The sequence below is a fragment of the Pygoscelis adeliae genome, unplaced genomic scaffold (assembly GCF_000699105.1).
Source record: "Pygoscelis adeliae isolate BGI_AS28 unplaced genomic scaffold, ASM69910v1 Scaffold78, whole genome shotgun sequence".
In the NCBI taxonomy this organism is placed as follows: domain Eukaryota; kingdom Metazoa; phylum Chordata; class Aves; order Sphenisciformes; family Spheniscidae; genus Pygoscelis; species Pygoscelis adeliae.
Window position 1 is genome coordinate 3,920,921 of NW_008825409.1, and position 72,089 is coordinate 3,993,009.

Here is a 72,089-nt window from a genome sequence, read left to right on the forward strand (position 1 = left end):
GCATTCCAAGTCCTGAGTCAGAATATTAAAAATCTGTGACTCAAGTTAGGGCTGAAGCCCTAGCTCTGGCTTGGGTTTACCACGCAACATGAACTCACCTGATGGCGAGGGTCAAAACGGGCCAGTACCTCCCCGAGCAGGAGCTGCCTTGTGTGGGCTTAGGGGGTTGGGTGATGACAAAGGTATACCTGCAGCTCTGGGGATCTCCCAGCTCTGGCTGACTGTTTGAACCACTAACCTCCATTAATGAAGCTCCATCACCTCCAACCCCACTTTACATGGACGGGGTGGCTGCAGCTGCAGTATGTGAAAAGCCTCAGCATCCCCCAAGGGTCAGGTGTGCCCTAGCAGTATGTGTCCTCAAGGGGGAATATCATCAAGAATGCTGTATTTCTGGAATAAAACTGGATTTCAAGGATGAACTCAATGCTTTGCCCCATCAAAAATGGACATGTGCAAAGACACTAGCTAGTCACTTGAATTTTAAACTCAAAAAATAAAGCATGTGTAGAATTTAGAAAGCAGCTGATTAGAGGTTTTCATGGTTATAACTTTGGATTCCCTCAGTCTGTCCCACTCTAGATAGCCCTCAGTGCATCCCCAAAACATGATCATAGTAAAGAAAGTGTATCATAGCAAAAAGAGTTGGTATGAATCTCTGATCCCTTGGCATAACACATCTAGTGACTATTGCTTTCCGACCAGCATGTTCAGCCAGGTAGTGGGAGGAATCTGTCTGTCTGAACAAGCAGCTGAACTGCAACTATTTTTTTTTTTTTTATATTTAGCTGAATTCAGGGAAAAGTCCTCTGGCAAGCTTACATACAGTGATTAAAGTGAGTATTTAAAACAACAACAAAAAAGTCATTCTTATCCATGACTGTTCTGTCAGCAAGAGATATCTGTTCCAAGAGTGAGGCTTTAAAAAAGGCACTAATAGCTCCTTAGTAGTCTCTGTTATTTTTAAAGATGGAAGACGTGGAGCATATTTTATGTCTTGCTGTAAGAGTACAGCCATGACGTGTCATGGGTGTGTTGTCAGGAAATGGTAAGGGTTCAATTGCGAAGAGGAGGTCTTTAGCTCTTTGCAGATTGTGTGGGCTCAGGCTTCCATGTTGACCATTTAAAAAGTGACACTAAAAACTGTGAAAAGAGAAGGAATCTGCATTTTTCTGCTTTTTTGTAACATATAAAGATGTGTGGGTGAGGCAGAGAAGAGTGCAACAAAGTCTCCACCATCTGAATGCTCTTCAAGAGGAGAAAAAAAAAAGGTGGTTGTGAGTGGAGGTAGCAAGCTAGGGGTAAGATGTCTCAAAACAGATTAAAATACCATAAGGAAAAACACCTCTGGGAAGAAAAAAGTAAATTTTGAGCACAGAGCAAAATATACTTCACAAGCAGGAGGAACAAGAAAAGAGGGAGCTAGAGGAAATTTTAGGCAGATAATTTTGTAAACTACTGTCCGCTCCGATAGCAGCATCAAGTGTATGGTAAGAGATGGTTTATAACCCAAACTACTTTCTGGGACAGACTTACTGATGAGTAACAGAAGTGAAGGGTAGTATTTATAACCGTACTCAGAAAAGACACAATTCTTTCTAGCATCAGGGTCCTGGTGCTAATTTGGTATGGCTGTACAGACAATGAGTACACTAGGTAGGACCACATGCTTTTGGCTTCCTTCCTCTTTCTGATTATGCCTGGGATAAGGCAAACACAATTTGCAGGGCAAATATTTTTAATAAGACTTTTAAAATCCTTCACTTAGTACTTTCCGATGTTATATAAGAGGACTGATCATATCTAGACAGGTAAAAAAACCCAAGCAATTGAAGTTCAGATATGGTCTATTAATTGTTATATGACACAAAGAAAATAAAAACTTATCTTCCCTGAATCACTCCATCCAAATGTAATATATCTGTTTATAAGCAGTTAGTTATTAATTTTTCCTTGATTTTGCAACACAATACTGCAATATAATTGTTGATCTATGACTACATTTTTAAATGTACTGGCTAGCTTCTAAAACAAAAAGGAAAAAAGAAAAGGGAGTGGGTGATTGACGTAACAAGAAACAAAGATATCCAACAGGTTTCTAGAGATATGGTTCCTTCTTCTACATACAGATTTTCTTGAGGCTGGCATATACTTTCATCAAGGCACTGTTTTGTAATTAGAACTGATGACCAGCCCAGGAACTCTCACCACAAGATTCAGGAGCTGGAGAAGAGCAGAGAACATTGTAAAAATCCCCCAGACAGGCAGCACCTGCGGTTTTGTGCAGACTTACTTTTGCTTTTGTTCATCAAGGTTTTGGAACAACCTATGTACAGCAATTCGATCGGCGAAGACTTACTGGTAGTGTTTGATATGCTGGCTCTACTGCGTCTGCAACAGCAATATCACTGTAACTGTGTAACTACAGCACGGCTTTTCATATTTGTGGGAATAAGTGCTAAGCCTTTTCACAGTTACTTCCCATAATTGCATGCAATAACCATTGCTCTTTTCTATTCCAGTATATACAGAGCAATATTTTCAAACTGGGGTGCCAATATCTATATTCTGAAACTGCGGCACAAAGGCCTGATTCACCACAGGGCTAGACACTTGGATGGGTATGACTAGTCAAGTCTCAGCTGCTGCTTCTGCATCTGGATTTTTCCACAAAGGAGGCATCATCTTCCCAGCAAGTCCTTCCCATCACGTTGAGATAGAAGTGTCCAGATTGAGCAGAGCTCACCTGTCTAATCTTGTATGCACTTCTCCACCATGTGTAGCTCATGTCCTAGAAATCATTTACAGACTGACACCCCTAAGCAATAAATCTATTTTCAACCGGTGTGCCATAGTAGAGCAGAAGACGTGTTAAGCAGTGTATGGCAAAGAAGAGGGGAAGAAAATCAGACTGGTTTTCTGTGGGGGTGTTTTGTTTTTTTCCAAAGGAGAGGGAAGAAAAGCTGTATACATTCTCACCCATGTGAGAGTGGGTTAGCAACTGTTGGAGGAACAAAGGGAAGACCTTCACTACTGACTTCAACAATCACAAAAATATGGATTTCTTCCTGGATCAGTGGTAGACAAATGGACAGATGTATATGGACTATCACAAAAATTATCTTTTCCCACAGAATTATATGCTGTAGTTTCACATAGAAAAGTTTACAGAAGTTGAAACACTACATATTACAATAAAACCCACTAAGAAATTATTTAGTGTCTTGTTAGCCACTTTTAAACTCTTTGAATTAAATTTAATACAGGTGTTTTTAACAACATGAGTAAACAGAAATTTTCTCTCATCTGACCATTTTTAAAATTGATTTACACAGGATTTAAATATCAGATAACTTTGGTCTTGTTCATATAAAATATCACTGCAGCTTTACTCTCACAGATATACTAAGTCAATACTTGCGTTAGTAAAATATGCATGCAACTGATTTATCCATTTCCTGTAGCGTTTATGTCATCTACATATAAAACTACACAAGAATGTTCCTAACCCATTAAAGGAACTGTTATGTAAAGTTCCTTTTTTTAATTTGCTAATTACTGATTTTTAAAATGCTTTTCTGTTAAGACTAATTCTGCCTCCAGGCCTAATCACCTACATTTCTGACGTTTTCTCTGGATAAAAAATAAGAGGAGAAACCGGCAGTGTTTATATCATAGGAATGCAGAAATAATCCTGCTGGGTTGTTGAGGATAAAAATAGATCTAACAACTTAACTGATGTCTTCCAATATATTTGTGTTCCTAAATGCCTGATATATCAAATATATTTTGTGTTTGTTTGTATTAGGGGCTTTAGAAAATAGAGCTATGAGAGACTTGTGCATTGGGAGTATATTAGTTTTGCTAATTCATGTAATTTTAAAACTGATTTCACTCATAATTCCTAATCCATTGTTAGCAGTCAATCAGCTCTTACACTAAGTGGGACATTCTGGCTCATCCAGGGAGTTGAAGCTTGCCTAAAATACGATATTGATTTATTGAAATGCAATTTTCATTGTGGAATGCACACAGTGGGAAGATATTATGCAGCTGCATGAATACTGGATGACAATAGCACAGGAAGACGATGTGAATATTGTATAAAAAAAATTATTGTATGATGCAAGGAGAAGAAAAACAAAATCCTTTTTATGAGGAGAGGAGGCTAAACAACTTTCCCTTGTCCAATTTGTCTCTTAGTGAACTTTCTGGGATTTGTCTGTGCATCCTGGACACATAGGAATCAAAGGGATTACAGCTAGAAGAACCAGTGCTGATAAAAAAAGAACTGACCTGAACTTTAAATCTAAAATTCAAAACACACTTGAACCAAAACACTTTAGATAACTGAGAGAAAAACATTTTTCATTATTCTTTATCCTGGATGTTCTGATTTTAGTTGGAGTCAGAAGCAAAAATATTATTATTGTGCAAGTTTATCAGTTGTTGTTTTTCTGAACTGAACCAGCAAGTTTCCCAGTGAAGCCCAAATGTCAATCTTTTAACACAATTTGCTACACAGAGCTGTTTGAACAAAGTTCCCTGTAGAAAGGTGACCTCTATTTGGCCCTTAGATGGATAGGAAGGCTGGACAAGGATAGTAATGCTTTCTGCAGAAAAACAGAAAAATCGTTTTTTTTACCCAATGGCAAGTGTTGTGCCTTAAAGAAGTTGCAGTGGAAATACGGTCTTATTCAATCCTTTCTCAATTAAGGCTCCATAAGGAGAACTAAACAATTTCTGGAGTAACAATCTTTCTCACTCTGTCGATCAATACTTATTCTTCAGTCTGTGAACTGTGTTCTGCTTTATATTTCCTCCCTTGATAACTTTATTCCATCATCAAAATTCTGTTTGGTTGTTGGTTTTTTTTTTTTTTTTTTATTGTAGCTAGGAAGTAAAGTAAAGGGTGACCAAGAGGAGAAATAAAGAACCTTGTCTTTGATATGGAACTAATAATGCACATACCTGGTCTAGCTATTGTTGTTCCCAGACAAAAGGTGGTTTTTTAATTTGCAAAATAACCCAGCAACCCTTCATTAGTTATGAAGAAAATACTTAAGATGGGGCAACACTGGTACAAAAGGAATCAGGAAGAATAATGAACAGCTCATATAAGCCATTAAGATTACATTGACTTTGAGTGAAGCTATTATTTTTTTAGCATGCCAGTTTCATAGTGTGGACATTGAGTGCGAGTGCTGTTGAAGGTGATGACATTTGCACTAGACACGGGAAGCTCAAGTCCATTCTTAAGGAGCTGAACAAGGGACAGTGAAATCACTGTTAGACCACCTAAGCACCATGAGTAAAGCATCAGCTCAGTTCCCGTAGTAGCTGCCTCAGCCCTTTGTGACTTTGGGCAAACTACTTACAGATAGGACTCCTTTATTCAGGCATGTGGCAATCACTGGGTTTAACCCCAGAAACAAGGCAGTGTAGCTCACCCTGAGCTCTGTATTGATGTGAGTAACCTTTTCTTCAGTATCTGATCTAGCTCAGGTACCTCTATTGTATGCTATAGGCTATTATTTTAAGGTGTGTCATATAAATGTTCAATAGAAAGGGACAAGTGGAGTCTTTATGTCATTTGAAACTTCTCGTGTTTCAGCTTTTGTAAAGACACATAATCACCATGGGGAAAAAATATGTATCTTGACCAGGTACTAATATTGTAGTTGATGAAAAAAAATCGGAAGAAGTGTCTGAATCATTACTTACACTTTTAAGCACAGACTTCCTCTTTCTTGCTCTACTCAGGCACAGGCTATTTTTTAAACGAAATGTCAGATACAAAGCCCTAGTGCTCTCCCTATTGATTCAAGACAGTATAATACAATTCAGCACTCCCAGAATATTTGTTCTCAGAAGGATACCTCCATTTGTCATTTCAGAAACCACAATATGAGTGCTCCTTCTCCTTATCCGTAAAATCATAATTTGAAACATTGGATGCATAAATAATGGCCTAGGGAAACTGCTGACACACAGTTGACACTCTGAAGCAATTAAAATTTGTTATCAGCAACATACTTGGAGAGCCAGCAGTTCCCTCTTAGACTTTTGCACTGATTCTTCAGCATGGCTTGTGTTACGAAATTAGCATCCATACTTGAACATAGAGGACAAAGAAATAAGAATGTCAGGAAACAAATATGCAAACTTAGAATGAATTCACAACAGCATAAATTATAGAGTTTAGGGATTCTGTCCTTTTACTAATAATTATTTTGGGCGTGGGCAGCAGCAAGAGCACTTCAGTACTGAACACTACATTGGAGTTCAATAGCAGCACAAACCCACCTGGCTGCTAGTTGTAATGGTTCCTGCTTTATGTTGACTCTGGGGGGGTCCCTCCCCACTTGGAGCTGAATCAGTGCACTAATCCATCAAACCAACCAGACAAAACAAAATTTTAAGATGGCTTGCCATGCTGGCAGGGGCTACACTGAAATAAATGAATGGCAGAGCTGGTGCAAAAGACAGGATGGGTTTCTGCTGCAAAGGGCAGAGCAGGGCTCTGGCAACCAGTAGTTAGACTGGTGTAGGCTGCTGTGGAGTCAACCTGGCTGGATGGGAGAAGGGGAGGTGGAGAAGGAACTGCCTGAAACATCCAGGTAGGAATTTAATCCTTATTATTTATTATTTAGTCTCTAGCTGGAGCAACTGCTCCAGAAAATATTTTTTTCTTTTTTCTTTTTTTTTTTTTTTAAATACTGTGCATGAAAGTAACGTGCATACCGTGTGTTAAAGTAACATGTGCACACTGTGCATTACAGCTTTTTCTCCCTGGAGAAGAGAAGGCTTAGGGGGGGCCTCATCATAGCATTGCTGTACTTAAAGGGCTGCTGCAAAGAGGACGGAGGCTCTCTCTTCATGAGGAGCCACATGGAGAAGACAAGTGGCAATGGGTACAAGTTGCAATGGGAGAGGTTTCGTCTCGGTATAAGAAATTTTTTTTACAGTGAGAACAATCATTCACTGGAACAACCTCCCCAGGGATGTGGTGGAGTCCCCATCACCAGAGGTTTTCAAAACACGATTGGACAGGGTGCCAGATAACCTCGTCTAAGCTCCCTTTCCCATAAAAGCTTGGACCAGATGATCTTTGGAGATCCCTTCCAACCTGGGCCGTTCTATCATTCTATGATTCTCTGATTATTTTGGTTTCTTAATATTTTTAGGTAGAGAAAAACAAAAGTGGAGAAACAAAAGAATACTTATACATGTTTCAGCAGGTATAGTGAGACTTCTTATAGGCGGAGTTCAAACAATATATTTTTCAGCCGGACTATTTGCCTATGGTAGAAGAACAATTGGAGTTGCTCAGTTTTAATGCACCTTTAATGTGCTTCTGACGCTTCCTGTGTTTGTCTTTTTCAGATGCATGTTTGCAGCTTTTGAGATTTTTTTTCTCAAAGCCCTGGCTCCCAGATACTTTGGATTGCAGAAGAAACTCATCTTTCACTTGAAAACTGACAGATAAAGCTCTAGCCTTGTGGTTTCTGCCAAGCAGACTAAAGTTTACCAGAAGAATGGGAAGACTGTAAATAATGCCCTTGATGGCCCTTGCCTTGCTGGAGGGCTGACTTCACTGACCACCTCCTGCATCATGGGCTTGCAGTTACATTGCACAAAAGTTTTTCCATTGCTATAGCATCTTCTACCCTTCTCTTAGCTCAAAAGCCTTAGGATATGCCTAGTGTTTTTCTTTCAAGCACAAAGAAGCTTTATCTAAAGCCCCTTTATGAATTCTAGATTTTAGAAAAGTATAAACTGTTCCCCAAGTCTTTCATAAGACTTAGGCTTTTTTTTTCTCCTTGCTTTGTATATTATATTAACAATATTATCACATTTTCTTCACGGTTACAGTTATCTTAGCTGTTTATCTATAATTCTTTTCATATTAGCCAGCAATGCTAGAGTACTCCCCAACAGGCTGTGTTTCATGGAGGTTTTGAAAGTTTGGCAACTGATGTTAAAATTATTCTGAAGTTCCAGACCTCTCCTTTCATCCTAATCATTTCCCCCACAGGCTCTTTTGAAAAAAAAAATACCAACAAATTTAAAATGAAAATGCAGCACTCAGGATACCCACTGAGACTAAATGTCCTGTTTCCATAGTAAAAAGCTGTTAAAGTTTATTTATTTTTCTTTAAACTTATAGTAATGAAACTTTGAAGCTACAAAGATAATTTTACCCCCTCCTCCTTCCACATGTTTCAATAGCTTTGGAGTAAAAGCCACAATGAGTTTTAAAATGAAATCACCTTTCATTTTCAGAAAAGAATAACTTCTATCCATATCAGCTATCCAACATTACTTTTTTTTTTTTAAATAAAATTAAATATGATAAGGAAAGACAACAATGCCTGAAGAACAATACTGAAGACAAAAAAATCATTGTGTCATTGGAGGAAATGACATATAATGTCTGGTTTGTAAAGTGAGATGTGCACTTTTGAAGCTGAAATACCTGAGACTGACAGAAAATTGTTACATAAATGGTAGAAATAATGGATGACGACCATGCATTGAAGTTATGTGCCATTTTCCATTATAACAGATTCTTGTTTTGATATCCAAGTTACTCCAGCTTTTCCAGTGATGGCCACAAGCCTTTCACAAGCCTGTGTCACATTGTCACATGAAATTCCTTTCCATCTGAGCTATGTAGTTATCCCTTCTGTCGCATGTATTACTGAAGAAAGAACATTATGCAAATGGCAGGCACAGATGTGCTGAATGGTCAGACTCCATGTCAGACAGCCATGACCTTTTCTAGCTCAGCTTTCATGGCTGATAAATTTTGCTGCATTCACAGAGCAGGCAGAATGGGCATCTGAGGTCTGGAAGCTGACCCATCTCTTCTTCACGGTGAAGAATCGCACATAGGACTGAGGCTGGAGAAGGGAGGTAGGAGAAAGGAGAGCCTGAGGGCTTCCCTCACCACAGCCCTGTGTGTGGCACTTCACCAGTGCTGCCTACTCTTGTGTCTGGCCAAGAAGATCTGGGCCATACCCTCTCTAAGCCTGCAGACCCAAGAAGCCCGTGCTGCCTTTCCTCAGAATCCAGTGCACAGTGTGAACATATTCTCCTCTCTAAAATAACAGCCTTTCTGCTGCTAGTTAAAATAGCATGACACACATGTCACTGCAGCTGTACATAATATCTGTGCATTTGTATTCCTGTGAAAATAAAAACTAGAAAATGGCATAACTCTTCTTCTCCCCTGCAGAAAATTAAAATAATCCCACAGCAATAACTGTGAAGAATGGCATTAGAAGAAAGTTGTGATAGGTCAAGTTCACATTCAAGCTGCTGCTTGCAGCCAGTTACCATGCATCAGCTGAGCCACAGTAGCTACATTCTTAGCTCAAGGGAAATAGAGGGTAATGGAACTTAATGTGGCCTGTGACAAAAGACAGTCGAGCTAAGTCACATTACCATGCATTTGCCATAGCGGAAGAACAAAAGACTCTCTGGCTTAGCTGACATCATAACTTTTAATTGGTGGAAGTTTCAAGCTGTACTTAAATCATTATTTTTCATTAAAATGCACTTGAAAGAGAGTGCCATGATTTTGCTTCCCATGTGCCCCTGCATACATTATGAAATATTGCTTAATTGTATAATTACATATTACTTCTCAGGCTTGGGCTCTCCCCTGTTTCAATGCGCAGGACAAATCCGTAGTGCAGAATGAAGACTTCAGGCAGAGTAAAGGTTCCTGCTTCACAGCTAGGGAGCTCTGCTGGCTTAGGAAGGTGCAAAAATACACACTGGTTGCTCTTCCTAGCAGCTCCAGGGTAATTTACACTTTTGGAAGAGTGCAAGGACTGTCGCTTGTGGGTGGCCAACGTCACACGCTGTCTAAGGACTAAGCGTGAAAAAATGCAACAAGTTGCTTTTACTTGTCAACATGCTAGAAGGAGATAGAGAAATATTGGAAGCAAACACTGTAGTCTCAAAATACATTCTTCCATTCCCACTGCAATAAAACTAGTATTAAGTATTCATTTCTCACACTCCACTTCTCAGTTTGTTACTACATTAGAGGTTTTTTATTTGTCTTATTTCCAACACAAAACCTACCATTAACTACCAGTAGTGGTGCATCAGTAATACCTTAAGGGGGAAAATATTTGTAAACTTAGTGGGCATATTTCAGAACATAAATTTTCCAATAGGAGGAAAGATAATGACTACTCTGATGCAATACATAAATCATATATGTATATATTATAGCCTGACTTTCATTATGATCTGGGTTTTTTTGCTTCACTTATCAGTTTTGAGAAACACAATTTGCCTTGAGAGGCCAATTTTCATGTAGAGTTGAAAAAAAGATTTCTGGGTTGTGATGTTGACTACCAGTGTATAGTAAATTACTAAACTCTTTTGTAAATAGAAAAGCTTTTGAAAATGTACAATATTCACTCTGTTTAATTAATGGTCGTTGCTATGGATAGTTTTTTTTCTATTTTTTTTTTCTTTTCCATGAACAGCATTAGTTAAAAATAGGATACTTCAGATGCTGGGACTCTTGAGTCTTTTCTGAAAATCCCATATTTTTATCTACTTTCCATCTTTTCTTCTCAGCAACATGTGAGACAGAACAGCAGGATTTAGGCCTGAACACAATTTGAAAAAGAAATACTCTGGATTTTTCAAAGGAGACTTTAGATTATAGGCGCCCATATCTTATTCTGTTTTAATTTCATCCAGCTCTTTTAAAGTTGTAGCTTTAAGTGACAATCCTTTTAGTCAACACCAATTACATAAGTCTTATCGCTGGTCTGATTTCAGTGAAAGATTTCACATTTAATAGTTTTCTAGAGTAGGAGAAAATATTCATGAAGGATATTTTTCTTTTCTTTTCCCACAGATGTATTGGTGATGCTTACACTTAAAATAAAACATCATTAAAGTCACTGGTTATTCACAGACATTTTCTTAGCTGTATCACTGTAAGCTGCTATAACTCCTTATAGCTGGAATTCTTGCATGACCCATGGTAGAAATGTGTGTGTACATAGATTCGGAAACAGCCTTGAGCAATGTTCTTTCTGAAAGTATGAGCAATGTTTAAAAACATATTTTGATCCCATTTGGATAGGTTGTTACTTTGATTTTGTGCTTGTCTGAGAATTTGAAAGGCACTCAAAGAGGCTACACTATAAAATATTTAGTAGCTTAACTTTCAGATAGCTTCCTTATGTACCACCAGCAAACTTTTTTGAATGATAGATGTCACTGTCCTAATTCAGCAAGGAAACAAACAGAATGTTTTCACAATGATGTCAATTAATGAATAGACTCAGGACATTCCCAGAATTGGAGTAGCACAACCACTGCACACCAGCTCCACTATATCAGGAGGTGGTCTCAGAGTGCTTGTTTTATTTTCTTCAGCTTTTCACATTAAAGAATCAGGACATTGGCAAATGCACAGCAATCTGGACACAGCAAGTGTCCAGAGGAGGGCAATGAAGACCTTCTTCTGAAGGGTCTAGAGCACAAGTCTTCTGAGGAGCGGCTGAGGGAACTGGGGTTGTTTAGCCTGGAGAAAAGGAGGCTGAGGGGAGACCTTATCACCCTCTACAACTACCTGAAAGGAGGTAGCAGTTGGACTTGAGGATCTTAAAAGCCTTTTCCAATGTAAATGATTCTAATAGGTGTTGGCCTCTTCTCCCAAATAACAAGTGATAGGACAAGAGGAAATGGCCTCAAGTTGTGCCAGGGGAGATTTAGATTGGCTATTAGGAAAAATTTCTTCACGTAAAGGGTTGTCAAGGATTGGCACAGGCTGCCCAGGGAAGTGGTTGAGTCACCATGCCTGGAGGTATTTAAAAGACGTGTAGATGTGGTGCTTAGGGACATGGTTTAGTGGTGGACTTGGCAGTGCTAGGGTAGCAGTTGGACTTGAGGATCTTAAAAGCCTTTTCCAATGTAAATGATTCTAATATCTTAGCACAAGCCAATTTCCCTTAGTAAATGTCTTATCTTGACATTAAGGTGGCATGTTGTTATGTCACAAGAGTTTAAAAATACCCTACCTACCCAGAAAATTCTTTTAAAATGTGCGTTGATAACTCATTGCTATGTTTTGAATCCAAAAAAGGTAATGCAAATAAAGTAGGTAAGTACTGAATTAAAGAGAGAAAATGAAATATTATAAACACGAGGAGAAATTTATTCTCATCTTATACCTGACTTAAAGGTTTAAGGTAAGCACTTAAAGAGAATTTAACTGTGACCAGGTGAAATACCCCATTAATGCATTATTAAATGAGACAAGCTGTGTGATTAGAATTAACACATACTTAGATAATGTGTTGAATTAAGCTTTAAGTCTTAAATACACAGTAATTTAATGTAATAGTCACATTCAAAAGCAGAAAGCTTTGTCTGAAGACAACCTGGAGGAAAACTAGAATACACATTTCCTAATGGAAAAGAGGCAAAATTATATGGATGCCGGAAACATAGTTCTACTTTCTAATTAAGTCCCCTAATTACTCAAACTGTTCTGCACAGTCATTTTCCTTTCCTTCCTATAGTGCTGGGAAGTCACAGGGGGATCTGCTCACATCCATCAGCTTGCTGCATTCCTGTCTAAAATATGGCATGGCCTACAAAGAAAGACAATTCTTTCTGGTTTCTAATTAGCATTACAATTGGAGACATTAGATTTTTGCTCTTTTTCAACCCCACTTCTGGCTTCAGACCATATTGCTAGAGTCAGCAATTGCTGCCAGAAAGCAATGCCAGGAGTTGCAAAAACAAGTATTCGGTAGGTACTGCAGGTATAGAATAGCTGCTTTTTTCAGGAATATTAAGATTGCGGCCATGCTACAGTACTAAACAGAAAAGGGCTTCTTTTGATAAAGGGGTTAACAGAAATTAAAGGAGGAACTGCTCACTCAGCAAGGTGATGAAGTGACAGAAAGGACCTGGAAGTGGTGGCTTCCAGAAATGGAGCAGGCTCCTCCTCTGGCGTTACGTGTAGCACACCCAGGTAATTACAAGGGCTGCAGCAAGGGGCAAATCTTCAGTCCTCTTCTGTACGTGTTTTACTCAGAGCTTGTAGGTAAGTACTTGGTCTTGGTTGTTCTTGAAAGTTACAATTTAGAGGCCTCTTTTGCAGGTGACCACTTGCAGAACAGTGTCAGAAAATAATGCTTTTTCTTGTTTTGTCTGATTTGCATTTGAGTCTTCTCAGGAAAGGAGTTAGAGGTAGGTGGTGAACCTGTGTTTTTAACTTCCCCTGTGGTTTTCTGTGGCTGTGGAGGCAAGTTCTGCAGTGTCTTTGGTGCTAAGAATTGTTATTTTGACTCCCTTGAGAAATTAGGTGGTGAAGGGCCTTATTTTTTGTTTTTAAGTTGGACTTAAATGTAAGCTAAGCCTTGAGCTGCTTATCAGTAATCGTGGTACTCAAACCTCAGTGTATTCAGAGGCATAACTAGCTAATGAGGGAGACACAAAGCACTTGCTGTGTGTAAGTGCCTCCAGAACTCGTGAGTAGTTGTGCAAGGGCTTCTCAGTTTGCTTTGGACTTGAACTGTTAGCAGTAGTTGAAGTCCCAGGTTAGGTGTTAATGGCTTTCTGTCATTTCTAGAATATTCTTACTTTGTTTTTGTCATATCAGGCTTGGTAGGTGGCACGTGCCTGATGCAACTTGCTACAACACGCTTGGCTAGCTGCAAGTCACCACTGCAACCTCAGAATGAGTTTGGAGGTGGTGTAGGTGCTCAGCTGGTGGCTTGAGTTTGTTGTGAATTTGTGACCCCTGTGTGACTCAGGGATGCCTGCAATTGTGCAGCCTGAGTTAACTGACAGTCCTTAGCAAGAGAGCATCTGCAGAGGCTGATCAGAAGACGATCAGGGCTGCACTTGTGTGAGTACCTGGAGGGACTGTTGACAGGGCTATGTGATGGCAGGTTCCTGGCGCTGTGGAGAGCCTGTATGCTCCTGTGTTCTTTGTTGACTGGCTTTTATGGGGTGGTAACTATGGAGATAGGGGTGGTGGTGAGGGAGAAAGCAGTGGGATGGGAGGTGCCACAGCAGGGGCCTAATGCTTTAAGGAAGAGATTCCAAATGTAGGAGCTCTTGTATGTAGAAGAGGAGCTGTTACGTGCCCTGGGAAACTTTCAGAACAGCAAATTATTCAAGGCATGCTGTGGCCTTATTTTTTGTCATCACTTATGAACTAGGTGTAAGCCCTTTAATAACAATCATCTGGAGTTTGTGGTACTGAGCAACAATATTTTTGCTTTATGTGCCCCAGCCAAGAGAACTGTAATTGCCTATGCTTTGAAGTGGAAATAGAACTGATGTGTATATAGCACATAAATGCTATGTGTATATGGCACGTAAATGCTGATGGCATAGAGTGATGGTTGCATGCATGGACAGTGTTGTATCTCTGTCTGTAAAGCAGCTATTTTGGTGATTCCCACTTATGGGAGCATCTCTAGCAGAGAGCGCCTTATTCCTGGAAGAAGTGAGGATGTCACTTCAATGCAGACAGTATCTGGCATTCTTTTTTTGGTGAAAATAATAATTAATTCAAGTCTTACTCTAACCTGATTCATGTTTGGTTTAATACAATTATTGCATATCAGAGACAGTGGATCATTTCCAGTATATCCCTGACAGAAATCTACTGAGTTGTATTTCCATAGCTGGCGATCACTGGGCTAGTCTGGATATGAAAAGCTTGAGAAAATGTCTGCTTTACTTTTGACTCTTAAATTTCTTCCTCCCTTAGAAATGGTGCATAACCTTGTTATGGCTTCCATTTTAATTCAGACTCCTGTCAAAAACAACCTTCTCTCTCAGGAAATTGTGAAGACAGGGGTTTTTGTTGCTGTTGTTGTTGTTGTTATTGCTGTTTTTTTCTGAGATATAATGAATGCTGATCAAAACTGATACCTAATGTTACAGGATAGGAACAAAATCAAACTTATAGATCAGGTATAATAGTTTACGTGTTTTTATCTTACTGACTGCTAGTGATGTTTATAAATTCATGTCATTGACTAGAAGTTTCTGTAAATGAACAGTTTACATTTCATTGTTGTCTTCCTTTATTAATGAAAATTTGTACATTAAAGTGAAGACCTTTTTGGGTATCACCTCTAATTAAACTGGTAAATCTACAAAAAAATTCAGCTCCAATTATTTTGTTTTAAATGGTTCTCCCATTCTGCACAGCATCTCATGTACATTCAATGAAAAAAAAAAGTAGGCTGTTTCCATCCCACCTATTGCTCCTGAAATGGCACCTCACAAGAATTACCACTGGCACACTACAATAATAAATGCAACAGATTTTACTGGAGTAATGCATTTTGGTGTTTTTGAAGTCATGAAACTGAATTATTCTCAGCTAGGTTTTGTCACTGTTTCTCTTTGGCAGGTCAATAAAGCAGCAGCAGAAGCAGCAGCAATGGCATGTCTAACTTTCATCAGGTAACTTAAACAGTGAGGTACATCGTTACTGCCTTGCTCCCAGGATGCCAGAAATGGCAATTCACCTTTGTGCTGGAGAGACATGGTGGGTGATCTGCTCCAGATGGGCAGTTCCTGCTTCCTGTATCAGAAACAGAGACAACCTGGAGGCTTATGTGAAGGGTCTCTCTTTACTAGATATGTTAGCGAGTGTTCAAAGAGTCTTCACCTAGGATTATGGTGTGGCAAGAGAGCACATTTAGGGACTCCAAAAGGAATAGCAAGAAGAATGAGAGAATAATTCAACCAAAGAGAGAAGGTAGCTGAACATGTTAACTAACGTTCAAAAAAATTGAGATCTTGTCAAATTCTTTGTAAGATTTAATAAACAGAGGCAATCTCATGCTTACCTCAGATTAAATTCTTTTCAGAGTTGACAATAGTTTTTAACACACCATTGTACATACTTTTGATTTCTTACTCCTAACATACTTTGAATCGGTTTTACAAAAGCATTGGCATATTATCTTTCCTTACAGTGCTAGAAAAGCAATCCAAAGTTGACAGTAGCAAAGCAGATGGGGAAATCAAGGAGGCAGAGAGCTCATATTAATGAGGATCAGATTCACCCTGGGTGGGAAGATTATGAGAGGAGAACTACAAACTACCATACCTTAACATTATCAGTAAGTGTCTGGTAGTTGAAATTCAGGAGCAGGGTTTGTACAATAATACTTTACTGCTTTGGTAGCAGTCATTAGCTGTCAATAATGGGCAGCTCATTAAAAGAGTATATGATGATGGGTATTAGACAACCAGAATCATACCTTATAAACAGTGGCATGCAAATAGACTAAAAGACAGCTTTTTCTTTTGCAATGTTCTCTCCAGGTTGCTTATCTGAATTGTCATTTTTCTGTCCAAGACTATTTTTGACACTTAAATTAAGCTTTTAAAACTTTATGCCCTTTAATTCCCAGTGCTTAAGGCAGCAACAGGTGGAAAATAGCTTACTAGATTTCACTGTTGAAGCACAGCTAGAAATATTCCATTTTCAAGACAGTTGTCTTTGAACTTTGGAAACTAATATATAAGGAAACACAGAAAGTAAGTAGAAGTATCCAAAGGTCCTTTTTGTTTTTTCAAGCAGTGATTCCATGTCCAGACTATCAAACTGCATCTCCTGTCCCCTTCAAAAACAACGAAATACCAGTTTTATGTACTAGCAATCTCTGAATTTACATGTGACACACTAATTGGAAAGGGTAACATGCAATTGGCTAGTGAATAATTATTCTTTTTTTTTTTTAAGAAAAAAAAGACATTCAGCTGCCACAGTAAGTGACTGAAGATGACATACTTGTGTGTTAATACCTGCATTGTACTTTCAGCTACTCACTAGCGAATACTTTGTAGGTAAATGTTGTAAGAAAAAATAGGAATGCTTGACATAATACCTGTTTTAACTCAGTTTTGAAGCCCTAACTAATGGGACAAGTTCTTGGAAGCTAAACCTGAAGTCACTCTAACATTCTGTGTGAAGGTGGGATAGCCCGTAAGCCTTGGTTTGAACTCTGTCTGGGGCTACGGCATCCCAGCTGGCCTCAGCTTGCTTGGAGGTGCCACCTGCCTGCGTAGCCTGGAGTTGAGATGCAATCAAGAATCTGCTCCCTGGGAATATAGTTGGACTGAAGTGTGTTACGCGCTGTGCAGATTAATCTTTCATGACGGTTGCTGAAGCGCAGGACAAAGTGCTTGCTTCATTGATTTGACACAGCACATACTATTCTCATCACTCTATGACACGTTCTATAAAATAAAGGATGGATGATTGGTCCTGGCAGGAGAGATGTTCACAAAGTTCCTTTCTTCCAGCTCCCTGCCTCATCATTGCTTTTGAACTGAGCCTTCTCAGTGGTAGCTGCATCACAGCAGCTCCTGTTAATGCAAGATTAAAGAAAGAGGGACCCCTTTTTGCTGTATAAGTGGGTCCTGTATTCTACCTGTACACAATCATTTGGTATATGCAGAATGGCTTCTCAAGTTCAAGTTGAATTTGGGAAACCATATTTTCCACTGCACTCTGAATGCTATTTTTGTCAATTCTATTTCTTTAAATCTGGTGCTTCCCAAAAGTCCATTGCAATTATACTTGAGCAGATGTTTCTTTGCACTCTATATAGTAATTTTCACCAGTGTAAAACTGCTGATTTTAGCAGCATTGGTAAATAATGGGGGAAGGGAGGAAAAATATTCTTGTCAGGGAAGACTTAGCAAAAAAGGCATTTTCTCTTAGTTAACTGATAAAAATCAGCAGGAGTTTGTAGCTTTTGAAAATCTACATCTGTTTTTCTTGTAGTTGTTCATTATAAGTTTATTTTTAAAAGTTCTTACTGAAAACTTTTAGATTGTTTTACCTACACAGAACTGGGAAATACAAGATCTAAACAAATATAACAAACTGCAAAGTAGTCACAGAGGTTAACTTTAGCTTAATGAACTAATTTTGTGTGTATTCAGCAGAGAAGGAGTCAGAAAGGGAAGGTCTGTGTTGAGGGTGGTAGGGAAAAAGTTATGCATGTGTTGGGTTTTGTTTTGTTGGGTTTTTTTGAGTTGCATCTACACTAAAAAAAAAACCAAAACCAAAAAACCAAACCAAACAAAAAACTCAGCAAGCCAAACCCCAAACAACGTTCTTTGTGGACTGTAGGGAAGCCAGAAAATCTTTGAGAGTCCTTGTCATACTGCCTTATTCCAAGACCAAATGAGTATGAAAGTAGTTATGATATTGACTGTAAATTTGCTTTCACAGGCATGACTGAACTTGAATATATGTTAGTGTGAAGAGTGTTCCTAGGGAAGCTTGGTCTCTGCAACATTACCCACTTGTTACCCTTGAGTCTTTACTAAAAAAATAAAATAAAATAATTGAATACTTTTCTGTTGAAAGATGTTTAAGATGGGTTTTATAACTGTCATGTTGAGATTTCTTATTGTACATGACTGATTTGAGATTTAATATTTTCAATGGCATAGCCAACAGGGAAGTAAAAAATGGCTTTGCGCATAAACTGAAAAATTGTTTTTTGCTTCAAAGTGTTAAGTATCTCTGTAGTTGTATTAAAATGAAATACTGCTGCAGCTACAGTAAGATTGTGTAATGGAGCACAACCGTTTATGCTATGGTTTTCCTAATATTAACATTATTATTCAAATGCAAATACTTGTGTATCTTGTGGGGTATGTAGTAATGAAACTAACTTCTTTTATCTTGAGTGCTGTGTCTTTTAATTCAACATATGGTATTTGATCATATTTTCAGATACCAGAGAGAGAAGTGCCTGCTTTAGAGTAATAGATTTTAAGGTCAGAAAGGGACCAGAGGCTATTAACCAGCAACTCCTGCATTCAAGCACAGAGGCTCAAAAAGAGGGATTCTTTTCAATAGCTGTTCCTTCCAGATCCCATCTAATAGAGAATTGAATAACTTCCTACCAGTTTTCATGCTAACTGCCTATGCAGCCACTTTTTCTGTTTTTCTTGCTTCTGTGTGTGTGTGTCCTTTTACCTAGACAGAGTTGTGTAGCTGAATAATTCTCAGCTGTAAGGCTGATCTCTCATCTTTCTTCCTTTCTTACCTATTAGCTGTACTAATACCTGCACCTGGAAGGGAAGGAAGGCTTCTACGGGGTACATTTGTCAGTATTTGTGAACCTAAGACATGATAGAAACCTAGCCATCTAAACAGTTAAATGTGTAAAAACTCCTACCCTAATACTAAGACCAGAGAAACATGTCCATTCTGAGCAGTTTTTACACAGTGGCTGAAAGACTTGGATAACCAGTAAATACCATGTATGCCTTAGTGTCAAACATGCAGATAGATGGCTGGGTCCAAGGGCAGAGCTATGAAACATGTGTGAAGCCACTGGTGTCTCTGTTGGGGGTGGTGGTGGTGGGGTGGTGGTGGAGCAGAGTTCAGTGCTTTGGGGCAGATGGATGAGTCGGATGTTGACAATGAGTCAGAGTCCATGCATGGGTGTGAAGTGCCTCGAACAAGCTGTTGGGGAAACAGCATGGGTGAGCCTGAGACACCTTGGGGTCAGGGTTTAATACCACCTTTCAAAATGGAGCAGTGACTGAAACCAAATGAGATCTGCTTTTTTCTTGACAATTCTTTCAATTGACATTACTTGAAGGTTTGGGGTTTTTAATTAAATTTCATTTGGTGCTTTTTTTTGCTATTCTTGGATGGGAAAGAAGGAAAATAAATCACTGTTGTGGCAATATAAATATTTACTTTTTTCCTACTCACTGCTGCGTTTCGCTTCTTGCATTTCCACTTTCACGTTCTGGCTCCCTCACCTGAAATCTCATCAACAGGGTGACAACAAATTTTACTGCTGAACTTTTGGACTGTAGCACTGAAAAAGTCCATTTTAGCCATCTCTTCCTTGCTGATGGGAAGAAGGGCTGGGGCAATGTGGGCAAAACTTAAAGGGAGAATCAATTATGGACAAAGACCTGATAGAAAAGGCAGCTGCCTGAAGAACCTTCATAGAAGAATGCGTAAGGTAAATTTTTCCCTCTAATCAACTTTCTAAGTCTAGAAATGCATTTCACAGCCAATATTAAGCACCATGTGTCAGGTCTCTGGATTTGCAGCTAAGATTTTAATACCCCGAGCAAATATGGAAAGAGGATTGTGGAGTGGAATAGCTCAATATGGGCACTAGAATGAAACTGGACTGTGTGTTTCTCTTTGGTACTATTTGGTATTGCCACAAGATGAGAAATGAGGAAATATGCAGGTAATACCTGCATTCCAGTCAAAATTTCTGGAGTATCTAGTCTTTGCTGTTTATATTTGTTATAAAATATTCCTGTAAAGACAGAAATTCTAACAAGACAAAAGAGGAAATAGGGAATAAAATCAACTGGCAGAGGCAGGGGGGGTGGGTGGGGTGGGAACATGGTGCTTCAGTATTTTTTTTACATCTCACTGTCCTTTGCAGACCTCAAGAAATAATGTTGCAATGATTAGGGAAGGTGTCCACAGTATTTACTAAATGCATCAGTATTTAGAAATCAAAGTATTTGGCACAAGAACAAAATACAGATTATAAATTGGCAATGTAAAGTCAGTGTTAACGTAGAGTTGCAAGATGAAGACTTATCAGTGTAACAGACAAGAAATTAGATAATAAGAACAGATAGGAAGGATCACTTACCAATGGGAAAAGTTTGAGGAACTGCCAAACAATTAATCTCTACTGGGGTTGAAAGCAAGTACTGGATGTACTTGGGGGCATAGATCCCCAAGTGTATATTAAATTTCCATAACTGAATTACCAACACTTAATGTCGTCTATAGTAGTCAACTGGGAATCAGTGGATATAGAAAGAAAAGGGTTTGAGAGAATTTCTGGGATAAATTAATATCAATTATATTGATTAATCAAAAAAAAGAGCTTGATGGGTAAGTTAAAAAAATTGGTAAATTAGAGCAACAATTGAAGCAAGTGGCAAGCACATTTTTCTGCTATGTAGGCTTTAAAAGAGTAAAGATGACAGTCTAAGTGGGAAATCTTTGCCTTTATTATGATGTCTCTAAAGTAGTTAGAAATATAAGAGGGTAAATTCGGTAATCAGCTGTAGATATGTTACCGAGAGACTTTAAATTTTATGAAATTTTAAGGTTATATTTTAAGTTATGTATTACAGGCCTACTATATCATAATTGTGATGAAAATAAAGTTCTTGCTGACAGCTTTCACATCCAACAAGTTTGATTTATGAAGCATAAGTACATGAAATGTCTGCAGTAGTATAGAGTAGCTTGTTAGAGAAATTAAATACTCTGAATGATTGGCTGGTTGGCTTCATTCTTGAAATGGCATAACACTATTCTTGTTTTGCTATCAGTGGAAGGAGCGAGTAAAAACCAGTTTGTGTTGGGCAAAAGGGAGTAGTCCATGGAAAAGGGTGAGAAGCAGTTTCTTGATGCAGTGACTACTAGAAGCTGTCCCCCTCCATCTTCCTTTCCTTCTTAGCCATTGCACTGCATGTAATGCTCAGTCATTAAACAGAAGATGTTCTTCAAAGCTAAGGCACAACAAAAGAAAAATCCATGGTGTTTTCAAATGTGTTACAGTCCCAGAAAGTCCAAGGGTACTTGGGCTTTACTTTTATTGTGGCTGATCTTAAGGGTTCCACAGAAGTAAACTTTAACACAAAATTGAAGCACACAATTGGTAACTCACCCAGCTAACAAATATCTACCTTTAACTATTTCTAGCTAGACTTACATCTTTCTGATGATTAGTGGCCTATTTTAGTAGGTTGGAAGCATGATGCAGTCCTCTTGGTGTTTTTGTTTTTTTTTTAATCTTTAAATAGGCTGTGTCCATGGGCATATACATGAAATGAACAGAGACCAAGGACACATTTCTTCTGTAGAATAAAATATAGAAATTGGAACATTGCATTTCAATGAAAGAAAGTGTGTGAATAAGCTGTACTCACATCTCACCTCCACCAGATCCACAGAATTACTGGGGGGTGGGGGAAATCCATAACAGGGAGTAATTTTTTTTTTTTTTTTTTAAGAGTTTATCGAGTACCCTCTTACAGCTTTTTGGAAAATTTGCTCTAAATGCTTCCAGTGTAGGGTAGGTAGTTAAAATTGGTCATTTTCATCCTTTTTCAGCTTAAATGGAAGGCAAATATAGGTGTGGTAAGGAACTTCTATGACTATTATAGTGGGGAGTGGATGAGCAGATGTAATTTATATAGGAAAGGCAGAATCTTTTGCAGGTTTGTAGACTGTGATAGCTCCACTAATGCAGGTGTGCCTTCTGGGGATCTGACCCCAAAGAAGCAGGTGCATGAGAAGTTGGTTTAGTGAACAAAGCAACAAAGGTGTTGATAATTGAACAGAAGATGTAATAATCTCTTAGAATAGCTGCAGAAGAGCACTGAACTTGGGGTTTTGGGTGCTAAAAACCTAACAATAATGAAGATATTTTTTACGGAAAGCTTGTGCCAATGTAACATAGATCATACAGCTTCTTTGTATTTATCATTAAGAAGTCAAGTGCAACTATAATCACTTTAATCATAAGCAGTAAGTAATAGCATAAACCAATTTATTAGTTACTCTTCATCTGATTAACTTGTATCACCCTTATCCAATGTATTATACTATATATAGATTCTGTGTTCTAGGATCATCACTAGCAGCTGAGTCTTCACTATTAATAGCAGTAAGTGGCAAATAGACTGTATGTACTAAAATGAGGCAATAAGTTCTGGCTTTTTCTTCAATGTGCGTATTTTGACACTCCTTTGACTTTGTATAGTGCATCGACTAAAAGTAAGATATAACATAATGCATCCTCTTCTTTTGCAAGTTATCAGTTATATGTACATAGTTCTATAATTCTGTTATCTTGGCTTATGCAGTGGGAAAGATATTAGATGTAAATGTCTTGAGTTGTTAGAAACGTAGTTTGCCTTCTATGAACAGTGCGTTCCAGAAATGTATTCATCCTTTTCTTTATATACTTTCAGTTCCGCCTGTGTGATCTTTTGGTGTGGATAAACTCATCTTAAATACATTTAAAAATTACTTCACTTTACAACATTCAGAAAATAGTTTTTATAGGCATTCTAATTCAAATTATACAGAACACCACTAGATTCTTCTATATCAGTTTCTACATGATCTGATATTTTTTTTAAAATGTCTTCCCCTTCCTTTTGTCATTAGTAATGATATTGCCCTATCTCACCTCACAGTATTTGCATCCTGGATATTTAGATTTATCTTTGTCTCCATCTCCTGCATCACACATTAAAACATTATTAGAATCATAGAACAAAATCATAGAACAGTTTGGGTTGGAAGGGACCTCTAAAGGACATCTAGCCCAGCCCCCCTGCTGTGGGCAGGGACATCTTCAACTAGATCAAGTTGCTCAGAGCCCCGTCCAACCTGACCTGGAATGTTTCCAGGGATGGGGCATCCACCACCTCTCTGGGCAACTTGTGCCAGTGCTTCACCACCCTCAGCGTAAAAAATTTCTTCCTTATATCTAGTCTATATCTACCCCCCTTTAGTCTAAAGCCATTTCACCCTTGTCCTGTCACAACAGGCCCTGCCAAAAAGTTTGCTGCCATCTTTCTTATAAGCCCCCTTTAAGTACTGATAGGCTGCAATAAGGTCTCCCCAAAGCCTTCTCTTCTCCAGGCTGAACAACCCCAACTCTCTCAGCCTTTCTTCATAGGAGAGGTGTTCCATCCCCCTGATCATTTTTGTGGCTCTCCTCTGGACCTGCTCCAATAGGTCCGTGTCTTTCTTATGCTGAACTTGTATACTGCAGAATTGGATTGAGCTTCTCTTCTGTTAAATGTGCAGAGTGTATGCACATTAACATTGTGGTCAGGAGGAGAAGTTTGGATTTTTGGAAGACTGTCTCCTTATTGTCCCCACTAAACTGCATTTTTGTTTTGCATCCTGATATAGTTCTGGGGTGAATGTGTCGGGTTACTTTTGAATGAAGCTAAATCAACAGATGTCCTTCAACTGCTAAAGGGGATTCAGTCCACAGGGCTAGACCCGCTAGTGAAAAGTGAAACCCTCAAAATGCCTATCATGTGGATCATAGGTCCCCAGCTACAACCATTTCATTCTTTCTGTCGACTCCCACTGCACTGTGCTAATGTAGGCATATCTTTGCACTCTTCTCATTGTTTCTGCCTCATGACTGATGTTCAGTATTGATAATTTAGGCTTCAGTTACCTGGAAGCACTCGAGTAGGGCTTTTGAATATTTTAACTTTGCACGTAGAACTTAAGTGCTAAAGAATATGTTTGACATTGTATGGAAAGTCTGTCAGAGAAGAAAACTAAGTGCTGCTCTTTTGCTTCCTACCTTAACACTGGTTAAAAGTGGTGCACAATCCTGGTTTGTCACAGACACTTATAGTCTATTTAAAAACTACAAGAGCAATAACAGAAATAGGGAGGGCATGAAAAGATAAAGCAAGAAGTTAAATCCAGTTGGCGGCTGGTCACGAGCGGTGTTCCCCAGGGCTCAGTTTTGGGGCTGGTCTTGTACAGTATCTTTATCAATGATCTGGATGAGGGGATTGAGTGCACCCTCAGTAAGTTTGCAGACGACACCAAGTTGGGCAGCAGTGTTGATCTGCTCGAGGGTAGGAAGGCTCTGCAGAGGGACTTGGACAGGCTGGATCGATGGGCCGAGGCCAACTGTATGAGATTCAACAAGGCAAAGAGCTGGGTCCTGCACTTTGGCCACAACAACCCCATGCAGCGCTACAGGCTTGGGGAAGAGTGGCTGGGAAGCTGCCTGGCGGAAAAGGACGTGGGGGTGTTGGTCGACAGCCAGCTGAACATGAGCCGGCAGTGTGCCCAGGGGGCCAAGAAGGCCAATGGCATCCTGGCTTGTATCAGAAATAGTGTGGCCAGCAGGAGTAGGGAAGTGATCGTGCCCCTGTACTCAGCACTGGTGAGGCCGCACCTCGAATATTGTGTTCAGTTTTGGGCCCCTCACTACAAGAAGCATGTTGAGATGTTGGAGCGTGTCCAGAGAAGGGCAATGAAGCTGGTGAGGGGTCTGGAGAACAAGTCTTCTGAGGAGCGGCTGAGGGAACTGGGGTTGTTTAGCCTGGAGAAAAGGAGGCTGAGGGGAGACCTTATCACTCTCTACAACTACCTGAAAGGAGGTTGTAGGGAGGTGGGTGTTGGTCTCTTCTCCCAAGTAACTAGCACTAGGACGAGAGGAAATGGCCTCAAGTTGCGCCAGGGGAGGCTTAGATTGGATGTGAGGAAAAATTTCTTTGCTGAAAGAGTGGTTAAACCTTGGAACAGGCTGCCCAGGGAAGTGGTTGAGTCACCATCCCTGGAGGTATTTAAAAGATGGGTAGATGAGGCGCTTAGGGACATGGTTTAGTGGGCCTGGTGGTGTTGGGTTGACGGTAGGACTCGATGATCTTAGAGGTCTTTTCCAACCTTAATGATTCTATGATTCTACGATTCTAAGAAAAATACGTTCTTTGTTATCCTCCTGAAGTTTACATCCTCACTTGCACTTCTGATTGTATTATACTTTTAAAAGAATTTATACTGTCATAAATTTTGTAACTATGTAAAATGCAAAGGAAAAGTTATAGAAGGAAGAATAAATATGTGAAACATTATTACTTATTGTTTCTCACTTTACATCTGCCAGAAGAAAAACATCTGAAAGATAGGTGGGTTTTTTCGGGTACTTTGCAGAAAATTATCCACAATTATTAGTCTGATATCAAATAGAGTACAGTGACATAGAAAACTACATTAGAAGTAACTGTGTTCCCCTCAGTTTCTTTGAACAAAACGTTTCCCTGTAACTTATTTCACAAGAGTTTTCAGGCCAAAAATCTCTCTGATTTCTAGATAGGAGGTCTAATTTTACACTCAGATACATTCTAAGAGCCTTCTTTATTTTAATAAATGTTCTGCAGGAGTCTTGAAACAGATGTTAATCCTTATAATTTTTAAAATAGTCACATTGTCTACTGGCAAAGTAAGCAAGTAAACAGTAGTTTCTCATTTTAAAAGCAATGCTGCACATGCAGTGGATTCACTAATTGTTTTAGATAAATCATTTAACTTTTACATACATTAGTGAAAATGTCAAACCACATTTAAAAGCAATGTTTTAGCTAAATTCAGCTGTTCTTTGACTATGTGGGGAGGCAAGAAAGAGGGCCAAGAAAACTCATGCTGTAATCTTGTAAATAAATACATTTTTTTTACCAAAGGTGAGGTGAAATTTCATTGACAAAATTGCCATATGTGAGAGCTTATTTAAAAAATCAAACCTGACATGATTTATCTCTGAATCTGAGGTCTTAGTAAACTTCAGCAAGCTTTTTAAGAGCTCAGACTTCTTCACTTACAGGTCCAAATTAATCTTGCTTTCCTACTTCTTAGTTGATTTTTTTTTTTTTTTTTGAGAAATCAAGATAAATTTCTTTAGTGTGTTTTATTTGTTTGATTTGCATTCAGCTGAAACCAGAGAGCAGTTCTGTCTCTCTTGGCATTGTAAAAGTTTGGGCCCAGTCTGGGCTTGAAATTTTGGGTTCTTCAAAACCAAATGCAAGGGATATAAAATGAAAGGCATATGTAAGCAGGGGAAAACATGAAGTTCAAAAAAACAGGATGTAGGATTGTTTAGGGCTGTAAAGTGTACAGTCCCCCTTTCTCCTTTTTTTTTGGTTTGTTTGTTTGCTGGTTTGTTTAAAGAACACTTGACACTTCTTCCCCAAAGAAATAGGTTTTGATATAATTTCAAACACCTAGTCCTTGGAGACAATATGTAGCTATTGAAGAATTTGTTAAACAACTTGCTTTCTGAAAATACAAAATATCTGATAGAAGTTATTTTACAGTTGATTCAATTTTATGCAGTGTATGAGACTTCCATCCCTTCTGGAAAACTGACATACATAGTATAAGAGTGTGTTGTATTGTATGCTATAGACTTTTCTAGTATAAGTGATGAAATGGAGAAAAGTCTTTTCTGGAAACCTGTTCAGGAAGCTTCTTAAGCACATACAATTTTCTGTGCTTGAATGATGAACGAAAGAGTGATTTAGCAAACTAGTATCACATTGACTTTAAATCAGCTGTTCCAGGTACTTAATCACATGACTCTATTTGCATAATCTTATGAACTTTCTTCACTGATTAAAGTTAGTCATGCTTTCAAATGCAATACCAGCCTTGGGCCTTGTCTGAGGCTCATTTCTACAACGTGCTGCTCCAAGATTCATCTCTGATGGTTTCTGCTGACATCAAGTGTGGTGGAGACTGTCCTGGGCTTTTCAGGATTAGCCTTCAATAAGCAAGGGAGCACAAGCACTCTCAATACAGTCATACAATAGTCCTCACTAGAAGGACTCTTCATACAGCTATTTCTAACAAGAATTGAGACGCATTTAGCAAGCAAAGTGAGCGGAACATTTTTTGGTGCAGGATTTCTGAGCTCTCACCTGACATTGATATAAGGAGATAAGTAATAGCTCCTAACTGAAAAGTAATTTAGCAACTTTCCCTAGAGTAAAAAGGTGTTAACTACATTCACCAGAAAGCCTGCAAAAGACACTACTTAATAATAAGAAATTGATTTTTCAGAAATGCAAAATCTCTTTTACAATGACTTTAAGATACTTATTGACACAGCAGGAAGAAGTTGGCTTGATATGCAGAAGACAAACACAATGCCAAGATCATTTACTTGTTAATGAAACACTTGTTCAGAATGAGAATCGAGTTCTTAAAGGCTTTATTCTGGCTGAGCAAGCTAGATTTCACTTTTAGTTTCTGATATGCAGGCCTCATTCACACTTCCATGCTTTAGTATATAAACATAGCATCAGATCTGGACTAGTGACAGGACGTCATTTGCTCTCTCTAGCACAAAACAACTAAATCAGTTGTCTTGGCTCTCCCTGTTGGTCGTGGAGATCAGCCTGTCCAGGGCACCTCAGTTAGATTACTTCTGCAATAAGGAGTGAATGAATCTTGGGAGACTACATGGTTATCTTGGCCAAGTTAGGCAGCTCACATAAAATGTTAGGTGGTGTAAATATGCTTCTGAATGGTTCATCATTAATACAATAAACATACGATTTCCTGGCACTGTAGGGGTTTTAGGCAGTATGATAAAATAGAGCTAGCTGCTGGGTTTGAGCCCAAGGATAATTGATACCTGTGAATCATAACTAAATTTTATAGCTAATTTCTTTGGTCAGGACAGTGCTCATTCAGCATAACATCTAAGACTATGAGGAAATCAGGAAGAAGTATTCTGAAAAATGAGTGTGACAAAGAACTAGATACAAATTCATTAAACTGTCTCAAAAATTCTACATTTAATTTGCCCTAATATAGAAATAGCATTTAAATTCATTGCTTCTAAATATTTCATATGCTTCTAATAACCTAATCTACAAATACATACTGTGCAGTGCCACCTCTCTCACCCAGATACATTCACAGAAATGTATGCTTGTTCTTTTTATTTTGATCCTTCCTATTTTTATAGCATATGCTGTTATCTTCTTTTCCTAAAGCAAAGCTGTTTATGGCTGTTCTAGGGACATTGTTGCAAACTTTTTATTTAAGTTGAAACATTTATTTTTTTAAACTATAGTATATTCACCATTTGCACTCACATCTCGTCCTCTATGTCCAGTTAGCTTCATGTTGTGGTGGTCTCCATAGATTCTGCTTGATGAAGAAGGATTTGGCCTATTCTGATCTGCTCCAAAGACCACCAAAATCATAGGGGAAAGCAGCCAGTGACATGAATTGGCTTTGGGTCAGTGTCTTTGACTGAAGATTTTTTTTTTTTATTATGTCAGATGTTTTTGCTGATCATTATTTTGATCTCCACTTCCTCCACTGTTTGGGATCTCAGAACCTGGAAATTATTTAAAACTTTGAAGACACTCTTCTTCTGCATTGCTAATGTTTTTGTTCTCATTAAATGAGAGTCCTTTTTAACATTGTGTAGTATGCTATAATAATTAATTAAATCTCTCTACCTTCTAGACCTTTAGTAATGTTAATTTCAAACTTCTTGGGCTTTTAAGTGGTCCTTAATTGTGAAATTTAAAAGCAAATGTTTATTGATTAGCATCAAATGTGTCTCTCTTGGCATTCTCTCTGTCAATCTTCACCTGCCAATCCCCTGTGAAGCATCTAGTTTGGGAATTCAGCAGCCACCTTTATTCTACTCTAATGAAAAATATAGTCATTAGGGTGGCTATAGTTTTTAATATTTAAACTAAATGTTGAAGGGATTATTGCTGCAGTATTATTCTTTCTGACAGAACCCACTGTTTAACTGGTTAATTGCTTCCTTGCTTTCATTTTATTGATAAAAATTGCTTTAAAAATTCAAACAAGAGGTTGGTTGCAAATCTTCTATTAATGCTGTTTAAGTCTGCATGAAATGAAGACACTGTATTATTTAAAATTTTAAGTTTGACTTTCTATTTTCAGGCTTGTGTCCTAAAATACTTGGTTTTGTACTAAGTGGTTTACAAAAACAATGGAAACTAATGGGCATTTTTAGAAAACTTAGGCAACTTACAGAAAAAACTGTACCTTGGAAGAACTGACCACTTGTGATTTAGTTCCTTTCAGCATGCATGTACTTACATTATCTGAAGCTGGATGTAGCTGAAACTTTCTGATCTGCTCCCCAGTTGAAGAATTGTTTCTTACAGCTATTCAACAATATGCATGCATTATGTCCAATGAAAAATATATTAGCTTTATTTAAATAGTATTGTAACTTAATGTACAATAAACATAACATAACTTACTGTCATTAAAATACAACTTTGCTAGGGTATCACTGGTACTACAAATCTAATTTTTTTTTTAAAGACACTCTTCTAGTATAAACATTTGACATTTGTTTTAATTCCCGTTCCAAAGTAAGCCAAAGATACAGTTATCGTTTGGAAAGCTAAATGGGGAGCCAAGCACATATAGAAAATCCTGTATCCTGTGTTTTTGCTTACTTATTAAGAAAATAGAAATTTGACTATCTTCATAGTGGTCTTACAGCAGTGAAGGAAAGCCCTACATATCCCATCAGCAGGCCTGACCAGATTAATTGTGAATGAGTTGAGATGAAAATATATTCTTGAGTAATTCTATGGACCTAGTTTTGCTTTACAAATGTTAAAGTTTGTCTGCTTTGGAAATGGACTGGTATTACCTGCAGCTGCAGTTATAGCCTTAAAGCTGTTGTGTGGGCAATTCAGTCTGGAAGAGTTTGTAACATCTTGCCAAATTAGCTTAATTTAAGATCTGCTGATTTAAGAATAAGGATATAAATATGGAGATTTACACTAATATATAGTCTATAAGAGCATTTATATAAATGAGTTACATAAAATAAAGATTTTCTTAGAAAAGTGTAATGCTATTGTAAGAACCCACCTCTGATGAAGATATCTCACACATTTTGCTTATAAGTGTCAATTCTAAAAGCCAGTTTTCCCAGTTATCAAGATCTCATAGGTCTCTACATATTCTGGAGACTAACTAGGGATCTGTTATGACCGAACAGGAATCCACTTACTTGTTCTATTCAATGTTTTATTTCAATTTCCTTCAGGTCTGGGGGAGTGGGAGAGGGAATTCTTTTCAAAATCTCATGATATAACATGATAAAATTCCCAAAGTTACCCATTACAAAAAAAAAAAAAAAATTCTTCAATTGAGTATTTACTATGACCCTGCTAAAAATAGGTGTTTCTGTATGTCTTGTGAAGAACTTACATAATGTCATCAACTTTTTTCTTTATTTGCTGTTCCCTATTTGTTTGACAGTTTTTCTTTTTTTTTTTTCTTTTTTCTATTTTACTTCTGTTGAAAGTTAAACTTTTGCTTTTGGCCCTGTATTGTACCACTGCTTAAAATGTTTTACTAGTTGCTACAATCCCATTAACAATATTTCCTTGTGGTTTCTCACCTGTATGTTTGTACTCAGTTGTCTCTCAAACTGTTTACTTTTCTAGGTAAAAAGATAAGTCATGCTTGAAAACCAACCAGTAAAATGAGTGTAGAGTCTCTCATTCAGACTTATAAGCACTTCCACGATTCATATATATCAGTGATAAATGCTGTATGTAATTGAGATTAAAAAATTGCAGAGTCATGGAAACAACAATGGTTCTGAACACCTAGCAATGAACATAGGTGGATGGGGATGGTCTCTACTTTGGTAATAAAGAAGGATGAAATATCTTTCCAAATCTGTCGTGTGTAAGAGGGTATAGATTCCTTATTTAGCCTGAGGTTGGTTACCAGTGTCTCCCTGCAGCAACCATTGACATGATATAATAATATAATGTATGAATCACAAGTAGACTCATTTAGACATGGTTCTAATTTGTGTCTAAAGTCACAATTTGATTCCAAGGAAACTCATGTTTCTGGGCAAATACAGACCAAGTCCAGGACTTTTATTTTCAGCTAACAAATATTGTGTGTTTTTTTTGGATTTTTTTTGTATGTCATATATCCTAAAATACATGTAAAATTTTTGTAAGAGCCTTCACACTTCCTCCTTCCTCTTTATGTATTAGCAAAAGTGTACATGGCTGACTATACTCAGTATTGAGCTGCAGCAGCGTGAAATTTGTATCAGCCTTTGTCTCTTCAAGCTAAACTGAATTTTAGTCACTAGAATGCAGTGGCTTTGGCTTCCAGACAACAATTGTTTCCAGGCAGAAATTTACAGCATTGCAATGTAGTTGGTTTACCTTCAGGGTAGAATCAACGTAGGGCAGTTTTAACTCCATTGTGCTTGTTACTCATTGAATATGGGGATGCATTTGTTACAGCAGGACTCCTTTAATCCTGAACATTAGCAATCTGTAGTATCTTCCCCTTTCACTAAGTTTGTATTTTATTGGCAAACTTGATAATATTGCAAGGGGGACAGTTATTTATGATCATTCAGACATCTAAAATAGGATAATGCCTTGAGGTCTGTTTTTTTTGTTTTAAGTCATATATTCTTATTTTGTGGGACAAGTAAAATTATTCTGTTAAGCTGATTAGAGTGTGAAATCCACACTTAGCAATAAAGCATACATGCCCATATACTTAGTAGCCCCAGGTTTTTGGCATTTCTTAATTAAGATGTAGCAAGGGTTTTCAGTGTGTCCAAATACTTTATTATGTGGAGCATATTTTCATTCAGCCAAGAAATGGTGTCATTTAACTTTGTTCTGACCAGAAGTAACTCCAGATTTCAGTAGCACTGACTTGCTTATCCTCGGATTGAAGGATTCAGAAGGAAACAAAGAACAGTGAGGTGAATGTGGCTTGCCTACTGAGGAGAAGATACGATTTCTTTAGTTATCTTCTTAGCTGTGTGATTTCAGAATTTGTGCTTACAGAACATAGAAGTATTCTGGAATGGTTTCCAGTATGTTATCCAAGAAAAGTTAGGTCTTTTATGTGAAGGAGCTCACAAAAAGGCTTAAGTTGGTCATCATTGGCTGCCCACAGGATCCCTTTCATTGCGAGATCAATGCCAGATGTAGGTGGGAAGTTGTAGTGATAATTTTGATGATGGGTTTGGGGTTTGTTTCCCCACTCCCTTCAAATTCTTGTTCAGTTTACAGGGGTGGAAAAAAGATTAGCTCTGCCAGGTTGCCTCAGTGGATTCACTAAGGAGAAAATCATTATTAAAAGTTAGCATGAGAGTACATGAGAAAGATGTAGAAGTATGTGCATCAGTCCTGACAAAGGACACAGACATTACCGAAGAACATGATTTTGGGACATCATCCAAATTTAAACTTAACCTCTTGCTTTGAATCCATCAATATGGTTAGATCATCAAAAGATATATTTGATAAATACAGACACAAAACTAAAGGCAATTGTTATGCCTGAGCAGGAACAGTAAATTACTTATTGTAATTAATTACTCTTGTAATTAATGTAGTTATGGGGAAAAGAAAAAAAAACCCACCACCTACAGTACTACATACTGTTTACAGTGGATTGAATTAATGGAGATATCTATTTATATGGTCTGATTCCACCCACCCCCCTTATTTGAGACGTGTGAAATCTCATTAGCTTTCTTTCATAGATACATAAGGTATCCCAAGTGGCTTATAAAGTAGTTGGAGTTATTTGTCAGTCAACCTGTTCCTGAACCATTGTTCTGAACCTGTCAGAGGTTGTAGCTTAAATCTTTAGAAAGTGTCTTCTATGAAAGATTAAGTTATATTTGTGTTAGTGTCGTGACACAACTGTTCAAAATATTTTGATGCCGCGATAATTTTTACTTTACTTCACTTGCCAATATTCATATGCACAACATCTGTTCTAAAGAGTTTGCCCTTCAGTTGCAAAAGGAAACTTATTTCCAGGTGTCCCATAGGCCTTCATTCATTTGTGTGTCGTATAAACACTATGACTGTGGTTACATAAGAATTAATTCATAGTCTATAATAATTATAATGTCAATAGTAATAGGTAAGGTATAGAATTTGATAATTTAAGGTTGTGTCACTCTTGTTTAGAGTTTAGTATTACTTGTTGGTTAGGTTAATGCATATTGGACCTGTTCACAGGGTGTTTTCTGAAGCCTGAATCTCATGAAATCAAAGCAATATTTTGTCTAGGTAACTGTCGAAGTTTATCAGCCTGTGGCCTAGCATACCAGCTACAAATAACATAACTGCATTTGGTCTTGTTTTCATTGACTATTACAGGAGATTTGCCTTTGGTGTTGTCCTGGTTTCGGCAGGGATAGAGTTAATTTCCTTCCTAGTAGCTGGTACAGTGCTGGGTTTTGGATCTAGGATGGGAACAAAATTGATAAGGCACCGGTGTTTTAGTTGTTGCTAGGTAATGCTTACACTAACCAAGGACTTTCTAGTTTTCCATGCTCTACTGACTGAGAAGGCTGGAGGTGCACAAGAAGCTGGGAGGGGGCACAGCCAAACTGGCCAAAAAAACATTCCATACCATGTGACGTCATGCTCAGTACATAAACGGGGGAAAGCTGGCCGGGGGGGGATGCTGCTCAGGGACTGGCTGGGCATCGGTCGGCGGGTAGTGAGCAATTGTACTGTGCATCACTTGCTTTGTGTATTATTATCATATTATTATTATTATCATTTGATTTCAATTATTAAACTGGTTTTATCTCAACCCACGAGTTTTTCTCACTTGTGCTTTTCCGATTCTCTCCCCCATCCCAGTGGCTGGGGGGGAGTGAGTGAGCGGCTGCGTGGTGCTTAGTTGCCAACTGAGGTTAAACCACGACAGGTGTCATTGTGAAAGGGTCTGGGTTCTTGGAAATCTTGGTAGTTTCTAATTAAAAAGGAATGGGATAAAAATATCTTTATTCAACATGTTGTATTTTCTTTCAATGAACAATATCCTTTAGATTTTCAGCATGTTACTTAAAAGGGTGTTTATGCTACCTCTCATGCTATGGCTCTAGTTAATCACATACTTGCTGCACTGCCTCTTTCTATGATAAACAACCTCCAGAATAGTCCAGTAGTTAGAGCTTAGAGTAAATGACACTGTAGATGGCACGAACTCCATGGGACATAATCACTTCCTGTGTATGTACGAACTCGATACAGAACAGTTTTTTTCTTCTGTCTAAGGGCAACTGGAGATTGTTATGCTTATTTATTTATCTGCAAAAGAGCACTCACCTAATCCACTCATAATGCCATGTTTATGCTGGAATGTCTTGGAAAAAAAAAATGCTCAGAAGAACTCCCCAGAGAATCTCTAGTTACTTAATTGTACTTCAAGGACTGATTTAAAAACTCAAGAATTTCCTTTTGATCTGTTCACAAAATCTTTCACTGTAAGCATTCCAGTCCACTCCCCTCTGAAAGTAATATTTTTCAAAAGGATATCCCAGTACTCTCTTAATAAAAGAGCATTTATCATTCCCAAAGTAGATCTATTTACTCTAAGCCACACTGTAAAATGATTCAACGGCACTGCTAATCCCCTGTTGATCTAGGTGACAAAACTCTCCATTCTCCATAGTTCTCCTTGTTTTCAATGTAGATCACCCATTTCACAGATTACTGGGATGGCTACATGAGCTATTAATACTTCAACAAAATTAGATGGCTCATATTTCAAGAAATGTACAAAATCTGCATGTGAATAAAAACAAAGATAAAGAGTTCATAAATGAATTCAGGAGGGGGGAAAAAAAAAAAGGCTTCTCTACTAAGAGGAACCAGCCGTCTATTAGAAGGAGACAAAATAAAATGCATAGATGAGAAATTAACATTCATGCACTACAGTGTCTAAGGAATTTTAGTAAATGTTTCTTAAACAATAAGCCATTGCATGCAATACTTGTTTCTTACTGGAGTGTTGAGAGCAATTACATTTCAGGCTGTCTGGATGTAAATTACCATGTGGTGATGACTAAGGCTTTTCTTTGGGTTGCTACTACCTTTCAAGATTTAGCAAAAGAGCTTTTCACAGACTCGTGGGCCCCAAGTTCAGTTTTATCTTTGACACCTGTGGTGTAATATGAACTACTCATGAGAGTTACTTCCAGGGGAAAAAAACCCTCTAAAATTAGATTTTTTTTTTAATTTGATATTTTTGTTTTTTAATCTTTTCCCTTGCAGCTGTGCTGATGCTAGCAGCAATGGAATTCTGAACTAGTGGGTTTATGGCATTGCCTTTAACTCAGCTTAGTTCAGGTCATATTGGCATCTAAGTTTCAAGTTGGCAAATTGCATAATGATTTTATGAGAGGTCATAAATGTGTATTTCTGTTTTGAACTGACTGTTTAGTGAGTGTTTGTTTCTCCTAATTTTTCCCAAGTGAGTAAACTAAAAGTCAGAATGATGACAGCAGCACTCATAAGTTACAGTTGCTAAGATGATATGCGTGACATTTCTATCCTGCTTTTCAGTGGTCTTACATGCTTGGGAGAAGAGACAGCAAGGCTGTGGCGTTGCAGAATAGAACACAATGTGGCTACCAACAGGATTTTTAGTGTTAAACTTGGCCTTTGCTTCTGTGGTAGAGCAACTGTCTCCATTTCTAGAGATTTAGCACTCTGCTGCTTTGTCTCGAGATATCAGGTAACCCCCAATGCTATTTACTAAAGTATACAGATGATTCCCGGAGACATTTGCAGGAAATACATGTCTGACTCTAGAGGAAATTTGACTTAAGCCAGGAGGAGAATTCACTGACTATATAAATCAAGGTTTCACAAAGTGGGTTAATTTTTAGTTTAAAAACAAACCAATTAAGAGACCTTAGAGGCCCTGGCAATACAAATGATGAGATTAGCATCTAATGTCTGTATTGCTGTCTATGTCTGTTTTGAAATCTTTTATGCAAAATATTCCTGTTTTGTTGTGGTTTATAGGCTCGTCTACTTGGGATTCAACCTAGAATGTTGTTTAAAACCTAAATTTTCCTGAAATGAGAAGGATGCAACAGTGCCTTGTGCGTTGTCACTTTGAGCCCATACTTTTTTTTTTTCCATACACTGAATATTGCACTGAAATGCTTATTCTTTCATTACCATACATAGAGCTCCCTGAGTATCTTCCCAGTCACTTCTTCCATAAAACATTACAGCTAATGCATTATGCTTCCGACTGTTGATTATGGGTGAAGTTATGACATGTCCCTTTGGGCTGTGTATAGCACCTTAATTTTTACATGAATTGGCTTTGCACAGAACATCTACATTTCTAGGCAATCTATCAGTCTGTGAGGATAACTGCCATGTTGTGAAGGAGAGTTCATGTTTCAGTTTTTATTCTGAAATACTCCTTGTGGGTGTATATGGGCATATGAGCCCATACTCCTTGCTATCTTGGAGAATATTCAACACAGTAGAAGAGAACAAGAACAATTTGTAGATATCCTATGGGAAGGAAATGTGAACTATAACATGAAGAGGCATGAGAAATTTGGGACAAATCTGGTTTTCGCCTTTCTGTTTCTTCCACTGTCCAACCAATTTCTTGTGTCTCTTAGTTCTTCTATTCCTGTTTTTGTTGCTTTTCGCTCTTATACTCCTCAGGAAAAACACGTCTCTTGCAGCCAATTCATTTTGCCAGGCCGATACCAGGGGAATAGAAGATGAGCACCAAAAGCTGTGACTTGTTGGGGATATCAACTGGAGTGATGCCTGGCTGGGAAAGGGTGTCTTCCAGCTATTTAGTGGGAGCCAAACTGTGCATTCATCTTGGCAGTGACACCAGCATCTTTGGCAGAGAAATGCTCTCTCTCTTCCTTAGAGAAGGCTAGGCGTGCCAGTTATGCAAGGCAGCTGTGGGTAGCTGGGTTTTGGAAGACAAGCTTGTCCAGGGCAATCCCAGTCTCTACCGTCTCCATATATGCAGAGGATGTGAAAACGAAGACCAGGGGAGCACTTGGTGTGGAAGGACAGTGTTGCATTTCTGCCTTGATGGAAGAAGCTTGCTAGGCAATGAGAAATAAAAAGCTTGGACTGGTTTAGCATGGATGCATACAGGCAAGGAAGAACTGTGTAATGTCTGGGAAGCTTGCCATGGAGAGTATGGATTTTTACACTTGAGAGACCCAGGGGAGCATCTTAAGGTTGATATAAAAAAGCTTTAATGGCAATTCAGGAATTGGGTGCATATGTATGAAACGAGAGGGCAGGATAAGCAAAGGGGAAGGATATGTTGTTAGAAAAAAGGTGTTGGGAAGGGAGAGGGGACAGGGATTTAAATTGGTTTAGCATACCTGATATTTAACATGCCATACTTGTAAATGTGTCATGACTGGTTTGGAGTCTGTGTAGAGGAAGGGAAGTGGAGGCATCCCTTTCTTCCTCCACATATCTTTGTATCTACTTTTGTATCCTTAATAACTACGTTAGTGTCCCACACCTTTTTAGAAGTTGTATAAGTATAAAGTTTGCAGGTTTGACAACTTGGATGAAAACAACCTATAAATCATTTTTGCTACCAAAAGCAAAGTAGCTTTGATCATTTGCAAATATGAGTTGAGGTGGTGCTCTAGATGCTTGCTGAAGGCTATTTCTTTGTCAGACCAGCTGTAAAAGCATTATCTTCTAAGTTGGGCCAGGTGATCAGATGTGCTAGAGGTGATCTTAGCTCATTGGTTTCTTGCATGCTATTTTGTGGATTCAATGAGCTATTTAGGCTCGATTTGGACCTTTATGGTGGGGTACTGTGACAAAGTTAGCTCTGTGCTACTTCAGATAGGGTTTTATAAGTTAAAAAGCTATGCAGATTGGTAGCTTGGTTTCTGGAGAAGGGGAAGAATTGAGAATAACAGTGTAGCACATAACATACTGTAAATAGTTCTTATTTGTAATAGACTGCTGTGAAACAGTCTTTATTTAGATGGTGTTATTACAGCTAATTTGGGGTAAATATTGCAAACATTTTATTTTCTCTCAGCGGACCAAAAACAAATTGCAAAAAGAATAAAACTTTATTGCTTTATCTTGAGAAACACTTAAAGTGCTGAAATAAAAGAGGGGAGGAATACAGCACTCATATTTTTAATGTACTTAATGATACTTTATCTGAAAGGCAAAAGAATGACCTGTTGATATCTTTTAAGATTTATGCTTGGGGCAAGCAGGTTTTGTGTCTTCAAAGAGGGGAAGTATTGTAGAACAAAAGGAAGTAAAAATACTGCGTGTATTTTATCAGTCTCTCATATATGCAAGTTGATTTTTTTTCCTGGCATGAAGGTCATTGACGGTGAGAGACAGAGATGGCCACAGGCAACAAAGAGTTAAGCAGAACATACAGCTATTTAAACATCCAAGGGGCAGCAAGGGGAGGGGGAGGAGGGATGAAAGCACTAAGGTCTTTTAAAGTTGTTTTCTTTGTTCCTCCATTATCTTGCAGTTCTACTCATAGATGAGAGCAGCACTAGGGATAAGGGGGATAGAGTGAAAAGCAGGAAAGAGAGGAGGAAAATGGATGCGGTGTTCTGCATTAGGAATACAACATGGTTCCCTGTGCCTTGCCTCAGGAAGGAAAAGAGAGCTGTCACCCCGAAAGTGAGGGAGACTGACTTCTGTGGATGCTGAGAGCTTTTAATAGCAGGGGCTCAAGTACTGAGGGGGGATGGAGCCAAGTACTCAAATTGCATGATGTGTATATGGTGCAGCTTTCTGTCTTGAGCAATTCTAATTAAATAGACGTAGCAGGAGCTCTACAAATCTGTGTTTTCCCTTGATTTTCTGCTTACTGAAATGGATTTGTCTTGCTTTGAATGACTGACAAGGCTTCTGGGCCAAGCATTACAGTTCTCAGCCACCCCTCCCCCCCCCCCCCCACCACACCAAGTAAGAAATATTGGTGACATTTGGGAAAGCTTTTGTGTGGTGGAATGTTTCTCAAATATAAAAATTATTAGGGAAGGTGGCCAAGTGTGTATGGGTTGTTTTGGTGTTTTCGGGTTTTTTTCCCTCTTACAGTATGTCTGAAAGATGCAACAACTTGCAGATGTGAAAAGACCCTTTTGAATTAATGACTTTTCTTACAATTCTCCAAGTATATAGCCTCTTGCCTTATCATGAAGGCTTATGCATATTGTAATTGAAAAGTTGAATGTATTTCCAGCAGTCCAAAAGAGAAAAGAAATTCTCAAGTAGAGCTACCACTGTACATACCATGGCTGCTAGTTTTTGATGGTATTGAAACTGAGTTTCCAACCTCATTGTTCAAACCATGAAGTGCTATTGATACTGGTATATTTAACCCAGCTTACATTAGGCAGCTTCACAGCTGGATAGGTACAAATAACAACTGTAACTTATTTATTGTTACTCTTTCTATCTGCTTTCTTTAAAATGCTTTACTGTGTTCAAAGCAGATCTTCACAGTTGAAGAATACAAAGTAATAATTGTCATCTGATACAATAATTAATTAATTAATTATTACCTAATAGGTGCTTATAAGATACTGGATAATGATTAATATGCTTGCCACCCTCCAATAAGTCACCTGACAAGTCTGGTTAGCCTGGCAGTCATCAGTCAGAGGGGAGACTGGTCTCCATTATGCCTGGGACAGGCTGAACATCACTGCTGCTGAGGAGCAGTTTTCCAATTACGTGCTTTTTTCCTTAGCATTTGGTACCATTTGTGTTAGTTTTTCCTCTGGAATCCTTGAGCTACTGACCACCTCTGTCTCAGTACTCTTGCATTTGCTTTTAATTTTACCTTTCTTTCCTGGTGTGGTTCTACTCTATTTGTTTTCTCACCACTCTTGCTTGCAACTTAGAAGCTTTCCACAGAAGTCTGAACCAAAGTTATACAGCTGTGCCGCATTGAAACTAGGCCTTCGATCACAGAGACTGGTGTGACTGGGAGGAGAGTTGAGTTATTTTCTGCAAGACTGGGGTCAGATGTCCTGTTGTCGTTGTAGCTGAGTGCTGGTGGGTTACTGCCTGCTCTCTGCCTGGATATGTCAAGATACCTGGATGCATACTTCTTTCCTGTCAGTCCGGCGATCACCTTACTATTACAAGTGTGTGTATGTTCAGCTATGTCAGCTCACTTGGTGGAGGGGTCAAGGACAACTGTACCTATATTCATGCTAGATTATTAGGGGGAAGTGGTAACTTGAAAGGGAAGCAGTGGCAAGTTGGTAAGTGGAAACTAATGTCTGAACCCTGCTAAACTGCAGCCAGAACAATACCGAAGCCTTGCCTCAGCTAGTGTTTATTGCCTTTCTAATTTCCTTACCTTTTTTTACACTCCCAAATACCGCTGAAAGGATTTATTTTGTAGGACTGTCATGACATAATTTAATAATATTCTTGTATGCATTGTCTTTTAAATAATCATGTGATTTGAAGAGGTTATTCCAGTAAATATGATTAAAATTTCAAATGCATTTTTATATAGCCAATATCTTCAATGTGCCTAAAAGCTTAGGTGATTTGAGGAAAGAATCTTATTTTAATCTCACTTTTGTCTGCAGTTGTGTAGCCTGTTGGAAGTTTGTCCTTCTGGAGGTGAAAGAAACTCTTTTGGTCTGGAAGGTGTCTATGCTTATGTAGAAAAAAAATATCTAAACAGAAATTTTGTCTGGCAAAGATTCCCCACTTGTACCTAGCCTCACTCACCTAATCCACAGTAATTGCACTGTTCTGTGTAGGCCTGCTAATGTCAGTGAGAAATCATGAAATTGTTCTCCTCATCTTGTTTCTTCAGAAGTATTTGCATTTCATTTTCTAATCACGGTTGCTAGCTTGAGCTTTGAACAGGAAAAAAGGACACATGTGGTTTGATGCTAGGAATAATTTTGCTCTCAAATCCAAACAAAACCTCTTGAGAAAGTGCATGATAACACATTTGTGGGCTAATCAGCATCAGGTTGACCGGACTGGCCTTGCCCTACTTCCTTGATGAGTTCCTTGATTAAAAGTTACTAATGTAATGAATAATGTAGATTCTTTTAAGACCTCATTCTACATGCACCTAAATATCCATAATATTTAGGACTTGAAAATAGCTGGTGGGCTAACCTAGATGCAGGCTTCTGTGGGATGTGCTCTAGAGTTTCTGCACAGTGGGTGGAATGTAAAATAGAGAATTACTTGTGTTTTAGGAATCACAGCTCTGGTTGTGATTCAATGTGTGCTAGAGTTAAGGTGCCACTTGTGGGTCTCCTATTAAGGTGTTGAAAAATTTTTTTTTTTCTTTGAGAGTGGAGAAAAGAATTCTTCCTTTTATAATTTTCCTAGGAAAGGGAGAACATTGGTAAAACAGTTAATACCAATGAATGTGGGAGACAATGCAAGACTGATTTAGCTATGCTCTGGTAAGAGGAGATCTACAGAACTTGTGCATTTTTGCTTCTCCCAGCCTCTCCATTACATAAATCTGATTGTTATATACTGTAAATGAACAAGAAGTCTAAAACTTGTACAGCTGTTGTATGGAGAAGAATGTATTAAACAGAAGACTTCTTTTGTAATACAATTAAAGGGAAAGAACCGTATTACGAAGGCTGGGATGCACAGCATATAGGCTAGCGTTGAATTCTACTTTACTGCTTCTTTTACTACTTCAGAATTAGATAAAGATGGTTTCTGAAGTAATTTATAGGATTTTAAAATTTTTAATTTCGTTCTATTATTCTCTTTTCTTTATCTTTCCTGTCTCTGAACTGCACCTGTTTTCAGTAACAAAAAGAAAAGGGGAGGGAAAGAAGAGTTAGGGGAGCAAAGTGTTGTAAAAACAAAAGGTCTTTCAGAAAAAGCTTAGTCCAAAAATGTATGAAAACATTTCAAATCCTTCTCAATTTTTTTATCAGCTCTGATGAATGTCAGAATAACTGGTTTAACTTTAAACTTTCAATTTGTGTGCCTGTATGGTATGTTGTTTTGCTTTTGGTTTTGTTTTTGTTTTTTTTTCCTAAGTGTGTGTGCACCCTTATAAGAAACATGATACAGTTAGGTTTCTGTATCATTTATGAGATTACTGTTCATGGTCACTTCCAACAGAGGAATGACAAAGATTCCCATGGGCTGGTGGACCCAATATTGAAAATGTTTTTGGCACTGGTAGCTGTATGAGCCCAGTTGTGTGATGTGGGGGGCTGCTCTCATATGTATGGGAACCTTTCTCCATGCTTAAACTGAAACACACAGCTTTGCTTCTTAGGTGCCTCTCTGTGGGGAGCAGATCTGTTGCTCTGATCAGGTAATGCATGGAGCTGGCTATTGATTTTCCATTTAGTGAAAGTTTATGTGCAGAGAGGATAGGCTTTTGGACCTCCATTGACGCAAAAAAGGTAGATCCATACAAAGTATGAACTGTCTTAATAAAGTTGAAGATTTGGATACTGAAATTAAGGATTACTTTAATTGCAGTTGTTGAATTTCTTTTGAGCTGTGCATTATTTTCATTATTTAAAAGACTTTTTTACTTAACAAAGAAGAAAGAAGATAAGCTAGCAACCAATGTATTGGAAAACCCCACTTCTTTATAACTCATGAATGCTTTTCCATACATTATAAATTCTGAAAGACCATTCTCACCCTATTAATTAAGTAAAGAAAACAACTAACCAAGTTAATGATTTTTCTTTAAAAACAGCAGCTTTGTCTTAGGTGCTTTCTCCATGCAATATCGGTTTATGGGCTAAGAATGACATCTGTAGTATTATTATCTGTTTAAAAAAAAAATAACATCAGGAAAATGAAAAACAAGCTAACAATTTAGATCATAGTCCAGCTAAAGTATAATATGCATCAAAGGACATGCTTAGCAAATGGTATACACTCAGCTGAAAGGACTCTCTTGGTAGTGAAAAATAAATTGAGACTGCAAGACCTGGATCCAGATTTATTAAGAATAATCAGTTGATTTAATGGTTATGAAAGTAATATTAAAGTTAAGGTAAAGATAATATTTAGTGGATTTTTCCCAATAGAACTGTAATATAAAGCAAATGACAATACCTCAGAGGACATAGGAAAAGTCAGTCTTTTGGAAGCAGTAGAGGAAAGAGTTTTCTGTTGCTGTTCTTTTTCCTCAGGTGTTATCTTCAATGCATATTTTGCATCGCTTCTACATGTTTATTCTTTGTTAGTGAAGGATTTCTACCATGAAAGTATACAACCCCAATTCATCACCAGCTAGACTTGGTGCAGAACTGACGGAGATTTTTGACCTTGTTGAAAAATTAGTGCTGCCAGTGTAAGTGTTCTGTCATGCAAATGACTGTTGCTGGGTTTTCAGATGTCAGTTGCATAATTTATTATTGAATTCTAATAAAAAAATATCACTTCTGCCAAAGTCTTTGCTAAATCAGAGAAATAGGAAAGGAATAGGACAATATCCAAAGGCATGTTCTCTTTAATGGTTGTGACAAATTATTCTTACTGTGCATTCATAGAGTAGCGTTGGTTTGAGTTCAGATATGAAAAGAAAACATATGCAGACCTATTGTGTGTCCATAGAGAATTTCAGCTGCATTGTCACACAAATGGTTGTTGGTTTCAGAGGCACAAAAAAAAAAAAAAATAGTACTGATGTTTCGTGATCTGAATGTATTAGCTGACTACCTAGCATCACCTTGTCAGGGACTTTATGCTCTACTTGCTCTTAGAAATGACATCAGTGGATGTGCCCAGGTAAGAGTCTAAAGAAATCAGATGGGCACCCCTTCAAAAATTCTGCACTTCTGCAACAGGGAAAGAATTTCTGTCAGCAAGTGCAAAGATTGATGACCTAGTTCAGTTGTGTTTGTGGAGTCTCTGCATTGCAAGTGCTCATTTGGAAGGATTTAAACTTCTTCACTATTGGCTTTCCATGTCTTATCCACCACATAACACAGTGTTTTTGTAACTTTTCTTAACAGACACTAAGGGTGGGAATTAAGAAAAGGAAGTCATTATTTATGTATGTTTGTTTTCATGATTAGTTTCTGGGGTTTTTTTTTTTTGTTTGTTTGTTTGTTTTTAGAGAGGAGTGTTATAAAGACTTGCTCTGCAACACTGTCTCAAATGTCTTTTTGTTTGTTTGAATTACTGTTCATCTGAAATGCAAACAATAGAATTAGACTTTGGTGAGTTGCTCAGTGCTTACAAATGACTAGCAGAACACTTTGGAAGCACAGTGTTTGACAGAAATGGATATTTCTGTTCAGTTGGTGTCCTGAATTCAGTTATTAGTAGGAATGCTTTAAAATGTTTATTACTTGATGCTGATGTCTGTGGGTTATTTTATGTCAAAACATGTGGCTACTTTTCATCATCAGCCAAGTGTAAAGTTGAATTAAAGGAGTTTTTTGACCTTGTCAAAAATAAATAGGTGGAAACACGCCAACAAACAAAAGCTTGCCATCTTTCTAATCACTGTTTGTGTAATGCACTATTGGTCTGTCTAAAAGTCATATTACAAGTGTCAGTAAGAAAACACATTCTAAGTAGAGGAAGATAAAAAAAATGAAGTGTATTAAAAGTTCTGTTATGCACTTGCCCTCCTGTGTATAGCTGTTGAAATATGTTTTGCCAGCATTATATTTTTGTGTCTAATCTTATCCCTTTGATGACAAATGATCTCTGCCACCGGTATAATCCCATAAATAGTTTAAAGAAACAATAGATTTTAACAATGATGGTAGGCTATCCGATATTTTGAATAAGGCATTTGGAAAACTAATCAAACATAAATAAGAAACTAAAAAGGGTTTTCTCAGGGTTTTTTTAGTCTTTATCATGACTGCATCCCCCTTCCTCAGGGCTCTGAAGTATAAAAGGTCCATATCGGAGCAGAAATGATTGTTAACAGAATTCAGCATCTCCAGTAAATCCCATCAATATGTCTCATAGGAGGATATTCTGCTATTTTACTCTTTTTATAATAAATGATGTTTACTAGTGGTTATTAAAAAAAAAAGTTATTATTCATTTTGGTAGGGATAAGGAGAAATTTGCCTAGTGGTATTTAATAGTTGTAACAATTGTGGGGGGTGTGTGTGTGTGTTTTGCTTCTAATTCATTAACCAGTTAAGAAGTACTAGATCACCATTATTTCTAATTTACAACTTACTTTAGTCCTAGAAGACTTCTAGATTTATTGTGAAAAGTTTTGTACAGATACTTGGCATCATATTTAAAATTACAAACTATAGAAATAAAGCTTATCAGATTTTTTCAATCAGAAATTTAGTTGTATTAAAAATTCAAATACTTAATAAACTTCAGACTTTATTTTGTGATGTACATTTTCAGTTTTCTCTCCTTGAACTGAACCTTAGCTTCACTTAAAATAGGTGCATGTTTTTTATGAGTCTAGTAAAAAAACAAGGGTGCCTTTTTTCTTTTTGTGGTGAAATGAAACATTTTGAGGACTCACAGTTTACTTTTAAATTTCAAACTATAGGAAGTATTTTCTAACTATTTTTGTATTTTGGAAAAGAGGAATCAAATTTATGAATTATTTAGAGAAATATAAATAAATGTCCTCAAACACCCCCTTTTCAGACTTTTTTGGGGCTGTGCAAGGACTTGGAGAACTTTCATTAGAGGTTTGAGATACTCAGCTGCTGCATGTTAGTAGATTGTCCAAACAGTGAGAGAATACTCAGAGTATTTTGCAACTGAATTTCCTCACAAGGCAGTGTTGTGCTTTGGACTGAGAGTTCACAACTTTTTAACTGTTGAGTATCACATGATTTAAACACTTCAGTCATTTTTTCCTTTTTCTGTCATATTTTGGGGACAAAATTCATAAATCTTATGCTTTGACCTCTCCAGTAGTGTAACGTGGTTCTAAATGCACCTGCAGTTGCTGTTAAACTTTGTCTCCTACCTTACCCCCAAAAGAAAAAATATGGTGAAACATAAGAGCAGGAACTGATTTTTGGAGAAAAAGAAGTCACACGCCTTGTAAAGGATGTCACGTTTCTCTTCTATCTTCCATTCTACATGTTCTTAATCGAATTCTAATTGTTCTTTGCCCATATTCACTGTTTTATTTTCTCCTCCTTCTCCCAGTATAGCTGGCAAATTAATTTCTGGGGTAAAAACTGCAGGATTATTTGTGCCCAGTAAATATATTTAGAACCTATTTATTAGAAGCAGTAGGTAAAAGGTTTTGGTTTTTTTTTTTGCTCTATGGCCTGATGTAAATGGAAGGAAAGAAAGATTAAGTTTAGCTTCAAAAAAAAGTCTTCTCAGGATGAAGGAAAATCTTTCACATTTTGTCTAGGCAATCTTAAGTGGTCATGTCCTAGCTGATAACTCTATAAGTAGGTACATAAAGCCGGGCTGAAAGGGAAACCTCTGTTTTTCTGTTTCTGTGTTGGGTGCAGTGAGGCCGACACCTCTGTGGGGACAGCTGAGGCTGGGCTGGGACATCAGCCTATCGTGGGGGTCAGGATCAGGCCCACTGAGGGGAACTGGGGTCAGGGACAGCCCCAGGATGGCTGGGCAAGGCCACTGTGCCAGCCCATGGGCCTGGCTCAGTGGGGCCCATGGCAGGCAGGGCTGTGGGGAGCTGGAGACCAGCATTGCTGCAGTGCTGCTGAGGCAGGGACTGACTCCATGCCATGAGGGTGCATTGCTGGCTCATGTTCAGCTTGTCCACCAGGATCTCTAGGTCCTTTTCTACAAAGTTATTTTCCAGCTAGTTGGCCCCAGCCTGGTCTGGTGCATGGAGGTTGTTCCTTTCCAGGTGCAAAGACTGCATGATGTTCCTTTCAGCCCATTTCTCCAGCTTGTTGAGGTCCCTCTGAATGTCAGAACACCCATGTGGGGTATCAGCCACTCTTCCCAGTTTTGTACCATTTATAAACTTGCTGAGGGTATGCTCTGTCCCATCATCAAGGTCATTAATGAAATCTTCAACAGCAATGGACTCATTGTTGAACTCTTGAGACGCAGTTTCTGACTGGCCTCCAGCTGAATTTCGTGCAGCTGATCACAACGCTTTGATCCTGGCTGTTCAGCTGGTTTCAATCCATCTCACTGTCCACTTATCTAGACCATACTTCATCAGTTAGTCCATGAGGATGTTATGGGACACAGTGTCAAAAGCCTTACTAAAGCCTTCCTTTCTCTCCAGAAAATGTCAAGAAGGATGTTGTAGAGCAAGCACAATTTAAACTGTCATGACAGTATAAACTCATTAGAAATTGATAGGACCTGTCCTTGAGCCAAGCATCTAAGTTCTATATATCCTGAACCACATCATGAATATTACTGCTCAAGGTTTTGCTTATTTTGAGTGCTGTGCCACTCTCAATAGTTCCTTTGAAATTAAGATACAGCTTTTTAAAACGGTACAAGTCTGACCCTTGGGAACAGGATATGGCAATTTCTTTTTAGAAGGATGAACCTTTCTTACTGTTTTTTGCAGCTGTTATGCGGCTTTGTGCTGGTGGAATCAACCATACTGAACTCATCAATTGCCTCAGGACTCCAGTGGTTTAACCTGTTTGTCCACTCACCTCTGCAACACCTCTGTGCAAGAGGAACGCTGAAGGTGCATTTCAACGTTTGCCCACCTGTGGATTTTCAAATAGTCCCTGAATGCAGCAGCCTCATGCTCTTGTGGTATACCATGGTTACAGCATGCATAGCTCTCTACTGAAAAAACATCATCTAATTTGGGTTTGCACAGAATAAAATCTTTTTTTGTATGAAGGTTTCTCACTGTACATTTCAGAATGTTCTCAACTTTTAGGGAGGATGGGAAAAGAGAAGTTAAATTAATCAAGTTGCTACCACTTTAACTTCCTAAAGAAACACGCACCACTGAGTGGATTTTCACATTACACTCCCAGTAGGGACTTTATATCTTGTAAATGTTTCAGTTCAACAGATATGAAAAAGAGAAGTCTATTCTTCTTTGCAGAACAAAATTGTTGCTCAGGTGTTTTAGAAGTTGGTTTGATCTCTTTATTCTGCACATAAAATGGAAGATTAAGGAGTACTTACCATTCCCAGATGTAGCTGCTTCTCTGACCTGGCTTTGGGTGAGAGAATATCTTTGCATAACAGTCTTTTTAAAACTATGGATTCTGGAATTTTTTTTCCCTCAAAGTTAGAATCCACTTCTTTTTTGAAATGCATCCCAATCTCTTTCCTAAAAGAAAAAAACATAATAAGGCTCACAGGTATTATCTTGTGGTGTAAATTGGGTTTTGGGTTTTTTTTTGTTTTAAATGTTGATACATTTGTACATGGGTGCTCTACTTCTCTATTGGAGAACAAGTCTTCTGAGGAGCGGCTGAGGGAACTGGGGTTGTTTAGCCTGGAGAAAAGGAGGCTCAGGGGAGACCTTATCACGCTCTGCAACTACCTGAAAGGAGGTTGTAGCGAGGTGGGTGTCGGTCTCTTCTCCCAAGTAACTAGTGATAGGACAAGAGGAAATGGCCTCAAGTTGCGCCAGGGGAGGCTTAGATTGGACATGAGGAAAAACTTCTTTACTGAAAGAGTGGCAAAACATTGGCACAGATTGCCCAGGGAAGTGGTTGAGTCACCATCCCTGGAAGTATTTAAAAGATGTGTAGATGAGGCGCTTAGGGACATGGTTTAGTGGGCCTGGTGGTGTTGGGTTGACGGTTGGACTCGATCATCTTAGAGGTCTTTTCCAACCTTAATGATTCTATGATTCTATACTTGCCTGCTCTTCAGCAGAGGCTTGCAGGTCTTCTGACAGCATCTCTTGCCTCTTGGCCTCTCTCTAAGGCAAATCCACACCAAAATCATCAATGATAAAATGGAGAGTTTAACAAGTGAGTAGAATGACTGCAGATTTTCAGGCCCAATGCAGAAGAGAGAGTTCCCCAGAGTAGCACAACACTCATAAGATCCTGTATAGCAGATCATGGAACAGAGCTGAGACTTGTCCCAAAAGTCTTTATTACTTCCTGAACTTCAAATGGCTGTTAGGGATATATCATGTGTAGTCCTAACTTTAGTAAAGCCAGAGTATGAGAGATGACACATATAAGGTAAAAACAGAAGGGGGGGGGGGGGGGGGGGGGGGGGAAGATGGTCTAGAATCTCTTAGGCATTTTTATTCATTGTAAATGAATGAAGAAGCAAGAAGCAAAACGTTTAAAATCATTTTCAGGTCACCTTTAACAGTAACAGTAATATCATTACAATATATGAGCTGAAACATGAGAGAAAGATCTGTTCATTTTAAAAGCTAAAATAGAGCAATTAGCTGGAAAGGATGTGTCATGCCTTACAATAAAAGTTAAATTACAGTAAAATACTTCCTAGCAAAAATGCTCACCATGTGCCAAAGCCCACACATCAAACCACACTTTCTCCAATCTTCAACACAGTAGTTCCCCCACCTGCCCGACTGTAAGAATGTGAGGGACAATAAAGGGCCTGATTCTCTACTGTGCTATGAGAGCTTGATACTTATTAGAAGTCATTGACTTTGCTGGAGTTGCTCTGTAAAACTGGACTAATGGAGTATGAAGATTTATGACTTCAAATAAATCTCTGGTCACTTAATGATTCAGATAAGGTCTGGATGCTGCTGCCCATCTTTGGCTGATGGTCTTGCCAGTAGCTCTACATCACCAATGAATATGGTACAGGGACTTTGTCCACTCCTAGTACGGTCACAATTTTCTTTTTCAACTTTCTTATATTGTAATTTGTTCCACGCTTGCCTCCAACAACCCATCTGGTTCTTTTCCTGGTGAGATCTCTCAGAAACCACTTCAGAAACTCTCTTATCTAACCAAAGACATGTGGAGATCTATGTATGGTCTACTTTGCTTTATGTTCTTTATATGTTCCTGCAATTTTATCTCGTACTTTAACTCCTATTTGGCCCCCTAAAAAGAGTACTGTGTTCCATATATTACAGATGTCACTGTATCAGGGCAGGAGCCATCACACAGCTCTTGGGTCAGTTCCTAGTTCTTGGTCTGCTGCCATCTGAACTGATCTGCACCTTGAAATCCAATCTACAGTAACATTGACGGACATGTAAATACTGGCTGGGGAAGGCTAGGAGATAGCCATACAACTCTTTATTTATTTATATTTATTTATTATACTCAACAATTAAAAAAAGAAAAAAAAAAAAAGCCCACAGAAATACCTAACCCCATTAACTCCAACTTCCCTGAAGTTCACAGTCTTGTTCTATTATTACTAGAATTTGCACTTAGACAACAAATAAATTAAGCTCATTTTTAATAGAAACATGTGCTGCAACATAGAGATATATATTTGAAAATCAAAAGGATGTAGTAGGAAGTTTCATTTTGTAGTATCTATGAGGCATTATCTCCCACTTCTCAAAGGATGCCTTCCCGGAACTAATTTCATTGAAAAAGCAAATTGCAAGGTGCTTTTTATCTGTGTTATGTGTATTAAAGGAAACAATGGGTTGATACAGCCATCAAAACTTGATTTCAGAATGAGAGTTTCAGGCATTTGGGAAGCTGCATCACTTCATATGGTGAATATCATGAACCAGTCTGAGCCTGAAGAAGATATTAATTAGGGGGGAAAAACCCAACATGCACCTTTGCTTCTAGGGGCCAAGAAGTCATGAAGATAAAAGACAAGACAGATTATTCTGCAAGTTCTTAAAAGAAAAAAAAAAAGAAAAAGGAAGTCTCAAACATCTGGGTGCCAGTAATAGCAATATATGGGAATACAGGGACCTTTTGTCTTATGGAAACTGAAAAATGGACTTTTTATGCTTCATTCACTGTTCATATGATGTGCTCATTTAAATTAAAAATTAAAACACAATCTTGTCAGTGCCTATGGAAGGAAGGTGGGATTTCTCCTTCTGTTGAAGCAATTGTTAAGGAAGAGAGAGACGCTTTCACAGGCTGTAGAGGACAGCCTCCTCAGAGGGGTCTGGAAACCTATGGACTGAGAAATTTCTCAGATTGAGAAAAAAGAACTGCTGAGAGTTAGGGAGCCAGTTTTTACAAGCAAGGAAAGTAACCTTTCTAGAGACAAGAGAGGACTGTGTAGCATTTGCTGCAACTCGAAGTCATTGATTCATCTGAAATCAAGCCAGGAAACAAGGACCCACTGGCAAGGACACAATGAGCAAGAGCAAGGACAGTTATCCTCCATGTAGTTCTATTCTGTCTGAGCAAGTCACTTGAGATTTCTCCATTTAGAGAATTTATTCTTATTTCGCATTAGCCTTTAAATAAAACTTTGTTCTTTTGGAATTTAAAAGCTTTTTGGTTGTCTTTACAGATGTTATAGTAGTGGTCTTTTAAGTGATGAGGGGGGAAATTATAGATAGATCTACTTCAAAGTTTTAGCTGATTTAGTTCCTCTGATGAAGAAGAATTATTAATTCTCCATATTCTGTGTGGGCGTATCAAGTCTACAAAAACTGTGTGTGGTTACAGTGTGTAGTGAGTACATTTCTGTGCTCTCTTTCCCAAATAAAAAAAAAAAAAATGAACTCCTCTGAGCTGTCTTCAGAGGTCAGGCTTTGATGAGATTTGGTGCAACATAAACAGCTAGACATTTGACTTCCACTCCAAAAATAGTCCAGCTCTAAAGTTAGAGAGCATTCAGGAGGTTTCTCTGTTTCTGAAATACTGAAAAATATTGCTAATTGTAACTGTGTAGTTCTATTATGAGAACTCAGTGGCAATAGTATTTTAAAAATAATTAATTTAGAATTTAGACAGTAAGGCAGAATGAGTGAGAGCAGTTGATATGACCAGAGCTCTTACATCAGCGGTATAGCCAAGGGCTTTACCTGTTCTTGTTGGTGACAGGGCTGCCAGCAGTTCATGTAAGGACAAGGGTGGCAGGGCAAGTACTTGCATATTGCCTGTGGCTGGGAAGGACTTTGAAGATGCACCAATTCTTCTTATTTTGTAAGCAGGTTAGACCACAAATCCCTTTTAGAGAGGGTGTTGTCAACAATATTATCTGCATTTCTCTGGGGGTGAGTCCTTCTCAGAGCATGACAGTACAGGAAGAAGAGGAAATGAAATCTCTGAATCTTCTTTTAGTGTCTTGCAAACAATCCAATTACTAGTGTTGGAAACTTTATTTCCTATCTGAATACTGTAGGAGAGCTGTAATGAAGCATTTAACAGTGATTTCACTCACTTTATCTTACGATGTACTTTTCTTCCTTGTCAACTTCTTAATATCACACAGCTTATTCTACAGCTTACCTGGCTCCTGTGATTCCCATGTAACACATTAATCTAGTGTTTTATGATGGAATGGGAAAGATGTACTCTTTAACTATTTACCATTTATGTGGATTATTAATTTTTTTAATGTTATGTTGGAAGGTGATACATGGTTAAGTTCATGCAAGTAATTTTGAGGGTGGCCATAGAGGACTACATTTGAGTTTTTATTTCCATTCTCACAAGAGACAAGCTCATGTCTTTCTGCAGACTGTGGTGAAGAGCAGGCACATTCTTTTTGGTCTCTTAGGCAAATTATCAACCTATTTTCTGTTACCCACATCTAGGGAGCACCAAGGCATTTCCTCCCCAGAACTTTTGTCGCGTGCCTTGGATACTCTTATGCAGAAAGCACAGGTGTGTCTGTAACCACAATACTCTTTCAACTTGTAGCTGTTTCATAGCACAGCTGTCATTGAAGGTCTGGGATTGTGGGAACAGAAAAGCTTTCTAGAACAGTTTTACAAAAATAAAATAAAAATCAAAACCCACCAAAAATTGGAGAGAGGGTTTTGTTCAGCTTTAGCCTCTGTAGGCAGTACTGCCCAAATTCAGCAGCACTGTGGTTTACAGCCACAGAAGAGGGACAGTCCTGTCTGGAAATGTTCCCCTCCTGAATTCAGCTGTTTATTCTGGAAGGAAATACAACAAAAGATCTAGTTTTGCTGCTCTTACTTCAGCTGATGAAAATTAACTCATTTGCAAAGAGAAACAAAAGCCAACGTGAGTGGTCAGAGTTGGATATTATAAAATGAACAGGTAATCCCTGGCATGTTTGAGATCAAGTTGCATTTTTTTTTCAGGGTGCTTATACATGCAGCTAACAGTTTAATGTAAGATGTTCACACTGGAGAGCTGTGAAGCCACTTTTTGAATCAAAGGATGCTTTTGTTTTCTTTCTTGAGAGGGTTTTAGGGAGGTGCATATTTTGTTTGCTGTTTGTCCTTACGATTTTGAGAGTGTTTCTGTCCTGTAATTACTGGATCTAGCCACAGGATATTTGAAAATAAGCAAATAAATCCTGAGCTCTGCAAGCAACAGAGGATTTTTTGAAACCAGTTCAAATTTGGCAGTTCTTCAGCTCCTTTGCCAATTTAGTCAATTCAGTAGATTAAGGAAGATTAGTATCTTCTGACTGTTTCACTAATAATTGAGCCAATTCAATTACTCCTGCAGACTTTTTCATTTCCTCTTGTTTAGTAATGGGAAGTTAAATCTAATACACAACCGTTCTCAGGAGATGCATATGAAGGTACATTAGGCAGTTACATTTTCTGGATTTATTTTTTGATTCATAGTTACTTTTACCATGGGTGTTTTAATCCATTTTTTGTGCAAACATTTGAAAGAAACCATATTTCTGGGCTCTTAAAGAATTAATAGTCATGATATAAGTTAAACCCAGAATCACTAGTGAGTATGTATTCAAGACTGAATTCCTTAGAAATAGAGCAGCTACATCAACAGCTGTTTTTAACTTTGATGCTAGCTGAGAATCTGACCTCATGTGTATCCAGATGGTGACAGTGAAAATCATAAAAGAAGATCTGCATGCCCTCATGAAGTGAGGCGTACTGACTGTTGCCATAATTCCTCATGCAGACACCTTACTTAAATAAACTTCTGTTCTTCAATTCCACTAGTGCTGAAATGCTATTTATAGAGCAAAGTCCTATTGTGCTTGTTAGAATAGAAAATAAGGAAGAAAATACAAGATTTTGTTCTCAGTTTGGCCATTCATTTACCACCAATGCATCGACCCTGGGCCAAGCTCTTTTATGGTTCCTAGTGGTTAATTGCTGTATATGGAAACCTCAGTTACAGCATTCATGTAAATGCTTTCTCTGGTCCTTAAGAAATTCCCAGAGAAGCATGCATGATAGCATCAGTAGTTCATAAAAACAAACAAATGAAAAAAACCTCATCTTAATTTTAATTAGTAAAAACACAGAACTTTTTACCTTGGTAATTTCCGTGTGGGAAATTTGGCTAGTGAATGCACCTCAGCAGACATCTGAGCCATCTATTAGACAAACATGACCAGGTCCACACTTTGTTCTGGGTCCTTGCTCCGTTAGCTGCTGTTCCTGCCAGCTGAGGGAGGGCCTGAGTTGGGGCAATTCAAGAAGAACCAGTGCCAGCTGGGATGCTTTAAGAAGAGAAGCTAGGGTAGGAGTTTGGGGGGTGGGAAGCACAGTTTAATCTATCTTTAATAACTTGTATTGGAACTAGACTAGAAAGGTCAGGTCTCTAGCTGAGAAAATGCAATCAACTTCTTCATGATATCTGTCTGCAGTGAAGAAACTCTAGACAAAAAAAAGTGGTTTGAGTGTGCTGATCTGCTACTCCCAGTCATTAGTTGTTTTCTTCTTCTTTTATGTGTTTGTAAACCTACTTAGGTCAATGAAGGTAACTTTTTCTTTGGTAGAGGTACTGTGCAACAAAGCTATCATTATAAAGAATGATGAGCATGTATCATCAAAGTCTTGCGATACACTTCAGATTGCCAACTGCAACAATAACTACTTTAATTATTAAAAGGTCATCTTTCCTTTTTGTTTTATTTTGCAACTACATAGAAAAACAGACTGCATAACCTCAGGTATTTCTCTGCAAGTTCCATTATTACATTGACCATTGACCTCAGTGTGAGTGAATGAGATGCCTCAAAAGAATTGAATTTCTTGTTGCATTGCAGAAACTTTATATATTTTAAGTACCATTTGCTAGAGACAAACACCTTTTCTTGGTTGCTCAGCCAAATAAGTGAGTTAATCTGTATAGCATTGCATGTAGTCTTTTAGCAAGGTGAGTGCTATCTATCACTTTTCTTCTTTGCCTTAAGAAAAGAAAAAAAGAAATAATTACGTAGCCTAATTCTGGCTAAATAAATGTACCTAATTTTTAATGCATAAATTATGCTAGCAACTAGAGGCTTTAAATAGGAATTAAGACTACTTGCATATTAGCCGATATCCAAACAGCAAAATAGTCCCCCAAAAGTCATAAAGGAAGCCTGTTATCTTCCTCTCCCTCCCAAACAGGAGAAAATCAGCAGCTTAACACTTCTCATCTCGATGCAGCACTACATGTTCTTAGCTGTCAAACCCAACAGTTCCTATTCTGTTGCCAATGTCACTCTGAATATTCCTGTGTCAAGTATCAGGACAGGGAGCCTAGTGGCTCCCTCCTTTTCTCACGACTTTTTGTCTCAGCTGAGCAGTCTACAGGCAGTTTCCAGAGTTACCTATTGGTGTCTGTCATCTGATAATGCCGGTTGTTTTGTTGCGATACCACAGTTTCTGTCCCTAGGTAGTGAAAAACTGTAAGCTTTTGCGAAATACTGGTTGGAGTGTTAAAAGGAATTCAGCACCGTGATAGAGTTAATTCATCATTATCTTCATTTGTTCACGCACTTGACTGAACAGTGCAGTATTAGACATGTTCTCTCTTGATTCTAGCAATTATGCTGTTCCCATTACCTTCTTCCATTACAAGCTATTGAAGGTGTAAATACAGCTATGAGAAAAAATTTCTTAAAAGCTTTGTTTTAATGGTAAAAAATTCTGAAATGCGGAAAGAGAGAGTTTTATGAGTCACTTTGATCACTGGTCTACTAACATTTGCATTGGTAAGCTGCTATTTTGAACATCTGAGTACTCTGTGTACATGCTGAATCTGCTTGCTGAGCTTTTGGGGGTGTTCTTTGAACGAGCAATGAAAAATATGAGACTGATCACACACCTCAGGAATCATGGTGCTTTATAACGTAACACCTCTGAGAAATACAAAGTAAAAAAATAACCTATTTCAGGGGGGAGAGAAAGTTTTAAAGCTTATGTTTCTAAGAATAAGTGAATTTTTTTTTTCCATAGAAAAAATTAATAGTGACAGGGAAACCTCAAAAGAGTCAGAGATTTAGTGTGAAAACACATGCAGTGCTCTCAAGCAACTTACCCACATCTGAGAAAATTTATAAATCTGAAGTAGAGATTAGTGGCTAGAATTTTCTGTTAACTCATAAAATAATCTTTTGTTTTGAGCAGAGAAAAAGTAAAACAAAGGGTATATGAAGGTGCACTTCAAAGCTACATGTCCTGTCATTTTAACAAAAAATGAAGATCCAGATATAAACGTTCTTATCACGGCGGTGTTCGTGGTAATCAGGAGTACTTTCCTTGTAGATAAAAGACCACACACAAATAAAATATAGTAAAAGTGTCCTCAGAGTTAGGGCCAAGAATGGCAAGCTTCTCTTAAACTGATAGGACCATTTATTTATCAAACGTAGTACACTTGTTTTTAAATGAAAAGAGGTACTGAAGAGTATTGTACAGGTCTGTGGGAGACTCCCTGCTAACTGGCTCACAGAAGTTAGCTCAAAGCATGCAAAATTCTCCCTCACCTCTTCTGGCTTGGCGCTGATTGCCTGTTGTTAATATTTTGGGGTGCTACGTAGCTATTCTGTGTACCTCTAAAACTGAGAATCTCAATGTTCAGATATTCAGCTTTGAAATACTTAAGCTAGGAGAGAAGACAACTAAAATGTGTAGAAATTAGAACCTGTATTGCAAAATAAGCAAACAAAGACTAGTGAGACTATGTTTCTGTACTGAAATAAAAAAGGCCAGAAGTAACTTTTGAACTGTTATTCCAGAAGAATTTTTTTGACCTACATAGAAGCTTGCTGTTAGGTAAATCCTGGACAGGTTTCCAATTGAGCTTCCTTACCTGCTGTTAAAGTCAATCTAAGGACAAAACTCAACTATATTGGCTTTAAAAGCCCAGCAAAATCTTTCTACTTTCTTAGAAATCCAGTTCCTTAGCAACACGGAGTACTTGCATATACAAGGCATTTGGACTGTGTTTTAACAAAAGGATTTATTTCAATTAGGAATTTTTCAAAACCATGTTAGTTTTCAGTTGCATGGGATAAGCTTGAATTTACATCTGACATTGCAAATCTTTTTTTTTCAGATTTTAAAATGCTTTGGCTTATCCATCTATAATTTCTTCATATGGTTCTTTAAATACAAATTTCTCATCTCTGTGTTAGTGTCTAATGATAATATAAAATTTTTTCCTTAAATGAAATTTGACCTCATCTTTTGAATAAACCATAAGGAGAGAATGCTCCTTAAAATACCAATGGAAATATTATGAGCTACTGAGCAACATCTGGTCCTGTTTCAAAAGAAGACTGTTGCAGAAACATAATCTGTTCTAATCTTACAGTTCCTCTGAATTTTGAAGAAAACATTATTAGATGATGAATCTTGTTCTTCCCTTGGGATAACAGGTATCCATGGTATGTTTTGGAAATTTTTTGGCTTTTTTTAGTACAAAGTTGTTGTGGTTTAACCCGTCAGGCAGCTAAATACCACACAGCCGTTCGCTCACTTAATTTGTGGGTTGAGATGAAGACAGTTTAATAGGACAGAAAAGGAAGGGAAAATAATAATAATGATAAAAGAATATATAAAATAAAGTGATGCACAGTGCAATTGTTCACCGCCCGCCGACCGATGCCCAGCCAGTTCCCAAGCAGCAGTCACCCCTTCCCTGGCCAACTCATCCCAGTTTATATACTGAGCATGACATCACATGGTATGGAATATCCCTTTGGCCAGTTTGGGTCAGCTGTCCTGGCTGTGCCCCCTCCCAGCTTCTCGCTGGCAGGGCACGAGAAGCTGAAAAGTCCTTGACTAGTGTAAGCACTACTTAGCAACAACTAAAACATCAGCGTGTTATCAACATCATTCTCATCCTAAATCCAAAACCCAGCACTGTACCAGCTACTAGGAAGAAAATTAACTCTATCCCAGCCAAAACCAGGACAAAAGTATTCTTAATATGTTGTATGTATAAGAAACAGTGTATTAGACCCTGTCAAAATAATCAGGGAAGCTTATAAAGAAAGAGCTACGTGCTGGCCACTACACGGTGTGTTTATTTAATTTCATTAAAAATAGGTGAGTTGAGGTGTTATCATGTTTAGTAAGAAGGTATGTAGAAAGAATCAGTATTGGCCAGTAATCATTTATGTCTTTTTCAAACAGCTCTCCAATATCTATAATTTAAAACGTAGTGGGTTTTCATAGCTAGAAAATGCTGTACTCTAGGGGAGATGCAGGGGAGGCTCCTGAGTGGATTACCACCTACACTTTATAGTCAGCGTGGTGTTTTGAGCAGCTGATACATCACCAGCAAAAGAATCTCAAGAATAAATATCTTTCCTTTGAAGACAATGCAGTTTTTATCAGAACTGTTGCAATAGGAGTTTTGATTTTTAAGGATTTCCTGCCCAGCAAATAATAAGGGGAAAGAACACAGCATTCATAGCAGAAAAGGTACTGTAGAATCTCTTAGCAATGGAAAGAAATGCATTAAAAAAAAAAGGGAAAGAAAAAATACTTACAAATATGTATTATGAGACTGGAAAGATTTCCTTTCTCCCCCCCGCCAATTCCACTGGTCAAAAACAAAATAAAAAGTCAGAAGTGCAGAGCACTTGGTTGTTAATAAACATATTAACATTAGATATGTTAATGTCAGAATTTAGTATGAATTTTTGAGCTTAGGTCAGTTCTCTGGGCTTGAAGAAAGAGGTTCAGATTGGTGTGCCCATTAGAAACCAAAACTAGGAAGAGAAACCCAGACAGAAACATACGTGAATCAAAGGCTGAGTCCATTGTAGCAAGCCATCGACATTTGCTTTGGACAATAAGCCAGAGCAGTGACAGTCAAGCCAGACCAGCAATCATGAGAACCAGGACTCAGGGAAACATTTTAGAAACACCCTTGTTTCTAATGTGAAGTGACTTTTCTCATTATGCTTGTCTAAGTGGTGCTTATCGTGCAACACTTATTCCAAAGTATAATTAGAGTCTAATCTTCTATAATGTGTAAATGTTGCTTCGCTTGTTTACAATGGGAAGATTTGTATTTCTGCTATCTCAGTGGAGATATAAATACTATTCCGGGTCTTTGGCATTGCATGTAATGCCTGGTCCAGTATTCTATGACTCTTTTTTTAAATATATTTCTGAACAGTTAAAAATCAAACTCTAAGTGAGACTGAAATACTAAAAATACTTAGGGTAATTACTTTTAAAGCACCCATTGAAGCTGGCCACTCAAAATGGCACTCAGTATTCCAGACGGCTTTTGAAAATTTAACCCTGTTACTGAACAAGTGAAAAAATTGAGTTTTCAGAGGATGAGAAGAGGAGGAACTATAATCAGACTACCATTATTAATTTTATTCATGCTTTACAGGTGTCTCATTTTGTTTTGCTCCTGAAGTCAAAACCTAATTTGATAACTTGTGTGTGCATAACTGCAGTAATCAATTTTTATTTCTTATCAATATGTATCTCCAAAACATTGCCTAGAATGTAAGCATAGATCCCTAGAAACTTAGTATTTGAGGATGACTGAACTTTTAATTTTCCAATACAAATTTTGCTTCTTCAAAGGTAGTGCACTGCATATAGAGTTTCTGAGGGGAACATTGACTTCTTGTAGCCTGGAGGTGGCAAGTTGTAGACTCCTGCTCCACAAAGCCCTAGTTCAGGGCTATGTCTTGATGTCTGTGTTACATTGCAGAATAACAAACCCAAGAAGCAGACCATGAATGTAGTGTTGATATCTATACAATAAATTGGATTCATCATACACGTTTTACACTTCATTGCCATGCTGCCAAATAATCTATTCCTAAGTGAGGATAATGGCTTCCTTGAACAATTAATTTAATTCCCTTTTGCCTTTTTTTAGAAATGTAAAGTTTGACTTTCACCACTCACCAGCAAATATATGTCTTATGTTGCATAGTGAAACAGACTAACTTTAAGGCAAGCGTTAATGTCCACAATATCATGACCCTAAGTAGGTATAAATTTGGGAAGTATAGAGAATGCACAATATAGATTTTAATGGGCCATGCAACATTTCTTCGAGTTTTGAGATTCTGGAGAGATTAAGTACTTCCCAGCAGTGCTTTATGCAGAAGACTCCCCATTGGTTTTTGTTAGGGAACGATATGGAGTAATTTTTTTTTCTTTTTATTTTTTTTTCCATAGTTTATCTTTCATGATAATTAAATACATCAGGCTCTACCTATGCAGAAATGGGGAGGAAAAGTAAATGCACATCACAAAAAGCAATGCTGAAATCTAGAATAATGCCTCAAATGCTAAATTCCAAAAGGAATGCTGTTGTATACGAAGATTTTATTGGCATTCACTTAGAATGACCTGAATAATTTATTGGTGCTTTTCGGCTTGTCTGCAATGCATTCTGATACATCCATAATAAAGCCTTAATGTCCTCATTGGAAATGGTAGTAGGAGTAAAAGTGTCTCTCTCATATTAAATATGTTATAAAAAAATGTGAGTTTCATAGAGGTGGTTATAAATTATAAGTTATGAAATGCAGACAGCTGATGACAAATGAAAATCAATGGTAAATTCTACAGCAGATAAGGATAAGAACAAGAAGAAGAATTTTAGTATCTCTAGGAAAAAAAGAACTTAGCTTTGATTTAGTTAGGTTGCTAAGAAGGGAGAGCAATGATTCAGAAGGTAGATATGTTTGAATAAATACTAATTTAGTGCTTGCGGAGTGACTCTTGATGGTGTTTTCACATCTCCAAGTTGAGTGTACCTTCTAGTTCAAGAGTATCTACAGTAAGTATCAAAGAGCAAAGTCTCAAGATGTGTACTCGAGGTATTTACCAAAAAGGACTTACATGTAAAAGGAAGAATTATTTCATTTCATGAGTCCCGAGATGCAAAACATTGGGGGTGGGGGTGAACTAATGTGTAGCTGCCATCCTGTGTCCATTCTGGCCCCATTCCCCGTTAATGGGCTGTTTTTTTGGCCATGATCCAGGTCCCTTAAATCATCATTTCATGCATGCCATGCCTGAGTATGGCCGCATGAGCAACTTATGACAACAAACTGGTTAGGAACTTGCATTGTGGCCAAGAGTCTGCGGCACACAAGTGGGCACCTGTCCATTGTCTTTCAGCTCTGAAGTGTTTCCCTAGTGCCCTGCTCAGTGTGGTTCCTCCCTTTCCAACCTCCATCTGTTGTTTAGGGAGCTTAGGACCAGTTTCTGGACCAGACAGTGGGGGCTAAATTCAGAAAAGATCCTATGTGGTTAGTTTGTTTCCCTTCAGATCTCAGGCCTATGATTTCTTATTTAGTTATGAAAATAAAATAAATAATTCTGAAGGAATTTTACAGTCAAGAATCTCAAAAGAATTAGCAAGGTAATTCTCTGAGTCAGTGCTGCCAATGTATAAGATGTTTTACAATACTGATGGTGTTCCAGATAATGAGAAAAAAGCTCCACCAAGCTGAAGAGCTGATGTCCCAAGACACCTCTGTCACGCTTTCTGCTTGTTGCCGAAGTGTGTTGATGCAGCAGAATCGGTACAGAACCATGACAAGTTGCAACATAATATTATACAGTCTGTCTCTGGCTTTTTTTTCTTTTCTGACGGCCTAGTTTTATCAAAACTACACATTACTGATTTTTGTGTTTTGTTAAGTATGAATAATCTTTGACACAACTGGATGGCTATGGATACCTTAGGAACTACAGCAAGCAATATTTCACAACCCGTAAGGCAAGCAAAACTGCAAGGTCAAGGAGAGGAGCTGCAAGATATTGTGGAAAGACTAAATAAAATTGTAGCCGTTATCCAGTGTGTTTTGGTTACGTATGCCTCAAACCCTTAAAAACAAACAAAACCCAGCAACAACAAAATCCACTAAACTTTTAAAACATGTTAGGAGATGCCTTCAGTTGTGATCACTTTCAGTATTCAATTTAATTCTCTTCTAATGCAGTCTCTAAAGGTGCTGAGGTCTGACTTGAACAGGCACTATTGGGAAAAATAAGTCTTCTAAGAGTATTCAACTACAAAAGGTTTTATAGTATTTTTGTCAAATGTTACAGGAAGCACATAAGAAAAGACTTTTGCTATCGTAACATCTTATAGCATGAAGTCAATGTTCAACTTTAAATTATCATTCTTAGTTCAACTGTGGAAAAAAACCCTTGATAAATGTATTCAGATTACCTTCTAAATAAAGGATATATGATAAAGGAATTATAGTAGAATTCAGTTCTTCAAAATAAAATTAATTAAAAAAACAATTAACCACTGGTTATATTTCAATTTAGTTAAAAACCCCACACAACTGAATACATACAACTTATTAGAGACTTACAAATATGCAATTTGTACAGTTTTTTCTTTTATGTTGCTTCAGCATCCTGGAATATTTTGGAAGCCAAGTAGGTGTCCACTTGAGAGGACTGAGTGAGTTTTAGATCACTGGGATTGTGTAGAGCTAAAATATTTTTGTTCTGAAGTATTGTGTGCATAAAATGAAAAGCACAATCATTTTACAGAGCTGTAGTAGAGTCCACAGATAAAATACTTAAAAGCAATTTTTGACTTTTTGGGGACATTCTAACCAAAATTATTAAAATTTTCAGGATCTGAGTGATTCGAGGTGGGTGACATCAAAAAACAGTGGTTTGCTGTGAAATTTAGGAAAAAGAGTGCTGTTCTTTTTATCTACCACAGCCATGAGGAAGGGTAACAATGTAGTTTCATAGAAAAATGAGAAAACACAATTGCAAGAACAAGGCTTAGCTGAGAATGTTGCACTCTAATTGAAACCATCCCTGTTATACAAGGAAGAGTAGACAGTAAGGGTCTGGCAGACGGTAAAGAAAAAAAGATTTTTTCATTATTAAAAGCCTTATGTATTTAATCTTCTTTCCCCAAAAGCAGCTGTAAAAGGAGACCAAGAAATGCTAGAAGAAGCCATTTTACCTCTCTGGGAGCAAGATGTGCATTGACAGTGATAGTAAATTCTATGCTAAGCAACAAATAAGGAAAGCATTACACTTTCCTGAGTTTGAAAAAGCTTAGATAGGAGTGCCATGGTTAGCACTGACATACTCAACAAAATTTCAACACTTGGCATCGTGTCTGTCCTCCTTTCTAGGGCAGAGAGAGATGTTCACTGTCTAGATCAAATGTGGCTGAAAGTTTATTAAAAACTGTGGTGTTGCTTAGAATTTTATGATATTATTTTGTACAAGTGTGTGGGGTGGTGCTTTTTGTTCCTTTTGTATACTTACAACCTAAACTTTTAAAGGATGTATTATATAATAACCTTAATATAAATTAAATTGCCTTTTACAGCTATGTAGAGATGAAGCCTCAATGAAAAGACAAATAAGATCAGATGTTTTCCTTTCTTCTCATGCTGCTGGAAGTGGTGTCTTTCTGATTTCTGGAAACATCGTTATAATTCCAGTGGTACCTGCTATTGGTGAAGGTATTAGGAGCTGTCCTCAATTGTGCTGATGGTGAATAAAACCGGTTTCCATTGGATCTGACATAATAGGGAATGAATTCAACAGAATTGCTACTCAAAGTTGATTTTCAAAGAAAAAAAAAATCACAACAGTTATTTCACCACTAATTTTGAATTTTAAATAGCTAATTTTGGAGCATCATCCCCACTTCAATGTAAGTGTGAACATAGTGTTGGAAGAGTGAAGGGGGGGCGTTAGAGTCTTTGTCCAGCAATGGATTTTTTTAACGGAATGCAATCCATCCAACTTGTGTACTGGCTTATGCTTTCTTAAGGTGACCCTTTCTTTCCATTATCTGGAAACTAATCTGAAATCTCTCCATTTCCAACTGGTTGTTCTGCTGTGCGTTTCAGCTGAAGAGCTTAACTACTTCAGTTGCCTTCCTCTGCTCTGTCCTGTGTTACACCCCTAGAGCAAAAGCATCAGAAGAACTGGTATTTTCCCTGTAATTTTAGCTAAGTTTATTATTGTAAACTAAACTTTTTATACAGTTTAAATAAATGCCCTGGACTATGAACTGCAGCAGCTAAGTCTGATTGGAAATCTGCTCTGAAACTATAAATTATTCAAAAACTAGTTGTGATGAATGATTTTTAAAATAGAGGGATGACCAAATGAGGATGCCAGTCATTGATTATATACTGTAGACACAATGTTATGGGTAATGTAAACCTCTAAGTGTTCAGATATAAAATAGAAATATCAGACATTCTGTGAATCTTATTATTTTACTTTCAATTACCTACAGAATATAATAGTCTGCTTGGAGAGCTGGCAAATAGATCTTTTTGGAAATATTTTCTAGTAATGTTTCCTCAATGCCCTTTACGTGCAACCATTAATCATCCTCTGAACTGCTCTTTTGGGAGATAAAAGAACTTTTGCTGTGCACACCCTGATTTCATCTCTATGCTTTAAATAGCTTTTGTTTTTCTTTTCTGAACGTTGCTTAAAAATATGCCCAAGAACTATGTGATCACTGTGTTTCTCCTATGTATGCAAGCTGAATTCTCAGGAGCATTTTCTATCTAGTTATAGAAGAAGCTATTGACAAAACTTCTTACATTAGGAAAAAAAAAAAAAAAGAAACCCAAATCTTGCTGTCTGTAAAAGCCTCTCATTCTGTGTGTCATGGATTCTCTTTGGGTTTAATTGACAAATCATTAGAAACAAGTCTTAGTTCTATGGGAAGAGACCTAATACTACTTGTCAAAACACTTTTCCAACTAGTGACTTTTAATAATGAGCTACCGCTGTGCTTTAATGGTGCTCTGGCCTCATTGTATGAGGGGAGGAAATGAAAAAAGTCTCTATTCGATGTAAAGGAGTCATTCAAAACAACATTTTAAAATGAATATATAAATACTAACAAACTGGAAAGGCACCTTAGTGTGTCTAATGTTAGATCTCTCTTACTAATGTCAGAGACCAACCATTTATTAAACTACCAGGCTATGAATTTTGTCATTTGAATTTGTGATGTGAATCCTAAAGGTATCAAATTTAAGAAAAGAGAAAATCCTCTCCACAGTACAAAAAATTATCCTTCTTTATACAGAACAAATTCACTGTCCTTCCTTAAGCTATGAGTTCTCAGTCATTAAAGACTTTCTAGTTTTTAAAGACAGAGAACACATCAGTTTTCAAGTGAGAGTTAAGGTTTGCTGGAAAGTATGCTTTTACCCAGTAGTCAAAGCTACTTAGGAATAGAAAATATAGCAAAGCAAATTGACTAATTTTACACTACTGTTCTTAGGAGAAAGATTATTTTGAATTTTACACAATATTTTCCAAAGTCACACAATCAAGCTTCTTTCAAACTTCTTATAGGAAAAGATGAAAAGAAGCAGTAGTGGCATTTTGAGAACTGCCCAGGTGCCCAGCTCCAGTGGAAATGGACTTTAAACATAGACAGAGAGAAGATAAAGATAAAAAAACCTATCTGATCACCACATATCTTTGCAAAGTTTATTGATCAGTTTTGGCTGAATAATACTGCAGTACTCTTAACCAGAATAATTGAAAGAAGGGAAAGTTTTCCTTAAAGAGAAACAAGTGTTTTCTCCAAACTTCAGTTTGGTTACAGATGACAATCCTATTCACATCAACAAGACCCCTGTGCAAGTTTCTGTGCTACCTTCTTGGTTAAGCTGGACAAAATTTAATTTTACTGCAAATTTATTGACACCTGAAGATGGAAACTTTTTCTCCTCTGGCTTTTTATATATTTAACTAAATATATATAATATTTATTTTATATATTTTATAAACAACAATTTTATATATTTATTAAAATTGTATATTTTTATCTAACATTCAGTTGAACGTGACAGAACCCTCAAAAAAAATTGAACAGTGATCAACCTGAGATAAAGTTTTCAACTGCAAAAATGTGTGGACATTTATCACCTATGTTCTTCCTATCACAAAGAAATGCATGGGGTACAATTTCTCCTGAAAGAGATCATAAGAAAGATTTCTGATTTTGTTTGACCTTGTAGGAAACAAACCAGCCATAACTTTTAAGTGTTGCTTAAACTAGGTTAGCCTAAGAAATAATAAGCCAGTGAGAAAGCTGCCCGGGGTGACCGCATTTGTTGCAGAGGTTGTATTTACCTATTTGTCATTGATTTACTTCAGTTAGTTTATTAAATTGTAGGTTTTCAGACTCCTTTAGCAACCGTCTTTTCACCGTCTTTTGTGTGCTGAGCACACGACACGGCTCCACTCTTAGCTCTCATCTATGTGTATATGAAGTGTAAGACCCATTGTGGTCTTTGGAGGTGTGGGTTTTCAGTGAAGCGCTGGCTGTGCAGTCTCTACTTGTATAAATAATTCTATTTAGCACTTTAATTCTTAAAATTTAACACTTTACATTAAAATTCATTTTACTTCAGGGGATGGTGGGCAAGACATGTATTGATTGTTTCTTGTTTCCATGCTGTAAGTTGGAGCATATATTCCTGTTCTTTCCAATGACTCTTATTACTTCTAAATGTTTTTAGGATTCAGATTATTTTTCTAGTATGGCAGTATTTTTTTTAAAGCATAAAAAACTGGTATAAGTTCAATATTTATAATGTTTATATCAACAGCAGACTTCATTGTTGAACTAAAGAATTAACTGTCAAGTAAGTGTTTTCCTCTTCCAGCACAGAGAATTCTTGCAGATGCCCATGTTTAGTGAACTCTAAATAGAGGGGGAAATAGCAGATAAATGACTTGCAATTTCTTTTTCTCCCACTTTTTTTTTTTTCTTCTTTCCAGTTGATTTGAATAGCAGGCAGAAAAAATATTATGGAACTATATATGCTTAGGCTTTAATTGCTACTTACTTTTGACTATTGCAGATGCTATTAGGAACGAAAAAGAAGATATAAATACATTTCATCTAAGTCACAAGATGGTATAGGGTTGGTAATATTCATTTTAGATTGGAGGAGAAACTGAACTATGTTTTAACTAAGGTAAAAGGAATTATATTGATGCTATTGAGAACAGAGAAAGCCTTAGTTCTCACAGGCTCCCGAACTGTCAGATTAACTGTGCTGTTTTGTCACTAGATACCATCTCTCATAAATGTGGATTGGACCACAATGTTCCTGGAAAAAGCTATACCAAGCTTCATTCATTCATTCATTACAGGTGAACTGCATCCTTAGGGTGCAGGCAGCTGTGACCATTCAGTGCTCAGAAGGAATAAAAATGTGTCTCACTCACATCCCCCTCTTTCTTCCCAAGAGCGTACAGGTGCATTAAGAGATTTTTCTGATTCAATGCAGTGCTCTACCACTTTTGCTATCTCTTGACCAGGTCTGATGGAGCCTGTACTACCTGTACTACCTCTGGAATGGCAGTCTGCACACTCCTTAACAGCATGTCTCCAACTGATTTTTCCAGCAGAAACCAGACTATCTAAAGCATGTGCCAAGCCTGAAATCTTTCTGTGTGCGTAATTTCCTTTATGCCAATGTTTTTTTCTCTTTGTGTGATACTAATCTATTTAGACTTGGTTTGCATTAAGAGCTCTGTCTAACTCCATGTTAGACAATAGTTGTCAAATGGGTTGTGCTTTTTTTTTGTGTAATCAAGTAGGGAACATTCTGCTGGAAACAATAGAATAGGGCATGCACACACATGAGAAGTATACCATCTTACATGTAGAGTGAAAACTCAGCTTTTTTTATAGGTTGTCATGAATTCATATTTTGGCTGACACATATTTCATGTTCTCATTTGGTTAGATCAGATTCCTCTGTGAGGCAGCAGTTTTCAAAAATGTGTTTTTCTCTTGTGTCATACTTTTATAATAATGATGGAGTATTTCTTTCTAGATATACTATGTCTTATTTACTGAAAGTTGGTTTTATGTAATCTTTCTAGAAAAATGGAAAATGTGACTTAGTGTTACAGTTTAAACTGTGGTGGTATCCATCCCAGTGCAAGTACAAATGTATTCAAATTAAATCATCTTTGCTGGTTCTCAGTCACAAACAGTGGCTCTTCCCTGTCCTGACAGCTTTTCTTGGAAATGTAAGGGGAAAAGAGTTCATGAGGTTGGCATTGTCCCTAGAAACTTGGCCATATACAGTCCGTTCACTTATGTGCATCTTGCAATGAAACACTCCGGCACTAAGCTGTAGGTGTCAACGCAGACATTCAGAATGACCACAGTGGGTCTTCAGTTCAAGAGGTTTATAGAGATAATTTATGTGACCGGTCAAGGAGACATAAGTGTTGGTTATTAAAGTGGGGGGAAAAACTCAGCCCCTCTTGGTAAAGCTTAGTATAAAGAGCTCTTTGGCCTCTAGATGACACTGTGTACCTAATACTGTACTCAGTCTCTAAGCCAGAGATTCCAGTCCATCTCCCCCTCCCTTTTCATTGTAATTAAGAGCAGTTGCTGTCTGTTTTGAATAAGCATTCACAACCCTGAAAGAAGTAAATGGAAGAATGTTGTTGTTATTCAAAACAATTAAAAAAAACCACAAAAGGGTAAGACTGAAAGGTAAAAGCCAGGAGTGCTATGATCATGGCTTTGCAAATGCTTATTTTACAGCTTTATCACCAAATTTGGGATTGCAGTAATTCGTGCTTTGGTTGACATTTCCTCATAATGTCTGGGGTGATGTGAGGCTGCAGAGAAGGTTCTCCAGCATTTCTTTCTCTGAATGCATGTTTACAGCCTGGCTTTAAAGAAATCACTTTGAGCCAAAAGCTTGGCATTCAGGAGCAAAGCGTATGTGTAAATATTCAAAACTCTTATAGAAGACAGATGAGTTTGGGGGGATTTTGCTTTTGGCTTTAGTTCATTTGTTTTTCCCTAGCTACTGGTTGAGTAAAAAATAAAAAGAAAACCCCCAAAAATCTCAACATGAACTTTTTTGTGGTATTTGTCCGTCTAGTTCACATTAATTACTATTTTTCCCTACTGCATTAAAGAGGCAGTCCCATGCAGTACTAGGGCTCCTGCTTTGTACTTAACTTGTCAGTTATATTTGACAGAGATGGATTGCAGAGGGCAGCATTTAGGACTATCATTAAAGTGTGGTATAACTGGAGTAAATCCTTACATCAGCACATTTCAATGATATCACAAGCAGAGATGCAAGTGGTAATCCTCACTGACACTTTCTGTGAAGAGGAAAACAACAATAAATGAAAGAGTGACAACTCCAAACGTGAAAAAAACTAGTGGACTAGTGTGTAATATAGATTTGGCTCATGTAGAGTTACAGCATCACTTTTGGGATAGTGACTGTAAGTTTTCTAAGAAAATGAAGGCTTAAGCACTCATTTACTCTAAGTTACACCAGCTGTAGTTTTATCAGGGGAACTAACAAGTCTTACTTCTCTCCCTCTCTTTAAAGCTAGCTGGTATAGTAGACATGCTCCTGGATATATGATACTGGAAAAATCATACAGTTGCAGCCCCTTTTAGAGTTTGCCCGTACCCTGAAGTTCTGCAATACCAAACTCCGTGGCTGATTTTAACTTTTGTGTGTGTGTGTGTGAAAGAGAGAATATACTCTAGCAGGTAGTTCAGTCGCTAGCTTGCGGGTGTTGGGAAACGTGAAGCTAAGCATCTTCCCAGAGCCCGTTTAGGCTTCTGCAGGTTTGCATGAGAAGGGCTTCATAGCACCTGGCTTGGATCTGGGTTCAAATGTAATATCTAACATTTTTGCTGTAGTGGAAAGTAGCAGTTTCTCCCTGAGTGAGAGGAGATAAGGGAAGAGTTGAGCTTTCGTACTATACTAATGAATACAGTATGTATTTGTATGGCTGGGGTATGATTTTAGTTAGTTTGTATCAAATCCCTCATCCCAATTTTCTTCCTCGTGGTGATGGGGGGCAAAAAGAATGGTTATAGAATAAATAAAGGAAAATAATGGACTGTAAGATGGTTTATATATATTAAATCTGTTACAACATTAAAAATACAAATCATATAAGACTGTCTCAGTTTTCATAATAGGCACTGATTCAGAAATGATTTGGTGACTGATGAGTCAGCAACTCTGACCCTAAAATGACTGATATTCTGATATTTTTTAATTTTTTTTTTGAATCCATCTTTACTGCTCGGGAAGGGGAGGGAGTCAAAAGGGGTTCAGAAAGCTAGGATGAAATATGAAGACCTATTGTGAAGTATTGATTAACAACAGATAAGAAAAGACCTGGAAGATATTGAAAATTTTGAACACATGCAAATCAGCAGATCTGGATGACATAGATTTTATGATACTGAGGGAACCAGATAATGAGCACGCAGAATTACTGTGAAGCATATTCAACAAGTAACAGAGAACCAGAATACTAAGGTAGACCTTAAAGGGTGAAATAGAAATTAAAAAATGTAAATGCTGGGATATTCAAATAAAAAAGATACTGAGATGTACAATCAATATTTTCCCTTTCTTTCTTAAGAAGAGAATGGAACAAATATGAAAACAGAAATGGGTAACCATCTCTGAGGTAAAAAGGCCCTAGAGTAAAAGGTTAATATAGTTTCATAAACCCTAAATTTTCCTTAATAAGCTTATGGTGCAGGCTTACTGCTTATTTAGCTTTTTTAATAAGAGCAGAAATTTTTTAATTAAAGAGGAAATACTTCGATTTTTTTTCTTGGAATACTTTATAAAACTTTACTATTTTTTCATAGACATTGGTATTTATATGCTATTTCTATTTCAAATGACCTTGGCATAACGATGAAGAATGTTCTCATATTGCATACTATAAACAAAAGGCAAAGGCAACAGAATGGCTGTTGTAAAAGGTGTCTAACTTCTACAAAATCTCAGATTAATAAGTCTTATTTAGTATATTTTTGAACGATCCGGAAAAGAGAATCGATTTTGAATGGAATGCCTGAATGATACTAAATCAAGAGCCATTGAAAATATCACTGAGGACAAAACACAATAAAAAGGATTTGGGGAGATTAGAAAGACGGGCAGGAAAACAACAAAATGAGATTCATCTCCTGAAAATGCAGACTGTGGGAAAGTGGCGCAATCTCAGTGGAAGGCAGGAACCTCGGAAACTATGGTGACATACGAGATTTGTGGCTGATAAGGGGCAGTAAATTAAATACAACTTCACAATGATATAGGTAGGCCTCCCTAGCAGGTGCTGGCATATTTTGCAATGTCATGGTGTAGGACAGTAATAACTCTACAGATCTTTGCTGCATTTCAAGTCAGGCTGGTAATTTGAATGCATTTAAATTGAGTCCTGAATGGGAAGGGGCGAAACGCTACCTGTTTTTCTTATAGCTAATGATATATCCTCGTAAAAATATCTTATAACTCTTATGAACTGCTTTTTTTTCCTCTTCCCTTCTTGATCTTTTTGAGTGATGAAAGTGGGGAAGAGGAGAGCAACCTCATCACATATCAACTTTTTCCCCTCCCATGTCATCTTAAATTTGTCA